The 60,948-nt window shown below is 43.7% G+C and overlaps 1 protein-coding gene across 1 annotated transcript; it reads right to left on the reverse strand.

Moving 5' to 3' along the window:
- Window positions 1-11,207: 11,207 nt before the first annotated feature.
- MTURN (maturin, neural progenitor differentiation regulator homolog) lies at window positions 11,208-43,270 on the reverse strand. The gene is made up of 3 exons (XM_063452285.1): window positions 42,693-43,270; window positions 21,209-21,331; window positions 11,208-15,095 (listed from the first exon to the last, which is right to left on the reverse strand). The coding sequence occupies exons 1-3, from the start codon at window positions 42,852-42,854 to the stop codon at window positions 14,985-14,987; spliced, it is 396 nt and encodes a 131-aa protein (XP_063308355.1). The 5' UTR covers window positions 42,855-43,270; the 3' UTR covers window positions 11,208-14,984.
- Between the last annotated feature and the right edge of the window lie 17,678 nt (window positions 43,271-60,948).

The raw sequence follows: 60,948 nt of genomic DNA on the forward strand, positions 1-60,948 counted from the left end.
CCTTCAGCAGCGAGCCTGCAAAATCAAGCTATGTGGGACTATGAAATACCTGTTAAAGGGATAGGCTGATGGCAGTGTATTTTAGTGCAGGAGGGGTATACTATTAACCCAGCTCCCCTTAGCTACCAATCTATGTTTTCTTTTGCTGAACCTGTTATGCCACCAGTGTTCCTCTCCTTAAGAATCAACTGCTTACTAGATGCAGCCTATTAATACATAATGTACCCGTGTTCCTTTTATTATCTGTGTATAACTCAGTTTGGCCAAGGGCAGAATAAGCTGATACTCTCCATGTCTATAGTTCTAAAGTTGGCAGCTATAGAGCCTTGTTTCACAGATTGTATTAGTCGATTTCACTACGCAAGGGCCTTAGCTTTAATATCTCTGACATCTCTAGTATGGGCCATACCGCACGAAATGCAACACTGAGCTGAGCCACTAGGAGGCTCCACTGTAATTAAACTAAACTAAACTCTGGCTCAACAGGTATCATGATTCACTTTTATTACTTTTAAGTTCTAGAGTTTTGATTAAAATTTGCTCGCTAAACTTGCTGTTCTAACCATCTTAAATAAGCCTGTGACCCTACGACCTTACAGTCACCAGCGGTAGCTCACACTTAGTTCAATGTTTAACACCCCGTTTCAATTTTGGCTTCCAGCTGAGTCTTCAACTGAGATGTATTACGTGTAACATGTCTGCTTGACTTAGAATCGGGACTACTTTAAATGTTTCTGCCTAGCATCTGACACAGCATATTACCTTACTGAGTAGAAAACAAAAGCGTTGTTTATATATGTTATGTTTATTTCAAACTCTCTAAGCGATGTACATCTTTACTGTCCATGTCGTTACTTAAAAATTGTGTGCAAGGGGGCGTGGCTTGGAAGCCGAAGAAGATGGCGGCGTAAACCCCGAGCTCCCAACGAGGCACCGCATATTTCCTCGCCTACAGCACCTTATTACCCCGAAAATGGGTAAATCTCACAGGGCATCTAGCACCCCCAAACCTGCTGACAATCCCAGAGGCTCCGCGCACACATCCATGCGGCAATTCCTGGTCCCCCCACCGGACTTAGACTCACAAGCCTCCACAGACTCCACGGCCTCAGAAGGCCTCCTCCGACAGGCGTCGCGTGCAGCCGACACCCAGCCGGAGACACTGACACCCGGCCCCGAGACAATGCAGCCGGAATGGCTTGCCATCCTGCACAACCTGCCCACCAAACAGGATTTAAAAACAGCCAATGACGAACTGCGGAACTCCATCACCGCGGAGCGCCAGGCCATGCGAGAAGAATGCAGCGGCCTCCGCCAGAGGGTGTCCCACCTCGAAGCGGAATGCGACCACATGGCGTCGGCGCAATCTGCCAACACAGACATCCTAAAAACCAGAACGCTCCAATTACAACAAATTGCAATCCACCTGGAAGACTTGGATAATCGGGGCAGAAGAAATAACATCAGGATCCGTGGGGTGCCGGAGGAACATGATGATACCACCCTGGCACTGCAAACTATCACAGGTATATTTAATACCCTCCTAGGCCGCCCCACAAAGCTTCCCATAGACATGGCCAGGGCCCACAGAGCTCTCAGACCACGGGGCCCAGCTGGGAGTACACCTAGAGACATTATCTGTTGCATAACCAATTTTCAACTAAAAGAAGACATCCTCCGAAAGGCACGGGAAGCTGGTAAGGTGCACGTGGAGGGGTCGGAGGTGCAACTATACCCAGACCTCTCGCCCGCCACGCTGGCATACAGACGGGCCTTACGCCCCTTCACCAGGCAGCTACAGGCAAACAAGATACGCTACCGCTGGCGTTTTCCGACCGGGCTTCAGGTCCACACACCTAGAGGCCCGCTAGACATCAGAGAGAGAGCAGATCTAGACGAGGTGGCAAGGGAACTCCAAATTGCACCGGCACAACTACAATGGCCGGATCCACTGGCACTATACTCGCTAACACGTGGACAGGAGAGCCAGGCCGAAGAGAGGCCCACACCGAGAAACACCCGCCAACGAGCGCTAGGCCCACGAGGCCAATAACCAGGAGGCACCAAGGCAAAGAACCCCTACCACCGCACACACACGGCACGAGACACTACAACAAGAGACATTACATCCCGAAACTACTGAAGAAGAAACCCAACTATTTTGCAAGAACTGAACCAGCTCCCGGAACCCGACCCAAAAAACAGCCAAGTTGTGGCACATACACTACCCGGACTTTAACCCGCACTTGCTCATTCAAGACGGACCCCACAAGCCAACCACCACGTTACCAACCCCGCTGGGATGGGGTGACCCACTGTGGACATAACACCAGAGGACTTTACCCCAACCCCGGTGGACACCTCTGCCCACCCAAGCCGAAGACCGACCAGAAATGTCCGGAGACACTGCTCCTTGACCAGATCACAGAACTGATCGCGCCATAGCGCAATAAACTGTCGTAGTCACTATCAAACGCAAGTACACAGCATTAACGGCTGCACTAATGTTTGGGAGGTTTGGAGGGATGACCGGGTTGGGATACTGGTTACATAAGGGCCACACTGGCTCACCTGAGCGAGGAACTGAGGGCAGTAGTGGGGTGACAGACCGACCCAGGCAACCGCACCCCCAACGGACCTGTGACGACCTACCCAGGAGCAGGCGGGGAGGCGAGGGCCCGGTTCGCTCGGAAACCCCACAGGGAACACACACACAGGACCGCACACCTACACTCTACTTATAATTGACCGCGACAAAGGGACAGAGGGAAACGTACAAACGGGCTGGGGAGACACACTAGGACTAACCACCCTCCCCCCACGCTGAAACGCCACTGACAAAACGGGAAGGGAAGATCAGACACGACAATAATATAACACGGTCACAGAACCGCTATCGGAAAGCGGAGCCCAACTCCTGACCACCGAACATGACACACACAGACAAAGGGAATACTGCCAATCTAGGATGTCGACTGGGGATAATAGGTTGTATTAAGCAAGTTGATAATTGTCAAATGTTGATAGAAATGTAATGTCATATGTTAAACTTGCCCGGCGGACACCCTAACACCATGTATGATGCACCTTAATAGAGGGCACTGATACCGCCTACTTGTCTCATCACTAGGGGACTACAAGTTAACCTTAGCAAATTGTTACCTGTTGGATGATTTTTGCTATGCAATGTTACATGAGTTAAATGTTCTAAATGTTACACAGATGCTCAGACGTCCTAGGCGAGGACGCACCGAACCCGACCTAACACCAGACCAAGCCTTGACGGGAAGACCCAGGGGACTGTCGTGACTGGACCACCCAGACCCGAAAGTAACGACAGGACAGGTAACCCAGGACTGACGACCTAGGGAAACCACGACCCGCTGAGAGACTTCAGCCTTCCTCCCACTACCCCAAGGGACTGGCGACGTGCCCAAGTAACCGAGACCCAGAGCCGGAGCCAGGCTCCCACCTCGGACCCACTTGGTCGCCCTTACCCTACCGCCACCGAGTGAAGTACCCCCTCTCCCCACTGACCCCACCTCCCCCCCCCCCCATCCCACGCACAGGTCAGACCGCGACAACTCGCAATCCACACAGACCAACCGGACCGACGACCCACGGACAGAAAAGCATGTCACTCACGCCAGCCGACCTCAAAATCCTATCCATAAATGTACGAGGGCTAAACAAGCCCGAAAAGAGATCGACAGCACTCAAAGAATTCCACGCCTCTAGGGCCTCCATAGTCTACATACAGGAAACACACTTTAGGGAAGGGATGAGACCTAAACTACATGATCACCGATACCCCATGGGCTATTTCAGTGACTATCACGGCGGCAAAACTAGGGGGGTAGCGATCCTACTCCACAAAGGGCTCCCCTTCCAGGAAAAGGAGGCTAAGACTGACCCGGAAGGAAGGTTCATCTTCCTGAAAGGCACGATAGCGGGACAAACCTACACTCTAGCTAACATCTACGCCCCGAATAGGAGACACCACCAGTTCCTGGCGAAGATTCTACGCACACTCACAAAATTTACCGAAGGCATATTGATCCTGGGGGGCGACTTCAACTTAGCACTAGACCCAAGATGGGACACATCATCGGGAACCTCGCACATCCCAACACAACAACTGACAGCACTAAAATCACAGCTCACCAAACACAAACTGGTAGACTGCTGGAGGGCCTACTATCCGGATGAGAGGGATTACACCTTCCACTCACACCCACACAACTCATACACTAGAATAGATTACTTTTTCATGCAGCAATACCACCTCCCACTCACCAAACACGCCGAAATAGGCACGGCGACATGGTCAGATCACGCCCCAGTAACACTCACGATAACTTCACCCTTGTTTAGACCCAAGGAAGCCAGGTGGCGCCTGAATGAACACCTCCTCACGGTCCCAGACATCAAGTCAGACATTGGGAAAGTTATGCGAGAATACTTCACCCTTAACGTACCATCCCAAACGACCCCCACGATCACCTGGGAAGCCCACAAAAGTGTAGTAAGGGGCCACTTCATTCAGAAAAGTGCCCAACTTAAAAAACAAAGAGGCCGCCATGACATCGTTACTAGCAGACATACACAAACTAGACACCTTAAATAAAAACAACCAAACGGACAAACAGCTAAGCGAACTACTCGCATTACGCAGGGAGCTATCCACAATACTACAAGCAAAGCACCATAGAGACGCGAGACGCCACAAAATGTTCTTCTCCCTACACGGTAATAAAAGCGGCAGACTTCTGCCCCGCATGCTGACAAAACGTAGACAATTGACCTACATAGACCGAATTAGAGATACCAATGACACGCTCCAACGCCACCCCTCAAAGATCCAAGAAGCGATAAGAGCTTACTATGCGAAGCTCTACACGCTCCCGAGACCACAGACACAACCAGCACACAAACGCCTCCTGGATACTATCAACGAATACCTAAACACACACACGCTACCCACACTAGATAAGACCACCGCGGACCACCTAGACGGCGAGATCACCCCAGAGGAATTGGCCATGGCAATCAAGCAGACAAAACCAGGTAGAAGCCCGGGCCCAGACGGCCTACCCTTATGCTACTACAAGACATTTGCAGAAATACTATACACCCCTCTCCTAGACACGTTTAATGCAATAAAAGAGGGACACCAGTTTACCAAGCAATCCCTAGAGGCACATATCACCATCATTCCCAAGGAAGGGAGAGACGGCGAACACTGCAGCAATTATCGACCTATCTCACTTATAAACAGCGATCTAAAATTACTGGCCAAAATACTGGCTAATAGACTACAAGCCCACATACCCACACTGGTACACCCGGACCAAGTGGGGTTTGTGGGGGGGAGAGAAGCCCGAGATAACACCATCCGCACCCTCGCCCTGATACACGCCCACAAACGGCGACCGGAGGGCCTTCTCCTGCTATCTACGGATGCGGAGAAGGCCTTCGACAGAGTAAACTGGACCTACCTCTTCCAGACCCTCACACGCACAGGACTAGGCCCGGGTATTATGGGGTGGATAAGAGCGCTGTACACACTACCGTCGGCCCGAGTAGTGGTCAATGGAGCGCTAACAGCACCATTTGACATACACAATGGCACCCGCCAGGGCTGCCCCCTATCGCCAATGCTCTTTGCCCTCGAACTCGAGCCGTTCTTGGTGGCCATCAGAAACAACCCAGACATCAGCGGAATATCCTTAGGAAAAACACACCACAAAATAGCTGCATATGCCGACGACCTACTATTCTATGTTACTAATCCCGAAATAACACTCCCTAACATTCTTAAGGCCTTCCAAGAATTTGGCAGAATCTCTAACCTAAAGATTAACTTTACAAAATCCTCCATACTAAACATTTCGGTACCCCTACAGAGGGAACAACCATTACGCCAACACTTTACACTACAATGGGCGAACCAAAAGATCAAATATTTGGGAATCTGGTTAACGCGAACTGGCGGGGACATGTACAGGGAAAACTTTGTCCCTATCCACGCTAAATTCCGTGAGGAGATGCGAGAATGGGCATACCCACACATCTCCTGGTTAGGGAGAATTCAGGTAGTCAAGATGAACTTCCTCCCCCGGCTACTATACTTATTTCAGACCATCCCCATGATAGTCCCACGCGCATTCTTCGCCTCACTGCGGACAGCCGTGGGTCAATATGTGTGGAATGGTAAAAGACCCAGACTAAAACATACACTTTTGACACAACCCAAGAATAAAGGGGGACTAGCCCTACCAGACTTCTTCCTTTACTATAAGGCATGCCATCTCCTACGGATCATTGAGTGGACTAAAACTGGGACACGTAAACTGTGGAAGCAGGTAGAGACACACATGATAGGGACTCCCGTCGCGGCCCTGCCGTGGCTACCCCCAAGACCACAGACGAAAGGGACGGAGGACCCCACATACACAAGAGCCACCCTTCAGGAATGGCATCGCGCCAAGGGTAGACACAGCCTGACGACATACCCATCACCCCTACTCCCACTGACACACAATCCAGCTTTCCCCCCAGGATCAGACCCGAAAGCATTCCGACCACTGATCCAGGACCCCACACCTAGACTCCGACATGTTTACTCGGCCAGGGGCCTCAGCTCACTTAATGAGCTGAGAGCGACCACGGAACACACACTCCTCATGCACCTGAAACACAGACAAATACAGAGCTATATAGCCACCCTCCCACAAGGGGAGATACTAACGCGCCCCCTCACAGCCTTCGAAGAAATCAGCCTGAACCCAGACCCAATAGCCCATGGGGTATCTGTCATCTACACTATGCTCCTGTCACAAACACCAGTGGCACAACCGAACTTCAAAGGGAAATGGGAACAAGCTCTAAACCGCACCTTTACTGACACAGAATGGGAAAAAATCTGCTATCTGACACACCACTGCTCCAACTACAGCAAAACGCAAGAGACGGCATATAAACTACTGACTAGATGGTACCGCACCCCAGCGACACTAAACGCTATAACACCAGACCAATCCCCACTATGTTGGAGATGTGGTAAGGCGAGGGGAACACTGCTACACATTTGGTGGGAGTGCGACAAAATAGCCCCGTTCTGGCAGGGCATTCACGCAATGACGAAACTATTTTCCGACGACCCCCCCCCCCCCATGGGCCCGGCTGAAATGCTACTACACCACACTAGAGTACCCCGATCCAAATACAAAAGTGCGATGACGATACGCATCCTCAACACAGCCAAAGCAATCATCCCACAATTCTGGAAAACACCAGTGACACCATCACTAGAGCTATGGTTCACACAAATGGAGGAACTGAGGTCCCAGGAAGACCTCTATCACTCAGCCAAAGACACACACCAATCATATCTCAACACCTGGACCCACTGGCTACTGCCGACAGCAACTCCGGACTTTAGAGACCGACTAAGATACTAAGGAAACACGGAAAGAGAGGAACAGACACCTACTGACGCCCTGACTGCAGACAGGCTATGGACGACCCGACGACTTTAACCCCCCCCTCCCCCCCCCCCCAAGCCCCCTGAAGGGACCACAACAAGAGAAACAAGGAAGTACCGTACGCAGAGGGCCAGCTAATGGACCACCCTAGGTCACCTACTGACATTGGTATCGCACTTACCGAAGCATAGGGCGTAATAGGGTCACAAATCAGTACACAGATAGAACTAGATACGCAGAAACCCTATTACAAGGGAGACAGGGTACCCAACTCAAGACTGCAAGGAAGTACCTGAACCACGACCCCCCCCCCCCCCCCCACTGTAACCGGACAAACGGACAAAGCATCAAATGGACCTGTGAATCCATTTCAAAGGGGGGCCTGCGAGCCCGCATATTGATTACCTATGTTACCGGTGACAACTCTATGACCGGCCGCCGCAAGGCACGGTACCTACTTGCTAATATGTTAAGCTTGAACTCGGAGACCTGCGAGTCCCACATTGTTACTTTTTATCATCGAAAAGCCAATTTTTGTTATTGAAATGACAATAAAAATATATTTACAAAAAAAAAAAAATTGTGTGCAAGATCTCATGTTTACCCCTATGTTCAAACTATGCCTAACGTGCTAGAGGACTGCCTTTGAGGTACCTCATAAGCAAATGTTATAACTATGCACACTTCAAAAATAAAGAATTTAAAAAAAATTAAAAAAAATAGTAATAGTTATATTATTACGTTTAAGTGTGGGTGGTGGTAAGGGGGTTTTGTCATTATTTCCGATCTAGTGCAGACAAATAGTGAACTTTAACCCTTTCACCACCACAACTACGTCACACACACACTTGAAGAAGGGTGCATTCGTGACACACCTCACCATTCTTCCCAGTTTGTGGCAGGCCTTGGCAGTCTCGTGGAACCAGAGGTTCTTCCTATGGCTGACGCCCTTATGGTAAGTTCACTTCCATCACATCTTTCTTCAATATCAATTGTGGGGGGCAAATGATGTAATTTTGCTAATGCCTGGCGCATGTTAACTTCAGACTCATGGGTTCTGCAAACTGTTCAGGGTTATTCTGCATGGACTGCATGGACTTTTTGATCAACCGATTATTACAACATGGTGCCGGTTGTGCACATGCGCACAAGGAAGAACGGCACATGAGAATGAGGCTTGGAACGCTATCAGTGCAGCCGGAGCAGCTCGACGCGGATAGGCGGAAGCCTTACCGGGTGATTTAAAACCACGCCAAAAGGAGGACGACGCTGCAGGGAGATCTTTGAAGCGATTACCCCTGAGGAAGCCCAATTGGTTACGGACGAAACGCGTAGGGTTGGACTATTGTAGTGAGGTTTTTATTCTGTTATTTTGTTTTTATTTTTGTAACAATAAATAGTTTTTACAACTTATAACAGTATCCCTCATATTTGGTGTCAACTGGAGGAGGATGGCTGTGGAAAACATTTGATGATATGCTTGTACATCACTACTGTTTTGTAAGTGCAATTTATTGTAGTGCAGGATATAAACATATATCATCTACACTTATTTTTGTTTTATTTCTCTCCTACATGTCCATGCTTCCATGCTGAGGATCTCAGATCATCTCCCTACTATCAATTTGCGTCTGTGAGTGCAACCTATTAATTGGTGTATTTATGTAGATTGGCTATCCTACTCTATGAGTTTTTATTTTTTCTTCTCTGTAGATTTTTTCCCTATTGTGAAGTATGGAATTTGCTCAAAATCATCTTGAAAGTTTTCTTTATTAATGCTAAAAACAATTTCCAATATAGAGCATTGTTGGGATATGAAATCCAATCCAAAAGTGTTCTTTCTTATTTTCCTATAAAAACAGTAACTAAAATAATAATAGAGTACTCTGCTTCTTCTTTATAATTTACAATTTATTCATTAGTATTCTTTATTTTGTTGAATCTTTTAATACACCTTTCCGACAGGGTTACTAGGAGCAGTTTAATTAAGGACAGTTGGAAAGTGCACTTTTTCCATGCTTCTCCTTAATACTGATTTAGAGTGCTGCAATTTTCTCCCTAGGCTGCTGATGACAGACACAGAGAAAGTGTGAAACTGAGCCCGGGTGGTAAGAAAAATGTCGTGCTTTTTAATCATTATTTTCTGACTGGGAATCGGCTTAATTGGCCAGTCCTGTTAGAAAGGAATTAACGCTGTTTAGTTAGTCTCCTAAAAGTAGGTTTTTGATTGCTTTTGGTCTTAAGTCTTAAGGTGACGCTGCTACCCATCCCTCCCAAAAAATAATTGAGAAATCTTTATGAAATACTCATTTTGACTGTTAGAATTTCACTGAAATTTCAACCCGATCAAGAGATATAAAGAGAAGAAGTATGGGCTTTGTCTCTGTAGATTTCATGCACCTGATTTTCAGACTGGTCGGAGCTACAGAGTCAATACCCACAGCCGTGACCAATCACGGCTGCAGGGAGTTGGTTCTTTCGATGGAGTAACCTGTGAAATCCTCCATAGATCTCAATGCTGTGTGGTTAGTGCCCGCTTAAAAGGAGCAGACAAAGGCGGCTCTTGTGAGGGACCAGTTCAGGTAAATAAATCTCACCTTTACCTGCCTGCCACCGGACCCCCAGCAGCGATGTCAGCAACGGAGGTCTTTGCGAATTTAGCAAAATCACCAGACGGTGACCATGCCGCTTTAAAGGGAGAGACTACCCTGGATGTTAAAAACGTTTGGGTTTGTAAATAAACATCCTGCAAAAGCAGGACAGTGGCCTTATCACAACCTGTTCAATAAATTATAAATAATATAAAATATATATTTTGTAATACAAACAATTATTTTAAATATATTAACAGAATGTATAAGAAATAAAAGGAGCTACCTATGAATCAGAATTTGTTGAGGTCCAGGTCTATAAGCGGACCTTCACATAGCAGTAAAGCATCTGAGCACGGATGTGATGGCTTATAAGAAGTGCATACTAAAAACGAGGCCGAAACATTTCTAAAAACCTATATAAACCTTTCAAAGGTAAAATATCACAACACTTGATACAAGAAGGCACTACATCTCGTTGTAGTGGTTATGATGCCCAGACTGCTCCGGCCTCCCTCTTGTAAGGACTAATTGTTTTGTTTTTTTGAACGGTTTGACTTATTACATGGGGTCCACTGGTCGTCGTTCCCTGCTTTCATTACTAATGCCACAGAGCCATACGTTGTTAGGCAGGAACTTAAGTTCGCTTTCCTGCAATGCAGGGCTTGGCTGAGAATGATCAGATTTGACTCCTTAGAATGGGGTGGGAGTAACTAAGCACTTATGACACAGTAACCACTATAGTGAGCTGTAGTGGTTATGGTGCTTAGATGTATTCCATTAATGATAGAAAGAGGCCGTGTTTAAACCAGTGACTGACATAAAGCCAAGATGGAGCAGTCAATTCCACAACAGTGGTTAAAACCGATGTCGATTTCAACATTTAAATTTTAATGTTCACACCTTACAAACACATTTGTTTAATTAAAAAGTTTAAGTAACCATAATGTTAAAAATCCTGGCAAGTGACATTTCCATTTTAAACCCTTTTAAGTATGCAAACTGTACACCCCAAAACCTAGTTTAAATATTATTGTGTGCATGATTAAAACATGTTACAGAACCAAGTAAATACCAGTAATAATAATAATTCATCAGAGATTGACCCTGAAACCAAAGAGCAGAAATGGACATGTTTAGATGATTTATTAACCAAGACCCCAATTCATGGATAGAAGTAAACATATTTTACATGCAATGCCACTACAAACCTCCGTCTACATGAGATACATACAGGGAGCAGAGAAAAGACATTTTGTCAAAGCATTTTTTTTTTTTTTTTTACATATAGCATGGTAACTTTTACACAAAAAAAAGGAAGCAACTTCAGAAATGAACTGTAATGATGATCTAAGTACAACAGGCTATCAAGTGTAAGATGACTGTGAACCTTTCATGTTTTGAGAGGCACCACGAACCTGGAAGTATTAAATGATCATGCACACACTGAATGTATATAGAATCAAAGCAAATTTTAAAAAATAAAGATCCATAAAAGCCTCTTTTTTCATTCTATCCGTTTTTTGCTTTTTTTTTAACACACAAAATAATGCTAATCCACTTCCAAATATTTTTCTTGAGAAAGTCTTTGCTACAGCAGTAGTTTGAGAAATCCTAAATCTGGCAGAGGCATCAGTCATGAGATTGTGAACATGAAAGATACGGATGGAAAAATCAGATGCCAGGATATTCCTTATGAATAGGCAAAATGCTCTGGCTATTGGTGTTATATTGCCCTGTTTGAAAACTATGGCTTCTTGAGTATAAGAGACTCACTAAACATATTTCAAGGATGCTAAGCACTAATCAGTGAAAGTCATATATGGAGATTAATGGACATATCTTCTGTAATATCTAACTTTCTTATATAACAGACATGCTCCGTAAAGAGCAAAATATCAACTTTCCTCTGTTTTTATTTTTTTAACTGGATATTAATGTACCTGCTCATCAAAAGCACAGGTGCTCTCTACATTGGAATATTAGTATTTAGTTCAGCGGTGCAACCAAAAGTATTTGATATTATGGACTGTATAATCTCATCTTCCGTACGGACTATACTACATTATTTCTTCGTGATTAAAATTCTGAAATTATCATTATCCTACATTAAAACACACAAGAGATTGCTTACTTTAAAGAGCTGCCTGATAAACACATCAACCCTATCAACCGCAAAAAACAACGTAGAAACGGCTGTGCATTTTGTTTTAGGTGACCGTCCTTTCCAATACGTTTAAATTGAGTTCCTTTAATTCATACACTGCAAAAACACAGTTGGTTTGCATGCACAGGTGTGAAAAAAACTCCAAATGATTTTCTTGTATATAGAGTTTGTTATGTGGTGCAGTAAAGCAACAGGAATAAGGGATGCATGCTTTATTAATATGTCAAACATGGACAATGCAACCACAATGTCCCAGTTGTGGAAAGTATTCTGATACAATACATAGTAGAATAATAATGTGATATCTCAGATTTTTTTTAATAAATAGGTAAAGGTACATTTTCCTGCTCTGTGTACTGAATTCCAGTTTACCTCAGACAGTGAACGTTGTGTAACCTAACAATGTCTGGCTTCTCACATTATTTGTTCTAGAGCATTGGGAGTTATTTGCAGAAAATAAGGGGCATAGTCAAACCTATAAATAATGACATTTTCAATAGTGTGACTATAAAATGGTCAGGGGTTCCTAAATATTTGATTACCATAACCTCTTAAGGACCATTTTCTTATCAATTGCAGTGTGGCACATATATATATTTCTAAATTGGTTACTTCAAGACCATATTATTCTGACCCAAGACCATTATTGATCCTTAATGGGTTAATGCAGAGCCAATATATTTCTGTAAGAGATCAGGATAACATACTTCATAATAAATTATAAAATATGTAATATTTGAAAGATCTGCTTTTAATAATTTTGCTTAAAGAAAAACTAAAAAAATTCTAATTTGAATTTCATTGCGTCCACCTTTTCAATATCACAAATGAAGTGGCAATTATTAGTTACTATAGCTCCATCTTGTTAAAGGGACCAAGGATACGGTTATAACCATTGTGTAAACCACTGTAAATTAGAAAAGGTCAAAATAAAAGTATGAAAAAAGAAACATTGATTGCAACTTTACAATTTAAGATGATTGGGAAAGGTAAAAAGAACAAAATGGAAGTGAGTCACACATAATATATTTTTACATCAGAGCCTACAAAAGTGTTGATTATAAACTTCTTTGCATTATGGACCAGCACAGGTTCCTAAATAAAATACCGCATCTTAAACAAATGGTGTTCCATTAGTGGAAAGATTCCTGAATATTCTCATCGATTGCAGCATTCTACTACAAATACATGATAAAGAGCTTCCAACCAGATAGGAACACAAAGAAAGGATTTGGTTTCAATACTGAAAATAGAAAGCAACAGCATGATGGAAAATATGATTTTAGAGTTAAGGAGTGCACTAATGGAGACCTACCATAATAAGGTGATCTTTTATCATTTCTTTGTGTAAGAATTAATTATTTGATTGGGCAAAGCTACTTTTTTACAATATTTTTCTCATTTTATTTTGGATGTAGAAATAGTAAATCTAATTAAAGAACCATTATGGAATGTTTAAACTTGATCTTATCAAGTATAACATTATGAATTAAAATAAAATAGCACACCCTTTCCTACCAAGTTGGTATCGGATGCTCCAAAAATTGGATAAGCTAACACACTAATCCCACATTTAGTCTTAAGCAAGTCTTTTTAAATGAACTACTAGTTTTGTAAAATTGCTAGTCCGTTATATACAGCGGACTCCAGAATTTCAGGATCAGTGATTATTTCATTTGCATCATGCACGGTTTAAATACAGTGACTACACACAGGCATTTTGTCCACTTTCCTGTATCATTCTAAAATGTAGGGATCCTCTGAAATAGCTTGGCTACCCAATTTTGGGTCCTGACTCAGTAGTTAAGCATCACTGTTCTAGAAGAAGGATGGTGGCAAGAGTATATGAGTTTACATTTTGCGTTATTGAAGACAATGCACTTATAAATTGTAGATTAATATTTATAAATATGGGGAACCGTGATTGTGTAGTACAAATGTTGTGTGTTTGGTCAGCCTGCTAAACTACAGATAATATTTAACTGTTTAGAACGGATTTAAATCAAATTATGTTCTGGGATATTTATATTTTTCTTTAACCATTTGTTACAAAGACAAAATTAACCAATAGAAGAGTACTTATCCACACAAAATCCCCACATCCTTTTTCATAGTAAATGCAGGAATAGATGTTGGAAACTCCTGCACATACTTGCACCTTACCCAGCATCCTCATGTGATCTGTCCCAGAATGCTTCATTTTGGGACAGACCAGAGCGGATGTAAGGAGAGGTGCATTCATGTATCTGTGGGAGTGCTGAAAAGAGATGTCTATTAAATAATTATCTAATAATTTTCCTTTAACTATGCGGTGTGGTGGAAGGAAAAAACACAATGATTTAGTTTCTAGTTAACATATACCGCTGTTCATGATCTGTATTCACTAGAGGAGTCCCTACATTTCTTTGATTTATCCTTCCTTTGTTTCATCCTAAATATTCAGGATGCTACATTCATTTTAGTGAGTGCTCCTCCAATTCTAACACCATTGTCTGCAACAAAGCTAAATTCTAGAATCAACAATAGTGAAAAGCAAGAGATTGCTCAAATAACCCCCTTCCGTTAACAGGCCTGTTGCTCAGTATTCTTTCCTTCTTTTTAAATATTTTACTAGAGCTCACGGTGGAGTATTTTCTGTGTTTGTTATATTTTTAGAATGCGTTTATTATTATTTTGGATTTGTTTGATGGTTTTTTCCCCACATCTGTAGGGAACATCCTTGTTTTCTTTTCTTTTTTTTTACTGCTGGCTAACACCCATCTGTTGGTGATCTGCTTCAGGCTCCTCCTCCTCCACATCTGCACTGTATTCTTCGAAAGTGTCATCATCCACATCTGGGAGCCCAAGCAGCTGTGTACAATAAAAAGGAGATGGTTAAAGGAATGTATGGAATGAGTTCTGAAAACCACTCATGTAGGTTTACTTTCCAAGTAAAATTTTTGATGAAGCAGAAAAGCAACTAATATTCAATTTATGTATTTTATAAAACATTTTATTGCCCCTGAAAACCAGTGTTTTACAGTAAAGACAATGCTTCTTGGAGCATCAAAATGCATAAGAGGCAGCAAGTAAAACCAGATATTAAGGACACTTTAAAGGAAAAGTCAAAGTTTCTGATTATTTCAAATATAGTCATTTCAGACTTGATTCAGTTCGGACTTGAGAAATATGGCCTCTTAAGTTATAAAGGTTTCAAAGTAGTATATTCGAACAAAAAATATGGTTTGATTATTTTCCATCTATCAATGGGGCTGTAAGAATCTGTGTGATTTACATAAAACACCATCATCTTTAATGCTTTAAAGGGACATTCTAAGCACCATCACAATTAAAGAGCTGTACTTGAGCTGTACGCTAGTTCTGGGTCAGGGAAATAAGATGTAAAACGTTGGGAGTTCTAGATCATCTTGTTAAGATTTTATAAGCCATTTCCTGATGTTTACAGAGAACTCGTGACTCAGGTACACATAAAATAGCCAGTTAATGTTCCTGAGGAGATGTAAAATATAGCATTGTGTGTTCAGAGGTCAATAGAGAAGAAAAATAAGGCATTGGGAAGTCAGAGATCAAAAAGAAAATGTGGGTTATATTGGCAAGTAAATGTTCTAGGCAGAAACGCTGCATCAGGCCATGCCAGGGAAAGGGAGAAAACTAGTTGGTTATACCCTTACTAGCAGGGTGCATGGTAACCGAAGATATTCATAATTATTGGATAGACCAGATTAATAAACAATAAGCTGGGAAGGACAAAAACCCTGTTTAAGGAACACTATAGGGTCAGGAACACAAACATGTATTCCTGACCCTATAGTGTTAAAACCACCATGTAGCTCCCCTGCTCCCTCCCCCCCACCTCCCTCCCCCCGTTTACTCCCCTAAATATAGTAAAATCTCACTTTTGTTCAAGTCTGCAGCAGCCTGCTTGGCTTACATAATCAGAAGTGATTCCCTGAGCCAATCACGATGCTTTCCCATAGAACTGGCTGAACCTGTCAAGGAGGCAGATCAGGGGCAGAGCTAGAACAAGGAAAACAGAGCCCTGGTCAATCAGCAGCTCATAATAGAGATGCATTGAATCAATGCATACCTATGAGGAAAGTTCAGTGTCTCCATGCAGAGGGTGGAGACCCTGAATGGCAGTGCTGCACTGTCCCAGGAAGCACCTCTAGTAGCCATATGAGGCGTGGCCAGTGGAGATATCCCTAGGCTGTGATTTAAACACTGCATTTTCTCTGAAAAGACAGTGTTTACTGCAAAAATCCTTAATGAAATGATTAGACTCACAAGAACAAATATGATAAGCTGTAGTTGTTCTGGTGACTATAGTGTCCCTATAAATAAAATAGATTAACTTATTTACGTCCCCTGTGCATCGTTTGCGCCAGACTGCCGCTTCTCCCCAGCTGAAATCATCATTATGGATGATCTAAGCCAATCCAATGCTTCACAACATGGAGGGGAGGGGGGTACCAGTTAGTAGATGCATGGCAATTGTTGTGCTGCACCAATCAGCATCTGGTAATAAAAATACATTGGAGTAATTGCATCTCAATAGGGAATGATCAACATCTTCATACAGTTAGTCCTGCAAAGATTAAACTCAATGTAACACAACAAGCCTACCCCCCAAGCTCCCAAAACCCACTCAGAGAAAAAGCATTAACTCGGAGAAATTAACGTTTACCTCTTGATCACTGTAATAAACAGTGATGAAGCAGATCAGACAGCAGTACTGATCAGTTTGCGTACCTACCGTGGTCATAGCTGCAACCGGGCCAGTCACTCCAGGGGGCCCGTCTGGCTGTCCTCCTGCGACTGAGGTGTCCGCCAGCAATGTGGTGCAGCCACTATATGTCTGCATGTGTATCTGTATGAGTGCCATTCAGTTTACCTGAATGTTTGTCATTAAAATGGGACACTATAGTCACAAGAACAACTACAGTATATTGTAAAATGGGACACTATAGTCACAAGAACAACTACAGTATAGTGTATTTGTCACTGACACACACTCACACCTTCAGGTTTTTTGCTGTAAACACGGTCTTTTCAGGGAAAATGCAGTGTTTACATTACAGCCTAGTGTCAACTCCACTGGCAACCCCTCAGTTGGCTGCTAAAGCTGCTTACTTGAGAAGTGCTGCAGAGTAAGCAGCACTGCCATTCAGTGTCTCCACCCTCTGCATGCAGACACTGAACTTTCCTCCTAGAGATTCATTGATTCAATTCATCTCTATGAGGAGATGCTGATTGGCCAGGGCTGTGTTTGACTTGTGCTGGCTCTGCCCTGAACATCCTCAGCCAATCCTATGGGGAAGCATTGGGATTGGCTCAGACCACCACTTCTGATTATGTCAGCACACAAGAGGCAGAGGCAGCAGCTTCAGACTTGAATACAAGTAAGATTTTATGGAGGCAAGGGAGGGTGGGGGAGGGGCTAGATGGTTTCCAGTCTGAGGTATAAATAAAAGCAGTTTACAAAATGTTAATGTAAAAAAAAAAAAATTACAAAAAAAATGATAAAGACTATAGTCCCCCCTCAAGAAAATGCTACTGATGTATTTGTTAAATATGTAGATATATATCTAATGCATTTATTGAAGGCACCGAGGAAGAATACACCTGTGGTGGAAAAAAATACTACATGACAAATTTTATTTTTATACATACCTAAAAAAATAATGACATTTTTTTTTTGGAGTGAGTCGTTGCAAATGGAGGCTTGCTAAACTACCCCAAATGAGACACTGAAAAAGGTTTAGCAAAAAGGGTTTTGTTCTAAAAAATGTTGGGCTTAACCGATGGGCAAGCTACAGAGGTTTCTCTGAGCTTTTGCCTGTTCTCAGAGTGCTTATATTCTTTGTTTTTGTTGCAATGCATTTACGTAGGCTCTCCCAAAATGTAAAGGTTAATACAGACGTGGACCTTGTGCTTACTGTGCCTACAGGGGTCTCAGCTACACGTCGCTGACTAGGCCCAAGAAGGTCGAATCGGTTATTTGGGTTTGCTATATCTCTTGTGCAGAGGGAACTTGACAGCATTTCTGATCTGGACTGGGCGTGATCAGTATGTATGATATGCAAATGAGAGAGGTTTTCTTTGTCATGGCACACGTGAGTAAAAACAGTAAATACCCGAGTGACAGCTAGGTTTCTCAGAGTTCTCATATTTGTTTTTGTTACAATCACCAATAAAATCCGTGGGACCAGCAGACATATTCCACTGGCGACTCCTTCCCTTTTACATGTTTTCACTACTTTTCTGATCATGGGTCGTGGGTCTAGCACAGCAATCTGTCAAAATTGCAAGCTTAATAATAACACTGCAGCCTGGTATACTATAATCCTCTGCCTTATGTTCCACTCTTCCCTCTTACATATAGTACACCACATACCTGGCACGCAGCCTCGCTTCCATTGAATCACTATAGGCACTAACACACTATTCATCAGTACATACAACATGCCATCTCATAGCACACTATGACATTCTAACTGTACTGGATAAACTGCGCTGAACTACCGGACACGTATTAAGCCTTACTATATTGTTTAATTTGTTGTGCCTAGCTCTCAGCATGTAGCGCTTCACTATGCCTACCACACGACAATCTAGCGTGAAGCACTGAGACTTTAGAGGGTTAACTCATCCATAAGCAATCGACTACTCTCTCAGGCTATCAGTGATTTGAATCTTATAAGCTTGTTTAACCCTTAACATGTTTTCTATTCTGACCATAAAAGAAAATGTGCAACGTTATTTAATGCCATATCAATGTTTATGTTTGTTTCTATATTTGCTTGCATCAGCTATTGTGGCAGTGCAAACAAGGTTGTTCACGCTATGCATAAATAAAATCAAGAATTGAAAAAAAAAAATTGCAAGCTTAATCATTTAAGTGGGCTTGTTCCTAATTTTGGCACTATAACTTCTCAAACATATGACAAATCCATGCATGTGTGGAATAGTGATATTCTTCAAATGTAGCGGAATACGATTTTTCTTTTCACTGCAGTAGCAACATCAGGTTTAACAATTCCACAGCAACAATGCAATGTGTGTGGGTGTGTGAAAAGGTAGCTACAAATTTCACTGGAGACTGCTGATAATGTCTGCATGGAAGTTAAATGCTTCCTTTTTTTGGCCCTTTTCCCTACTGCCATCACTAGTTATTGCTGGGGAAATGACAAGACTTGACTGCCTTTTGTCGAGCTTAGGGAATATACGGGAGAATATCTTTTGACTGTGTGAAATTTCAGTGAAATTCCAACACAATCAAAGTGAGCATTTCATAAAGATTTTATCTTTACGAAATCTTCTTATTGGATGGGTTGGGGGAGAGGGAGAGTTGACAGAGCCACTTTAAAAAAAAACGCAATATAAGGCAATGAATAAGGGAGTATGAAATTTCATTTCATATACAGTGGCAATTTCGGACCATGCCCTGGTCACTAACTCTTCAAACTCCTAACTTACAGTAGTACACTCCACAACATTTGAGATCCACATTTAAAGATTTCCTTCCTACTTAGTGAACAATCCCTCCTTCCCTCCTGGCGTTCCTCAACACAAAATGGCTTGTAGATGATTTTGCTGCTCTTAACCCCTTAAGGACCAAACTTCTGGAATAAAAGGGAATCATGACATGTCACACATGTCATGTGTCCTTAAGGGGTTAAAGCACCAGCTAAATGAGACCACCAAACTCAACATTTCTTTTGCTTGGGTGGGGGGTCCAGTAGACCTTTGGCTTGCATGGCCAATTCTAAAACTAGGTTTAAGCACATCTCCTCCCTTGTAACTCTATCTGGTGCCACAATAACATCCCATGCCGAAATCAACCAATTGTTTTATCACCATTTCAAATGCTTACCTCCATCTTCAATCCTATGTTTCCCAAACTTTACAAGATTTTACTGACATGGACTAGAATAATTCCCTTGATAAGCTTCTCCCCACCGCATCCAACACTATCTATATAACATCTACATTATACTCTAAGTTAAGATATACAGCTGACGAGAAAGGTTAAAACTGATAACTCCCTATGGCTTATCACTTTTCCAATACTTACAATAGATGACATTCTACCACAAAATGTTTTAAATGTCCAGCTGATACTGCAGACGTGTATCATTGCTTTTGGGGATGTCCTGATATTAAAAAAAATCTGGAAGGAGGTCCACCATTATTTGTTTACTAATTCCCCTCAACTCGGAATTCTTGATGTTAGGTGCTGTTCACAGCCACCACTATCCTACAAAAATAAATTTATCTCCCTCCTTACCACTCTTCTGGACCCTATTAGATCATTTATTCAGTATGGATTTGCCCCATTCTTTAAATAATAAAGAACTTACGGATCAACACTTTGTCCAAATTTGGAAGGATTATATAATGACATTGAATTCCTCTTTCCAATGAACAATACATACGTTAGTGCACAGCTTGGTGGGACACAGTTACCATTATATATGTAACAGACTACTTCACTATTCCCTGTATGTTTTGTATTAACACTCCTTCCTCTTCCAGGATTTATGGGAGTATAGAGACATGCAGCTATTATTCTGTTTAATGGTTAGTATAATATTTTTAAGAAGGGATTTCTACACTTCACTCCCTCTGGCAGTAGAGGAAGGATGATCTACCTATAGTTTCTACTCTACCATTATCCCGTTGCCGCACCATCTCCCCTCCCCTTATGTTTCCTAGCAGACATAGCAAAAAAATGCTGAATATCTCTGGCCCATAACACATTACAACACAAAACGTCCAGGACCTTATAGAAAGTAAATAAGTAGGCCAATTATTGTTATGATCTTTTCTAAATGTATTCTTGTGTTTTATATCTGATAAATTAGGAATAGAAAAGTGGGGATCCCCAAAAAACATTGTGAGAGAGAGAGAGAGAGAGAGAGAGAGAGAGAGAGACAGAGACAGAGACACACGCATACACTTACAGGCCTGAAAGACTTGAAGACTTTTTCCAGTATTTCATGAAGGGTCTTCTTCCCACACGAAGATATGTAGTCCTGGGCTAGCTGCAGGAAAGGTAAGCAGTCCTCACTTTCACTCCACACATGCTGTAAGTAAAGACAGCACAAAACATGTCAGGATAAGATGTACGCTTGTGTTTTGGTTTAGCTTTTCTATACTTCGACAGTGTGTAGGCGAAACTATAATGTGAGAAAATGACAGCTGTGATCTAACATCTCAAAGTGTCAATTCATAGTAATGGCTTCAGGAATCACACACTTCTTAGAGGTGTTTCAATAATGTGCCTCAAGCATAAGTATATTTTTAAATGGGACACTCCAGGCTGCAGCTGAGCCCAAATATTTTAATGCATTAGCTAGACAATGCCAGAGCCTGCTTTAAGTACCCCCATTGGACCATAGGGCTCTGTCACAAGTATAGTAATGGCCTGTTTCCACTATAATTGGTTTTTCCGTCAGTGTGGAACCCTCTAAGATTGAAGTGCCTGCTTTTCTGTGCTTGCTGCCCAGTACTTCCCCTGCCTTTTAACTAGGATGGGAACACATGTCACTAGCTCAATAACTGCTTGAAGTCCAGCACACAGGGATACCAGTGCCTTCAACCACCAGTCTTCCTGAATTTCACAAGTCTTATAACCGGGTGCTGAGCAGTCAGCTGTCAACATTCTGCTCAGCACCCAGAGAGGTCAACGTGGCTAGTGGTTTTACATTTACAGGCAGCTGCTGCCAAGAAATCAAGTCATACCCAGGCATATGCTGCCTGTTTAATGTGGAGAAAAAAAAAAGTAGGCTGTGCTATCAAGTGCACATCGCTCCCACTCAACTTTCACTAGGTCAGCAGACCTCTCCCCAACTCCCTTTTCACCATTAACAATCTAAGTTTGCATGTATGAGCACATTGCAGTGAGTGCAACACTATATCACTATTTCGATGAAATTGTTTTTGTGAATATCTATCAATGTATAGGTTTGGGTGTTGCTAGTTATGCATGTATGTATTTGTGTACATAAATGGTTAACGGAACACTATAGTCACCAAAACAACTTTAGCTTAATGAAGCAATTTTTGTGTATAGATCATGCCTCTCAAATCTCACTGCTTAATTCTCTGCCATTTAGAAGTTAAATCACTTGATTGTGTCCATCTAGCTCTAGATACACCTCCTTTGTCTGTGACTCACACAGACGCGTGAAAAAGAAAAATGGTTTCATTTTCCATCAGATGTTAACTTGTTTTAGAAATGTATTTCTCCTAAATTGAACTTTAATTACACACAGGAGGCTCTTGTAAGGCCTAACAAGCTATTAACAAAGCAGGAGATATATTCTAAATTTAAAAAACTGAACGGAAAAATAAACATTAGATCTGACTTTACAGGAAGTGTCTAGGACAGCTGTGTAAGTCACATGCAGGGAGGTGACTAGGGCTGCATAAACAAAATGATTAAACTCCTAAATGACAGAGAATTGAGCTGTGGGATTGCAGGAACATGATCTATACAAATTGTTTTGGTGACTATACGGTCCCTTTAAATATGTTTGTGCAAGACATGTGGATAGATGTGTGTCATTGAGCAAATATGTATTTGTGTATGAATACATATAAATGTGTGTGTTTAAGTTGCTAGTTATGGATGTGTTTTTGAGAATGTCTAATAAATGTGTGGAAGTGCCAACTCGTGTATTTGTGTGCATAGATAAACAGATTTATTCAAGTGCCACTGTGTGCACGTGGCTTCAGGTTTTGGTGGGTGGTCTGGGGATGGATCATTTGTTAGTGAACTCAGGCAACAAAATGTCTCCAGTCAGTACGGGATAATGTAATAAAAATATGCTAAAACCAATAAATGAAAAAAAATACTCTCCTGAAAATTTTGCTTCCTGCAGTAAAACTGACAAACCTGGAAGTAGCTTTAGCATTGTTTTTAGTGGAAGCTGTGTTTATCTAATACACCTCTGCCCAGCAGGGAGTTAAAGGATTCAGCACCAGTCCCATTCCAAGGATGAAACAGTTGCCTAAGCGGATATCATTTGACTGACAGCACCTTTCCATGTTGTAGCTGTATGGCCAATGTTGTCTTATGGCAAATTGTGAAGGAGTTTCAAATTAGGTAGTGATATGAATAGCATGCACTTGACTTGATACAGCATGTCATACAAGAACTTTGACTACCTGGGGGAAGCATCCCTGCGATCCATAACCTATGCAAACCCATAGGTTATTATGTTTTAGTATTCTTTTCCAAAACCAGCTATGCGTGATATAGGATTAGAGATCATAAACAAAATTAAAAAGACAGTGAACATGGTGGCGATCAGAATTCAAGTGCGGTTTACCAATTTGTTTTCTTGTTTTATGCGCTCATTTATTTTAATAATACATCGGGGCAAACTTATTTATATCTATAGGACTGTCATTACTTCTGCCTACATGTGCACGAAATACAAAGAATACCCCACTGTCGGCACATAATTATGGCTGGCTAATTACACTAGCCGTAGAATGACATTTGCTTTTTTTTTGATTATAGTCTTTATCTAGAATGTATTGTGAACAAAGATATTCATCTCTGCATCTGAACAGAAAAGCTTTTATTATAAGCCATAATAAAACAAAACGTGTAAGGCCAACGTTTTCAGGGAAAGAATCAGATCGGATACTGCAGCAACTTCTGTTTGTATCAGGCAACCACAACACACAGCTGCCAGTATGCAGGTTTTGTGTTTCCAGACAGATTCGCTGTGCCCAGTTAGATCAGAAATAGGTCATGCACAGAGCCTGACTAACACTCACTGACAATGAATGTTTCCAGAAATCACCACCACAATGGCAATGTTTACACATTCACAAAAAAGGCTGTTAGGTATATGACATTTGATTTTATATATTTGCCAACAAGTTGGTGATTTCAATGTACACGTAGACGATCAATTAAAATAGAATATGAGAAACAGATTTTTTTTAAAACAACAAATAACCACTCTCAGCAATAAGAAAGTGCCTGAAAATATTTCAGCCAATCTAGCACAAATTGTAATACTTTCCTCTTAAAAGCACTAAAAGTGGGGGGCGGAGCCTGACCGGGGAGCCGACTAGACGCAAAATCTGTGAGCTCCCGAGCCCGGTCCTGATTTAAAGCGGAAAACGGGGGGAAAATCCCAGACCCTGAACCCCAACTTACCTTACTCGACGACACCAAAGCTGGGGAGCAGAATGATATCCCACACACCCGGAAAGACCGCTGGATCGGTAGATCAGAGGCTTGGGGCCTACACGATGCAGTGCAGGGGAGAGGCGGCCGCTCTCCCAGCTCATCAAAGCGTGCGGCACCTGAAGTATCGGGCCTCCCCACCCCCCTCAGGACCGGTGGGGGTTAACCCGGTCCAATCACCCGCAACCTGTGAACCCACACAGCTTACTGGCGACCTGGAAACCCACTTGAACAGGCTGATGGCAAACTTTTGGGCAAAGGTGGAAGCTAGACACACAGCTACACAGCAGCAGCCGCGGACGGGCAAGAACACGCCAAGGTCCCAAGTAAGCAACAGCCGGAGGGGCACGAGGAAGCTCCCAGGCATAAACCCGACGGCACAACCCACGACCCGCCACAAGAGCCAACTCGGGGTGAGGGCCCCAAGGGGCAAAGCCCAGACGCATCCCCCACGCAAGCAGAGGCGGAGGCCTGCGCATGGCACGAGGCGACACACCACCACAGGCCTGGGTCCTACCTCAACAGGTATACCCGGCCTCTTCAATCCCCCGAGTTAAGCAAAGTCCTCGCATCCCACGGCACCCCAACAGCTTCAGGCTGCCAAGGTACAAACACGCCTCCAAGATGCAGCCCCAAATGAAACCCAAGGACATGGTCATGAGAGACACCCGGGACAGCCACCTAAAGTCACAGGCCCACAAACAAGCCTGGCGTCTCTCACCCTGCCACATTAAAGCAGACCCGAGCCTGTACACGACCACACAACACAGGCCCCTGGGGGCGGCAGGGATCGGCTGACAGGCCACAAGAGCACACACGAAGAACATTGAGCTGTATAGAGAGACAACAGACGGAGCCGAGCTAAAACAGCATAACTATTTCTATATTTTCCTGTTGATTTCTTTTAAACCTCAGTGGACTAGTCAGCATCCTATGATACTTGCCTGATATAGCATAAAGATGTGTTAGATACTGCAATAACTGCACTACCCTATAGCACCGTATGCTGCAACATGTATATGCATTAATGTCCTAGCAGCACACTATACAGTATGTAATGCCTGTGTCTATCGAACATGGTTGTATTTTAAAATTGTACACACGCCATATCAAGAACACAAACCACGTAACTACCCTAACTGCTAGACAAAACCAGCGGAAATGCATAGACGAGGGTGTATTGTGTGAAATGCATTTTTTGTTCACGTTTTGATTACTCTTTGTTACCTAGTTGATTTCTTTTGTTTCTCTGTTGGCACCATGTGATACTAGCCTATAACACACAGATATGGCAGCATCAGCTGTAACTACACTACCCTATAGCATCGTACTTTCAATCAGCATACTCACTTTCATACTACCTAGCCTATAGCTTTGGGATCTGGGGACACATGTTATTTTCAGGATGCATACCACTGTTTAGATAGACATATCAGCCTAGTATGCTTCACTATTGCTAACCCCCATGTCAAGACTGCAACCTCACCTAGCGGAAGATTATAGGGAACACTAGCATGATCACGAGGGCGGGGTGCAAAGTTGCTTAATATGAGGACACTTAATTTGCCCCTGACTACAACCTACTACTGATTATTGAGTATGTCCATAGCTCCCATTTAAGCCTTTCGCCCCAACATACACGGGCCACTGAGCCCCATTACTCCTCACTTACGCTTGTCGCTGAACTGATTGTATGTTCTGTCTGTTATAACAATATATCGTACCGGATGCTACCAAACCTATATCAGTCACGTTACTTAATTTCTTGTAACCACCACTCATGCCATTGTGACTCACATTTGTTAATCTGTTGACCTACTCAGCATTACTCTATGTTTAAAAAAAAAAAAGTGCTAATAACCTCAATGCTCCAACTGTTATGCTTGTTAATATGCTCGAGGAATGCTATTGGGGCACCACGAGCCTGTATGTTTTTATCACTCAAAGCACAATAAAAATAAAGAATTAAAAAAAAAAAAAAAAAAAAAAAAAGCACTAAAAGCAAATACAGTAAGTCTCCAAGTGCTTGCATTTACTTTAATGTGAGCACATGTGTGCCACTTCTCATGATAGCATTAGGAAATTTCTACATTTATATTGTTCATGAAGGCTGCTACAAATCTGAAAAACTGACATTAAAGGAACACTATAGGGCTGTAAAAACTGGTTTGGAATTGTCACAGTTAAATCTTCTTAATTACTTCTTGTCTTCAGTTGATTGATATATATATATATATACACGTCTTTTGTATATATAGTCCTGGGCCAAATGCTCGCCACAATAATATATGTCTATATTATTGAAAAGTAATAATATGCAATCTGACTTACGGTTTCTTCAGGTTTATTCTTAGTTACGGATACATAATAAAACAACAAATGATGTTACAGGATAATGGACATTCAACAGCAGATGGTAATTGCTGGACTTCTTTACACCCTTACATCTTTACATCGAGAGAGAACCAGAGAGAGCCAAGAGCGAAGAGAGCGAGACCTCGTGTCCCTCCGTTACTATATAGAAGTGCCCATACTGACGTCAGAGCATACTCTTGCCATATAAGGACAAGACCCCCAAATCCACATTCCAGAGCTCTCAGACAAAGAAAGCCTTGTGACTTATACCATCTGTTACTTTTGTCAATCCACACATCCATATATATATATATATATAATGAATAGAAACATAGAATATGCAATATTCTACAAGGGCAGTGATGGCAAACGGGTGGCACGCCGGGCCCTCTCTGTGGGCACGCGGCCATAGGTTCGCCAATAATGCAGAGTAGGAACCTGCCTGCCCGAAATGGCAGGCGCCTACTCTGCTTCCGTGTCGGGAGGCAGGGGGAGGGATCTGTGAAGCAACGAAGAAACGGAAACGGAAGAAGAGGTGAAGAAACGAAACGGATTTAAAATACTTTTTTTTTTCTTAAACACGTTTACCCCCAGCAGTACCCCTAGCCCCCCCCCCCCCCCCACACAGTACCCCTACCCCCCCAGCAGTACCCCTACCCCCCCCCCCCCCCACACACAGTACCCCTACCCCCCCACAGCATGGATGAGATCTGGAACCACCCATTTCATCAGGGGAGTGCAGTCCCTAAACTGCACAGCGCCTATACATAGAGTCATTAGAGACTGTTTGTAAGTACCCATTTGGGAATTTTATGTACTTATTCATATAACTTTAGACAATACTGCGCAATCGTTTGCCTATTTGTGTTTCTCCAGGACAAGATACTCGTCTGGAGTAGGGGTGGGTCGCCTATACAGACCCAGAGGCGATGTACACCAGAGCTGGGTCCACAGTGTGAGTGAGTGTGTATATATCTTAGAATTCCATATTATTTAACCCTGTACTATCTACACTATATTTGGTTGTTTCATAGATATTCACTAAATTGATGATAAAAGTGGGAACTTCCTCCTAACTAAACCAAAAGGTGATCATTTATTTATTATATAAGCACTGCATTCTTTTCTATTATCTGTAACCTTTTAGTAGTACTGTGCCAAAACAAGATCTTTAAGTCCCCTGGTGTGCCTGTCAATCTTTAAAGAATTGAGGTGGGTATGTTGCCATATTATGCTTGTTGCAGTTGCTTTATAACATTGTATTTGTGTAAATGTGGGCTGTTGTATTGTATATGTTCAGGAGTAGTTTGTAGTATACCTCTGAATGTGGGCTGTGTAGGAGGCTGTTTGTGGAATTATATGTCAGGATGATGTCACATTGTGTGTTTGGTGGTGGGTATATTTGTGGTATTGCATGTGAGAAGCTTCTTTTGTGGTTGTTTGAATCATTAGTGATGTTCTGCTTGGTGCGACTGTGTGCGTTTGTGCGTGGGCTGTTTGTATGAGGGGGAGGCTTCTTCTGCTGCTCTGTGTATATCTAGCAGTAAGTGGCTTTCCCTGGGGTTCAGTCGGAACCGGAATGGCAAGCTACAGGTTAAGGACAGGAGCTGCGATAGCGGCTGCGGCCTGCTCTACTACAGTAGAGTAGAGTAGGCTGTTCACAAGTGCTGCTGGAAGAAAGTTATCTGAAGGTTGTCCCTAACCAACTGCAATCATAGCCCGAGTTGCATTAGCAGATATCTGAAGTCCAACTGGGACTCCTGGTAGGCTAGAGCCTATTTGGCTCTGGCAGCCTTGAGTGCCATAGGTTCCTGACCTCTGTTCTATAGTACCTACCTTTTGTTTCTTTTTATTTTAGTTATTTCTTTTATTAGTCTTTTTTTATATTGGTGCAACCTGTTAATATGATTAGTTCACTTATATAAATAAGACAATAAGAATAGAAATGAAAAAAACCCCCAATATAACAATAGCATGAATAAACAAATAATATGAATAATGACACACATACACCCATCCCTATATTGCTCATGCTCCTTTCAAAATACTGTATCCTGCACATACCCCCAATATACCATACCGAGGGGGTGCACAACTTTTATAGACTAAAATATATAGAGACTAAATAGTAAAAATAATAATTGTAACTATGCCTCCCCCACCTCCTCCCTCTAGTCTCCTGGGGCATGTGGGGCAATTTGACAGCAGAGAAGAGTATGGGATAAAGAGGACAAGGGTTGATTGTCACGGACAGCAGTAAAAAGATGGCAGTGGATATGAAAAAGATCTGGTGGGGGAAGAAAAGATCACATATTGGGGTGCAAGAGGGATATTTAACGCATATGGGCTTACGGAGGACTAGGATAATCAGATAAATATACCATAATTGTCCCAATCCTGCATTGCTATTACAACTTTGTTATAGAACAGTAAAACTTTCAAAAACAGAAATGAAAAGAAAATGCAGAAAATGGTATAAGATGGAAAGAAGAAAAATATGTGCTTAAAACTTTTTTTTAGGATTCTAAAAAAAATTTAAAATCTGAAGAATAGAAAAATGCGGGGAACATACATACACATATATAGATATATATTTATTTTTCGAGGTTTACATATGCAATTGTCACAATGATCTGCATTAGCCTTTAGCATGGAATTCTGTTGCCCACAACCAGTCCCTCTAATGATGACTGCATCGAAAAATGACAAGCTGAACACACAAACAGCATGTGACACAGCTTTGGCCCAGACACAGAGCTGGAAGGTACCAACATTCTATTTAGAGAATACTTACTCTCATTGCAAATACTGAATACAACTGGCAACAATTACAGGGGTTTTAAAGCTTCTATAGAGAACAATGCTTTTATGGTGAATTATTATTTAATGGAGCATACATCTTGTGGTTGTTATGCTGCTAGACGGCTGTGGGCGCAGTCCCCCAGTTTTGTCAGCTGTTTTCGATTGGTTTGATACACCTACCTGGGCATATATATAATATGTACTTTTATATACACCTACATAAATAATTATTAAAAGTATATTTTAATATTAATCATATATAATATTAAAATATACTTTTAATAATTATTTATGTAGGTGTATATAAAAGTACTTAGATATAGAGATATAATATATTATTATAATAGATATATTATATATATATATAATCCAAGTTCCTTTATGTACTTATTTATTTATTTTTAAACGTTTTAACAACTTTTATTCACTGTGAAAACTTTTGTACAGGCAGGCCCCCCGCAGGAACCAGCTATTCCAGCCATGTGATCGCGAAAACCCTGCGATCAAATGGCACGTGAGGGCCGGATCGCGGCAGACCCCAGGATCGTGATTGTCAGCGGAGGAGATTGCTAGTGATCAGGTAAGTGGGGATTTACTATCGGACGTACAAGGTACGTCCGAGGTCGGGAAGGGGTTAAAGAGTTATTCTAAGAACCTTAATAACTTCAGTTATTTGAAGTGATCGTGGTGCCTGGAGTACATGTGTGCAGCGTTTCACTATGAGATGCTGCACATAAAGAGTTTAATCCCTTTGCTGCCGGAGGTGTTACTCTACCTCTGACATCATCATTAGCTAGTCTGGAACAACAGTTTGGCGCTAGCTGACGCTAGTTCTGTGCATACTGGAAGTCATTTGTCAGCACACACAAAATGATGGCTACAGGCATCCGATGGCAGCACAACCCTCCCCCCACCCCCTCGGGTTGTCCTTCCTTTAAACAGAAATAGTTACCAAGTCTACCAATTAGGATCAAGCAATTACTGTGTACTACCAATCATGAGAAAATAGGTTACTTATGAATATTTTTTGAAAACCAGTGTAAAGTGTTTTGCTTTCCTTAATGAACAGTGGGTTTAATTAATTTAAAATGTCTTATCTACTGCACTGTTCATTGCATACTAGTGCCTAGAGCAAGCTCCTGCGTGTGGTTAAGTTTTAGGTTGGGTGGGGTGTAGGGGGGGCAAGAGGGAGAGGGAGATTTCTAAAGTAAACACACAAAAAAAAAAAATTTAAAACTATGTGCTATAAAAATGAAACTTTTTTTTAATGGAGCAGTGAGTAAGTGTGGCTAGAACTGCATAAACAGAAACAATTGTGATTTAACTCCTAAATGTCAGATAATTGAGCAGTGAGACTGCAGGTACATGTTCTATACCAAGGGTAGGCAACCTTCAGGACTCCAGATGTTGTGGGCTTCATCCACCATAATGCTCTTACACCCATAATGTTGGCAAAGCAAACCCAAACACCTTGTAAGAAATTGATATACGAAACTGCAATATTGTCCCATGGAGGTTGCGCAACCCGGGAACGAAGGACTACACGTTCTTCTCAGCGGCACACTCCACGTATTCCCGTATCGACATGTTCCTGGTTAACCAGACAGGGATCCCGTGGATCCAGTCTGCACGAATTAACGTAATCACATGGTCCGACCATGCAGATATTGAACTGACACTGAGACTTCCAGGACCCAAACCTCCATGGAAATGGAGACTGAACAACACACTTATTAAAGATGCAGGGGTAGCAAAGCTTATTCAGGGAGAAATAACCAACTATTTTACTGACAACGACGACCCGGATATACCGCAGTCCACAATATGGGCCGCTCATAAGGCGGTACTTAGGGGCACCCTTATTAAAATCGCAACCCGCCGAAAAAAACCAAAAAGCCGAGACGCTCTTCGAGCTCCAAAAGGCGCGGAGGAGAGCCGAAGCTAGACATAAACAAAAACCCACGACACAAGGACTCCAAGACCTCAGACACAGAATAAGACCCATGGCAGTAGAGGACCTGGGGCGCGACCTAATCCGCAAAAAACGCCTCTACTACGAACGCTCCAATAAGATGGACACCCTATTAGCCAGGGCACTCAATCCCAAACCACAAATTCACAATATATCGGCGATCCGGAACAAACAGGGACAAATAACCCGAAACCCCATGGAGATCAACCAGATCTTCACGGAGTTCCTTGCACACATTTACAACCACTCCCCAGAGCTAGACGGCAACAACAGAGACTACACACAGGCAGTGGCAGCGTACGTAGCAAAAACAAATATGCCAATGCTGGGCCGGGAAGCCCTGCAATCCCTAGAAGCGCCTATTGGGGAGGAAGAGGTGGATAAGGCAATCACGTCACTGAAAGGGAACAAAGCCCCGGGCCCGGACGGCTTTGACGGCTCATATTATAAGATCTTTAGGGAACACCTGGTCCCGCGGTTAGTTAGGGTCTATGCTGAATGGATGGACGGCTGACACCCTGACCCAGATATGCTGACAGCGGACATCACACTTATACCCAAACCAGGCAGAGACCCGACAGAGGCTGCGAACTACAGGCCCATTTCCCTCATAAACTTTGATGTAAAAGTCTTTGCAAAGATTCTGGCGACACGGCTTAACCTCCTCCTGGGCACTTTGGTCCACCCGGACCAAGTAGGTTTTGTGCCTCAGCGTCAACTGTATGAAAACACCAGGACACTGATGCCTTCTCTGATCCTCTCTCTGGATGCGGAGAAGGCGTTCGACAAGGTCCAGTGGCGCTACCTCTTCTCACTGCTTGACCACCTATGCATGCCAGAGGCATTCGTCAATGGCGTACGGGCTCTATATAAAGGACCGAGGGCACAGACCTCCATACCGGGTACACACCCGACCCCTTTCACGCCAGCGAACGGCACCAGACAGGGGTGCCCCCTCTCCCCCCTACTCTTTGTCCTCTCGCTGGAGCCGCTCCTGCAGAGGATACGAGAGGATGGAGACATATCGGGGGTCCAGGCGGGAGGGGAAGACTATAGAATCTCCGCGTATGCAGATGACGTTATGGTAACGATTACTAATCCAAGGGCATCCCTACCCCGACTGGTGGCCCTCCTTGGGGAATACGGACAGGTCTCGGGCTACAAAATCAACTTAGATAAATCAGTAGCCATGCCTCTAAATATGGAAGAGGAAGAAATAGCCAACATTAAAACCACCCACTCCCTTAAAATCACGAGAACCGACGACAAATATCTAGGCATCAACCTCACTGCAGACCCGGGGAAAATGTATAGCGCCAATTACTCACCCGCTATTCAGGCAATCGGCCGTGACCTGGACAAATGGCATGAAAAGCCGATTTCATGGATTGGCAGACTGCACGCAGTCAAAATGACCCTGCTCCCACGCCTACTGTTTTTGTTCCAGGCCTTGCCGGTAAAAGTCACCATGCAAGACCTAGCGACACTTCAAAGCACATTGACAATTTCATATGGGCACAAAAGAGGCACAGGATAGCCAGATGGGCTAGGACTCCCAAACTTGTATCAATACTATTTAGCAGCTCAGTTAGCCCAAATAGTAGCTTGGCACACACAGGTGGGTAGATCTAGAAACAAAGCTAATGAGCACAGACATGCCCCAGTTCTGGATCTGGGTGCCTAAACAAGATAGACCGACCCTACGTACCACGTGTCCGGCGATCCTCAACTCTATACGGATATGGGACCTAACGGCCACCAAATACGCATTGAAACATACGCCATCACCACTGACTCCGTATCTGCGGAACAGAGCATTTGAGCCCGGGCTGAGCGCACAAGACTTTAGAGGGATAGAAACAACAGGGATGCAACGATATAGACACATGTATGACGGTGACACTTTCAAAACCTTTGACACCCTAAAAACAATGGCACCCCTAACCACTAAAGACGTATTCTGATATGTACAGTTACGTGACTTTGCCAAAAACCCTGAAATAAAGAAAGCAGCACAGACTAAGATGACGTTCTATAAATTGCTATGTAACGCGGAGACAATTCCGAAGGGCTTGATCACAGTCATATACGCGCAGCTCAGTGCCCCTGAAAAGGGTGCCGAAGAGCCAAGATACATACACCAATGGGAGACGGACTTGGGTGAAGCGCTTGAGGGAGAGGACTGGGTAGACATTTGGGAAGCGACAGCTACACCAGGAGCAATCATACAAAATCCTCCTGAGGTGGTACACCACACCGGCACAGCTGTATAAAATGGGGAAAACCACGACGGACACATGCTGGAGAGGATGCGGTGGCAAGGGCACCTTTATCCACATGTGGTGGGAATGTCCCGAAACCAGCAAATATTGGAAGCAGGTACAGTCCCTACTGACAGACGTACTAACACGACCAGTGGATTTAGATGCATGGGCGCTCCTACTGTCCCGAGGCCTCCCCAGGAGAGAGCAACAACTTCTAAACAAACTCACGCTGGCAGTTAGAAGGGCTTTAGTGCCGGCATGGCTGAAGCCCAACCTCCCCTCCGTCAATGACGTAATAGTAAAAATTAAAGATACGTATCTGATGGACAAATTTTACAGCACAAATCAGACACACGGAAAAAACATTCCAAAAAGTATGGCAACCGTGGGAGATTTTCGTGGACGAATGAGTTATTTGGCCACATTATAAGGACGGCCCAAGCAGGGACCCGGCCCGTCGGGCACCCCGCGGACAAGCAAAACCTCCCAGCCCCGACCCATCTCCTATAATACCACATATGCAGTATACAATAAAGAACGCTGACCAGGGCATCACGGACCTATACAGAACCCCAGACAAGCCGACATAGGCCAACTTGGTAGACGAAGGAAAAAGGGCTGACATCGTAAGGGAACCATGAAGTGGGCAACGCTCAGGCGCCGGGCGACCGCCGCTGATGGGTAGCCCTGCTTTAACCCCTGAGACAATACTCACAAAGGGCAGACGACCACACTGTTCAGGCCACCGAATTCCTTGGAGCAAGATACCAAATGGAGGGGGTAATAACAGACAAGGATAGCTGTCGATAACAGGGACAGACAGACACGACCCCCATGACAAACAAGACACCATCTCAGACGTATTAGCAGAGCTTTCACTCCCAGGTGGTCACGGCAACCTGCGCTGTCTTCGACACTGACCCGACAACCAAGTAAGCCAACGACATGTCGGACAGATTCTCAATCCAAAAGAAGGAAATTGCATTGTGTATATTGACGTTATGTCCAGTTTCAGTTAAAATCTGTAACCAGTTTACCCATGAGCATGAACTGCTATATAAAATTGAAAACGACACAGAGTGGAACAAAAGAACCACCTTACATTACGTGAAACTTGTTGTCTTCTGTAACATGAAATGTATAATATAACTGTCAATGGCCCCTGCGAGGACCACTGTACATTGCCAAATCACGCTCTGTGTCGAACCAAAATAAAGAAATGTAAAAAAAAAAAAAACTGCAATATTGTATATAACATTCTGTGTATGGGACTGGTTTCACAAGCTGAAGGTTGCCTATACCTGATCTATACACTAAAACAGCTATATTAAGTTTAAAGTTGTTTTGGTACATAGAGTATCCCTTTAAAAACAGAACCAAGTACCCTCAGAACCCACAAGGACTCAGCATGGGACAAATAAGCAAATACTGAAATTTGCCAAATACTCTGGAGGGGCTGCACAGTGAGGGAAAAAAGTATTTGATCCCCTGCTGATTTTGAACGTTTGCCCACTGACAAAGAAATGATCAGCCTATAATTTTAATGGTAGGTGTATTTTAACAGCGAGAGACAGAAAAAAAAAATTCCAGAAACATGCATGTCAAAAAAGTTTAAATTGTTTTGCATGTCAATGAGTGAAATAAGCATTTTACCCATTTGACTTAGTACTTGTTGGCAACCACAAAGTACAGACGTTTCTTGTAGTTGGCCACCAGGTTTGCACACATCTCAGTAGGGATTTTCTTCCACTCCTCTTTGCAGATCCTCTCCAAGTCATTAAGGTTTCGAGGCTGACGTATAGCAACTCGAACCTTCAGCTCCCTCCACAGATTTTCTATGGGATTAATGTCTGGAGACTGGCTAGGCCACTCCAGAACCCTAATGTGCTTCTTCTCGAGCCCCTCCTTTGTTGCCTTGGCTGTGTGTTTTGGGTCATTGTCATGCTGGAATACCCATCCACAAACCATTTTTAATAATGCCCTGGCTGAGGGAAGGAGGTTCTCACCTAAGATTTGACGGTACATGGCCCTGTCCATTGTCCCTTTGATGTGGTGCAGTTGTCCTGTCCCCTTAGCAGAAAAACACCCCCAAAGCATAATGTTTCCACCTCCATGTTTGATGGTGGGGATGGTGTTCTTGGGGGTCATAGGCAGCATAGGCAGTAGTTATGGGCTGATTCATTACCGTTCTTAGGATCAATGAAACTCCACGAGGTGAGATCTTGCATGGAGCACCAGACCGAGGGAGACTAACAGTTATTTTGTGTTTCTTCCATATTTTCTAATAATCGCATATAATGTTCTCACCAAGCTGCTTGGAAATGGTCTTGTAGCCCATTCCAGCCTTGTGTAGGTCTACAATCTTGTCCCTGACATCCTTGGACAGCTCTTTGGTCTTGGCCATGATGAAGAGTTTGGAATCTGATCGATTGCTTCTGTGGACAGGTGTCTTTTAAACAGGTAATGAGCGGAGATTAGGAGCACTCCCTTTAAGAGCTCGTTACATGTATAAAAAAAAAGAGACACCTGGGAGCCAGATACTTATTTCACTCATTGACATGCAAATCAAATTATAACTTTTTTGACATGCATTTTTCTGGATTTTTTTTTTGTTATTCTGTCTCTCACTGTTAAAATACACTTACCATTAAAATTATAGACGGATCATTTCTTTGTCAGTGGACAAGCGTTCGAAATCAGCAGGAGATCTAATTATTTTTTCTCTCACTGTAGGATATTCCTCAAGAGTATCAAAAGATGTCTTTCGAAGAAAAGAACACATGAACATGTGAATTACCTTGGAATAAATGCATTAATCTATCCAACTCATGTAAGACTTCCAAACTAAGGACTGGCATAAAAGGCAGCACACAGGAAACCCAGAGGAGGACTTTATCAAATTATACCAAAAGCAACCAGTAATAATAGCATGGTCATTACTGTTTTGTTAATGTTTAAAAGCAATAAAAACTTCCAAAGTCAATGAGCACTGATGGTGACACGGGTAGAGCAGGAATGTCACCAATCACTGGAGCAGATGGTGGGCTGTGGGGTACAAGTCTATTCAGCCACAGAGTTAGTGATGTGTGTATATTGATCATCACCATATGAAATGTAATTGAGTTCAATGTTAGAGAACATCAGGTGCTGGTACTAGGGATAAGTGGCTCTGAGTAGTAGTTAATGTCATCAAATGCTTGAGTGATCAGCAAATAACTGGCCTGCACTGCAGCATTCACAAACCATTAAATGGTTAAATGCTTACCACAAATTTGCCTTTTCCAGCTGCTTTACAAAAACTGGTTGCGCAGCCATTTTTAAAACGGCAAACATTAAGGAAGCAGAGTAACATTTGTGATGGGGAACAGTCCGTAGTAAGCATGAAGATTAGAAACCAAATTTACAGAATAACTATTTTTAGAGTAGGTCATTATTATACATCTCAGCAGTAAATTATTTGGGTGCTGTGCCAAACAGACAGTGTTTTTGTGCTCACAGTTTTTTCAGTAAGTGTGAAAGGGGCTTGTTTACATTCTTCCTCAGAATAAAATGTCAGAGTGCTAAATTCATGTACTTTCACTCAATGCTTAGGCTTTAGACTTTTTAGGATAAGTGACAGCCCATCACCGGATAAGCAGGTTCTGAACTTTCTAATAATTGCACATCAAGTCCTTTCAGTATGGCTTATGTTTACAGTTAGAACTAGTATGTGAATGCAGTGGCCGCAGTCAAAATGGTCAAGTTACAAGCCATCTACAGGTTTTACAGACTTTCAGGAAAGCAAGAGATCAGGTTGACATGTTCCATTGTTAAATGTGGCAGACATGCTTTTTAAGTGTCACATTCCCATACGGACATAAGACCCCTGGGTTAACAGTAAAGGTGCACTTAGTTAGCGCCCGCCCTATTAAGGGTTAGAGGGACACTATCGCCAGAACAATTACAGCTGCCTGCCATATATACGAGTGGGTACAGGGCTGAGAGCCGCACTCCCAGCATAGTCATATCCCAGGATTGGGGGAGCATAAGAGATTTTCTAAGTGTATCTGAGGAGTGCTTATAAAAAGATGTGATGAGCCTATGCCTGCATGCCAACAGAGACACCACTGCATGCCAGTTGTGGCCCAAGTGCCATAGGTTTGCCATCACTGCCCTATAGCATGAACAAAGTGAGTGTGTGTCTATTTGTGATTGTGTCTGTGTTCTCTCCAATCACATGGGAAAAGCATTTTTACTTACCTTTTTTTCCACGCCATGCTGGTGACGCCGCGGCTGGCCCTTACCTCCATGGCTGAGATCATCAATCTTGACAATCTCAGCCAATCCAATGAGTCCCCATAGGAAAGCATTGGGAGACTATTGCGCATGCACAGCAAAATGCCTCATAGAGATATAGTGAACATTAATGTAGGTTCTGCACATTGTGAAGCACTGACCCAGGAAGACCTATAGAAGCCAACTGAGTGACTGTCGCTAGAGGTGTCACCAGGCAGCAAAGTAAACACTGCCTTTTGTCTGAAAAGTCAGTGTTTACATTGAAAAGTGTTCAGGGACAGGATATAGACTTCAGAACAACTACATTAAGCTGTACTGGTTCTGGTGACTATAGTGTCCCTTTAAGAATTGTATTGTTGGCATTTATTTCTCTGGCTCCTAATTTTTCGAGCTGGCTCCTAGATTCCAAGCAAATTTGTCAAGCCCTGATTAACACATAGAAGACACTGGCATGCGCACACACACAGAGGACACACTCACTGACAGACACACACTCCCACTGATTTGACATACACATTCTATTATTTTGTTATTATTTTTATTTCAGTCCACCCAGTCCCGCTGCCTTTGAGAGAGCTGGAGTGGAGCCTTTCCCTGGTGTCCAGTTAGGATCTTTCTCCTGAGGTCCAGGGTGAGACTTGTGTACTCTTCTGCTTTTCCAGCACTGCTCACTTGCATGCTGTTTAGTGATGGCGGGTCCCAAATGACATCATAACCTGGCATCACCGCAGGGCACTCAAAGGAAAAGAACTGTAAGATTATGAAGATTAGAACTCCCTCCACCTCTATTCTCCACCCAGACACTGTATTTGGGCAGAGTAGGCACCTGTTGTTCGGGTAAGATTGATTGCAGTTATTGTCTCCCAATGCTGTGCAATGAAATATTGGGATAAAGGAACACAAACATGTATTCCTGACACTATAGCGTTAAAACCACCATCTAGCCGCCCTGCCCCCCGTAAATATAGTTAAATATAAATTTTGTTCCAGTCTGCTGCTGCTGGTTCTGCCCCTGATCTGCCTGCTTAGCTGCCATCATCAGAAGTGATCCTTTCAGCCAATCACAGTACTTTCACATAGGAAAGCATTGGATTGGCTGAGACTACCAAGGAGGCAGATCAGGGGCAGAGCCAGCAAAAGTAAAGCACAGCCGTGGCAAATCAGCAGCTCACCATAGAGCTGCAATGAATCAATGCATCTCTATGAGTAAAGTTCAGTGTCTCCATGCAGAGGGTGGAGACACTGAATTTTAGTCACACTGTGCAGTACTGCCACAGGAAGCACCTGTAGTAGCCATATGAGGAGTGACTAGTGGAGGTATAGATAGGCTGTAATCAGTGGTGTATTTTGTATCTGTGCTGCCCTAGGCATGATGGAACTCGGGCAACCCCAAATATAAATTTCCCCCACCCCTTCCTGTCAAGGCCACACCTCTTCCTGTTAGAAGTAACAGACACTTTGACTGACAGACACACTCTCAGATACACTCACACACACACACACTGACTTGACACAATCACTGAGACACCCACTCACTGACTGACAACCATCCACTGACAGACACAAACAATCACTCAGACACACAGGCTCCCACACACACACACACAGAGAAACATTCCTCGTGGCAAATACAGCACTGGCTGTAATTACTCAATTTTCTCTGAAAAAAAAAATAGTGTTTTACAGCAAAAAGCTTGAAGGGAATGATTATACTCACAAGGACAAATACTATAGTGTCCCTTTAAGAACACCAATATTTTTTTCGGTGCCATTTTCATTTGTTTTACTGTTTAAAGTAATATGTGAAGTCTTAAATTAAAAGGGAAGTTTCTGTTCTATTATATTTGAAATAAGGAAGGGTGGATAACAAATACATTTGTCAATGTTTGCTTAGTGCTAAGAAAATTGTATTTTTTTCATAAAAAGTAAAAGGGTGCCAATACTGTCGGCCACATCTCTATTGAGTGGATTGAGCACCTTGTGTCAAATGAATCATTGCAGCAAAGATTTGGTGAAAAATTTGTATATGCCATAAATTGGCCTTCCAGGGAAAAGGTCATTCATGACCTTGTAACACATGATTTTACCTTAGTCCTTCCAATCACCAGCTCTGTTACTCGAGGAAGTAAGGTCTGAGAGCATGACATGCTGCGCTTGCGCAGAACTTTTTAAATCCAAAACCGACCGCTGCAGCACGCCAACTTATATCTGGCTTAGAACCGGCAACAACTGCAAAATTTCAAATATCTCATTACTTCTCACTAGACATATAAATAACTGAATATAGCATGCCCAGGTCATGGAATGGAATAAAAATCCACACCTTCCCTGAGAAACTACCGAATATGTGGAACTTATGCATCCAGCCATGAAGACTAGCTCCATTAGTGACATTGACTAGAATGTATCAGGGAACTCCTGGCACTATAACCACTACAGAAGACTGTAGCAGTTATGGTGCTTGGAGTGTTCGTTTAAGACAATTTAAGTCCCCCTCCCCCACCCAAAAATTTTTATTCCAATTCACCTCTTAGCCTGTATTCTGAAAACCAGTTATCAACTCACCACTAGGTAGTAATACACGAGACCTGGCAACCAATGACGGCGTGCTAGATATTAGTGATTCTGAGCTTTCCTGTGGGTTACCATGGAAATATCTGACTCACTGACCATATAAACCTGCTGGAGGTGCAAGATCACAGACTTCTCCCACAAGACCAGCAGGTATCATAATGACTCCATTCTCCCACTCTGGTCAATAGTAAAACCTTTATTAATAACTTTTTTTTTATATTAAATATTTGTACGTATAAATGTACACACCATTGAAAACATCCAAACGAACATACAAAATACACAGGCTGTCCACAAATATACACAGCACCACAATACCGCAAACAGCATAGCACTAACGAAAAGTTGCTTACCTCTGCCGTAAAGATAAAGCTGTATCTGAATAAACCTGGTTGGGTCAGTACTACTGGCTAGCATGGCTATGGTTCTTTGTGATTTGTAATGTCCACATGCACACATAGTAGTTATGCGGTTTTGTAAAATAATGTACTTTAGCAAATTAATGTGTTGACTGAAATTACATTTTTACACTAGCCCTACACCCACATGTATACATACACTCTGCATGTAAGGTTAACATTCCATAATAGGATGCTAATAATGCATGAATAGCAATCCATAATGCAGGGCTGCACGTGATCATCTATAATCTACTATTCATAAATCTGATTATGCAACCAGGGATCTGTAGGTAACATTGGTGTCACTATTTTCAAACACAATCCACACTTCTACTGCTATTTTATGGTGTGTATTTAACACAAGCGCTAATCTAAACCTTTCTGTAAATAAAGGAAATATTGGTATAAATATTCTGTGTTATTCAGACTTCCTTTAGCGCACTGCTGATATGCATGTTGGCATGCAGGTGCTTCAATCTATTTGCAGGTCATGCTAACGATTATATATTAAACTGTGAAGGAAAATGTAAATTTTAGGCTATATATATATATATATATATATATATATATATATATATATATATATATATATATATATATATATATGTGTAGAAAAATATTCCTATTCTGTTATTTTTACATCTTTGCTATTTTGGCTTACAATTTGATTAATGCAGTACAGCTCACTCTCAGGATAAGTGGATAACCAGTTTTATGCTGACTTCTACTGATGCCTTGGGTACAAGTTAGCATTGTCACCCACTTTTAGGTTCATTGATAATTTAAAAAAACACCACCACCACCACCACCACTATTTTAGATGTAAAAGCAAAATATTAAAAATATATTTAAGTGATTTCAAATTGTGTATTAGTGCTTTTTAAGAATGGATCCTTTTGTTCTTTTTGCTCAGTTAGAATATATATATTTTAAAAAAATAATGTAAACACAGTAAAAATAAAAATCCACAAATATTTCACAGCTTGGTACCACTGGCAACTATAGGGCAGGGTGGAACCAAGACAGGGCCCCGTTTATCTGTAGTGCACATGAACACATGGGTATGACAGTGATGCCAGTACCAAGGCCTGTATTGCTTCCACCAGGGGTGAACAAAGAGTATGTGCTCTACTTTTGAAGAACTAAAACTCCCATAAGGCTCTGCAACACTGGCTGTCATAACATGCAGAGATTTGATGTTCTATAAGAGCTGGAGACCAGCCTTTGTGGCCATCCCTGCCACCAGCACGGAGAGGGCCATCTCTGGCACTCCACCAGGTGTGGACTACAGTTCCCACGAGGCTCTGCCAGGCTGCTGGGGGTACCAGAGGCCATCCCTCACTGGCACTGGGTATGAAGGTGGGTGACCATAATGGAGGCCGGTTTGCATGCTCTCAGGGCCCTATTAACCCTCTTGGCACCCAGGGGCCCCATCACCACACCCACCCAGCTCGTATTGGTACCATCACCACCTCACCCCACCAGGCTCCCAGGGGCCGCATCATCACCCCATCCGGCTCCCAGGGGCCCCATTATCCCCCTCCCGGCTCCCCATTATCCCCTTCCCGGCTCCCATCATCCCCCATCACTCACAAAGCTGTCCCCGCAGCCGTTGTCCGGACACAGCACGTAGAAGGACACCCCGGGGTCGGCGTAGAAATCCATCCTGCGCTCGGTCTCCTCGGTGGCGATCAGGTCGAAGGGGGTGTTGGAGCACCACTTGTCCGCCACGTCCGCCAGCTGCTGGAAATCCATGTCTGCGGGCGGCGGCGGCCCCCTGTGTCGGCGATCCCCCCCGGTCCCTGAGATGTGGGGCGGCTGGCTGGCTGCTCGGTGCCGGGCTAGGTGTGCATTGTTTACATGCTGCTCATGGAGGCTGTGACACAGGCAGGCAGACTGAGAGAGAGGGAGGGAGGAGAGGGAAGGAAGGCCACACAGGGTCTGCAGTGGATGCTCGGGGTTATTGTTCGCCTCACTCACTGGCCGCCCCGGGTTGGGCTGTTCCTGCTGCTGCTGCTGCTACTGCTGTGACGCAGACAATGCAGTTCGGTGACGTCACGGCAGGACCAGCCTCGCCAGCCAGCGAGTTGTCAGGTCCCGTGACGTCACAAAGGCGGTGCCCGACCCCAGCAGCACTCTTGGGTCTCCAGCCAGAATGGGGGATGGCGCCAGTGCTGGCTCACTGCAGTGTCTGCACCCTCCCCCCTCACTGGCTGTCACTGGCAGTGTGCACACAATGAAGCCAGGGTCTGACCTGCCATGATTTTATAGGGATGTATATCAGATGAGGATGGACATACTATCTATGACACTACAAGCCTTAGCAACTTATATATTGCAAAGACCCCTTAAAGGACCACTATAGGCACCCAGACCACTTCAGTTTAATGAGGTGGTCTGGGTGCCTGGTCCAGCTAGGATTAACCCTTTTTTTTTTTTATAAACAGTTTATATTTGGGGTAATCCAGCCTCTAGTCTCTGTCTCATTGACAGCCGCTAGAGGGCTTCTCACTGTGAAAATCATTGTGAATGCTTTCCTATGGACTGGCTGAATGCGCGTGTGGCTCATGCTGCGCATGCACATTCAGCCGAAGAGAAGGAGGAGAGCTCCCCGCCCGGCGCTGGAGAAAGAGGTAAGTTTAACCCCTTCCTCTCCCCAGAGCCCGGCGGGAGGGGGACCCTGAGGGTGGGGGCACCCTCAGGGCACTATAGTGCCAGGAAAACGAGTATGTGGTCCTTTAAGGTGATGTGAAGGCCAGGCCTGGGGTACAGCAGATATACAAATGTTAAAGAGACATCTAAATGAAGTTGTTATGGTGCCAATAGGCCCCTGGCGCACTCTTACCTGAACGGGATAAACCTTTCTCAAACGCTTGATCTGTTATTCAGCGGCGCCTCTGTCTGAGATTTAGAAACTGGGTGCCACCTGGGGGGGACCTACAGCTTGGCACTGGAGGCACACTTTGAGGTCAAGCCGCTCGAGAATAGTTTAACCCCTTAAGGTAAGAGTGTGCCCGTAGGCCTCCTGGCACCATAACAACTTTTCTTATATCTTTTGACTGAGTTCTAACACAGCAATTGTAGTTCATGGAGGACGCTATCTTTATGAAAAACAACACTTTATAGGATTACTCCCAGCCCGCTGTAGTGATTGTGGTGCCAGGAGTGCCCTGGCACCAGCCCAGGATAAGTGTTCAAACGACTTGGAAATTGTTTGACAAGTTACCTGGGGTCCACTGGGCACCAGTCGCCTTCTCCTGTGCCTCCATAAGCTCCTGCAGAGGCTGAGCTGTATTTAGAATTAGGGAGTTATGAGAAAGGAGTATAGCTAAGGGTGCAGTAATCTGCAAAACATTCATGAGATACCTACCATATGCATCTACTGAGCATATGGCAAAAACATTCCTTTTGCTTTCAGCTATTAGTTGTGAAAAATGGTGAAATGAAAATATGACAGCATATGTTGCTTGGGTTTTCACTCCTTTGACACATTTTGCCATAAATTGGCACGTACATGAGACAAAGCAGTTGCTACCTATTATGTATATTGTCTGCCTGTGTTGGAATTTCATTAAAAAAACCCTCGTAGCTCAATAAGCATTTTATAAAATGCCCAAATAGATTTAATCCTTAAAGTGCAGCTGTCATGATAAATATGACTCCTGGCGAACAGCAATTACATAAGTAACTACTTTCACGTATTGTCTAGCATAGTACTCAACACTTACTTACCTAAGCAAGCCTATTAATGTTTTGCCTATTCTCCCTGACCCACCCATGTAATATCTCTCTACCTTACGCTTAATAGATACTAATCTATCGTGAATGATCTTGACAAACCGCATACTAACTATAAAATTGTGCAATTACTAACATACCCTTACTGTTATAATTGTTTGGAAAAAGCATGTGGATTGCCGTCGGGGTACCCCATGCGCGTTGTTTTCTCAAATGCACTACAAAAATAAAGAATAAAAAAAAAAAATATGACTCCTGGGTTCAGTAAAAAGTAAATTGTCAGGAGCACAAAGTGAATTTCACATTTTACGCAAAACAGGTCAATTGAAATCATAGCCTCTGCATGCAGACACTGAACTTTCCTCATAGAGATTCATTGATTCAATTCATCTCTGAGGAGATGCTGATTGGCCAGGGCTGTATTTGAATCATGCTGGCTCTGCCCCTGATCTGCCTCCTTGTCAGTCTCAGCCAATCCTATGGGGAAGCATTGTGATTGGATCAGGTCATCACTTCTGATGATGTCAGCAGACAGCTTGTTTTTCTGAGGCAAACAGCATGCAGAGTTACAGCTTAAGGCTTGAACACCGTAAGATTTGGCTATATTTATGGAGGCATGAGGGGCTAGATGGTGGTTTTAACACTATAGGGTCAGGAATACATGTTTGTGTTCCTGACCCTATAGTGACCCTTTAAGCTGTTTTGGCCAAAAAGTTTAAATCACTTTGAATTCCCTAATATTCACACTAACACACCTTGATTTCATAAAGCTTATGAAATTGGGACCTCTGTTTGTGTCACATAAAGGATAACATTTTGTCTATATAAATACCATAGCCCAAGAATATACATTTTACCACATGACAGGAGGCTTCATGTTTTGCATAACTTTTTACTGAACTCCATCAGCACAGATCATAACAAGAACAATAAACCAGAAAAAAAGATAACATGCATATAAAACCCTGCCAGCCTAAGCACCTCCTCTTTCTTTGCTGCTCCTGCTGTGCACAGGTCAACTATTTTGTCTTTGTGACTTACTTTATTGATTGATTTGATTGTTTTCCTTCTATTTTATCTAGTCCTCCACCTGTCTTAACTTTTATCCCCCCTTTTTTTTTGCAGGTACTGTCCTTCCTTGATCTTACGAATACTGCGAGATTCATGGCGGCCATCATGGTCTGCATTTCAGAAAACAATCACGCAATCTGGAACTCCCCTACACTTTAGGACCTATTTCTATGCCTATCTGGACTACTTTTCAAGGTACCTTCATACAAGTATATGTTATCTATTCTGTTATACCAACATGTAAACTTACAGTACAAGGAATATAAGGATGGATGCCCTATCTATCTATCTATCTATCTATCTATCTATCTATCTATCTATCTATCTATCTATCTATCTATCTATCTATCTATCTATCTATCTATCTATCTATCTATCTATCTATCTATCTATCTATCTATCTATCTGAAATATTGTGTGTAAGGATTCATTGCTGCCATAAAGAAATATTGTGCCTTATCACTGTTATTGTAGGTGTCCCCTGTAGACACACCTCCTGGGGTGAGCCCTCAGTTACTCATATTGTATGTTCTGCTGATACAGACATTTCAGGGGTGAGCCCCTTTTCATAGTACCCTATCAGTCTGTTTCCAACTCCAATAGAATCATCTACAGACTATTTATTGCTGTCCACAGGGGTACAACTCTGAAACCCCCTTTTGTATTTTAGAGGGTGAGCACCTCTCACATTGGAACTTAGAAAGATAAACACACACAAGACACACACTATTGCCATTTCCGGTTGAGATCCAGTTGTACCAGGAGTCTGGCACCCTGTGTGCATTGGCATCTGTCCTTCTGCCACTGACGGTTTCTTCTTCCTATTTTTGTGGCGTGAGAGGCATGGTCAAAGAGGTGGACTTATGGTGCAGCATTCTGCAACACATTTTTTGAAATGCAAAAACGATAAAGATTTTTTTTTTATAACGTATTCTTTATTGTTTTCAAATAGTATAGGGATACAGAAAGGAAGCGGGGAGGGGGGTCAAAAGGGTTTGTTTGACATGACACAGTTAACTTCATTGCACTGCATAGTTTACATACGTAGGGTGTCGATCCAATACACATTATAACCTGTAGTGTGTTTTAACTGTTCGATTTGAACGAAGGTGTGTGTGGTAAGTTCCACTTAGGGGAATGATGTTGAACTAGTATTTGTTCCAGTATGTGTTAGTGTGTTGTATGTCCTTCGACTAGGTCCCGTTGATAGTGATATGTCAGAACCATGTATATGGTGTTCTCGCTTGGTTCTAGTTCAGTGGGAGACGTGATGTTCCATGTCTATATGAACTGGCTCTTGAAAGATACCTGTTTGAGGTGTCTCTCTCGTTTCACAAACGTATGTCGTTGTGCAAAGGTCTATGGGTCAGGTGCATGCTGTCACCTCCTATTCCAAGTTCGTAGCTGAGGGTTGGGAGGAGGGGGAAGGGGAAGGGAGAATAAGGGTAGAGAACCTGGTGAGGGTATTGGTCACGGTTCTGGTGTATACCGTCTTTGTCGGGGTCGTCTGAGGGTTGGGATTAGTCTAGGGTCATTGTAGTCGTGTGGTGTGATAGTGTAGCGTATTAGTGGAGAGCAGGCTCTCCTGCTCTTAGTGGTGGAGGTTGCGTGAGTCTTGACTTATGTTAGCCTCTTTTCGCATTAGGCTGAGTGGCTTGTGGAGTGGCTCCTGTTCGCTAAGTAGGTGCGCCACATCTCGGCAATGGTGGGGCTCAGTTTCCCAATTTTCAGTTGGTTCCACATGTGGAGTTCATAGTCCACTGTCGTTGACATCAAAGCCGTAATTTCCTGGATTGAGGGAAGAGTGGAGGTCTTCCAGTTTCTGGCTATAAGAGTAGAGACTGTACTCAATATGAGGTATATCATTTTTTTTGGTGGTTTGGGGATGGTATCAGGGAATGATCGTCAGAGGATTGTTTTCGGGTCGTGGGGCAGGGTACATTCTGTAGTTTCTTGTATCATGTTTTCCGTTGTTTTCCAAAGTTCGTTTACAGTGTTGCAGGTCCACCACATATGCAACATTGTGCCTCTATGCGAATTGCAACGCCAACAGACGTCTGTTGTTTCGGGGTACATGGTGCGTAAACGGGAGGGCACCAGGTACCACCTGTATAGTAGCTTGCGTGTCGTTTCGAGGTGGGTTGCACAGGAGGACAGACCCTCGTGTGCCGTGAAGATTCTCTTCCATTCTCGTGGGGAGATTATTTCTTGGAGGTCTTCCTGCCAGTCGTTCATGAATTTCCAAGTGTCTTCTGTTTTGGGGTTTGCTAGGCTGTCATAGCATATGGATAGCGCTTTTTTCGGGGGTGATGCTGACATGCATTGCATTTCGAACCTCGTCACTGTGGTTCGTAGCGTCTGTCTTCTGTCATAGACCAAGTTGTCTTGCAGCAGGGCTTTTAATTGTATGTAAGCAAATGTGTAGGTCAACGGGAGCATAAACTCAGATTGAAGGTCTGGGAAGTGTTTCAGGCCGTCTGACGTGTAGAGGTGGTATATATGTGTGATGCCCTTCTCTTCCCATTTTTGGTGCGGAAATGTGCCATTACAGTGATGTAGAGTTTGGATTGGGGCAGCTAGTGCCCATGGGTGAGCCGAGCATAACTTTCCCCTGCAGTTGTCCCATGTGGATAGTAAGAGTTTGGTGGGGGGCAACATATCCATGGCTCTCATTCTTGCATGTTTGGGAGTCCATAGGGTGGAGGATAGGTTTTTGTTGGTACAGAATTGGTTTTCTATTTCTACCCATTGTGGAGGTGGAATCGATGTATGTGCGGTGATGACATTCGTGAGTAGAGCTGCGGAGTAGTATAGTTTTAGGTTAGGAAATCCCATTCCACCTTGTTTTATGTGTCTGAAGAGCAGGGCTTTAGGAACCCTGGGGTGTTTTCCACCCCAACAGAAACGCAGGAGGATTGCTTGCAGACTCATCAAGTAGCTCTGCGGGATCTTGATTTGCAGGGACCGGAAAAGATACAGTATTTTGGGAAGTATTGTCATTTTGATGGCAGCAATCTTACCGATCCATGATAGGAATAGGTTTTTCCAACTACTTAGTTGCTTTTCAATTTCCTTTAATAGTTTTGTATAGTTCGCTGTGAAAAGGTCAATGGGTTTGTTGGTTATTCTGATGTCTAGGAATGTGAGATGATCAGCTCTCCAGTCATAATTGTGGGCCGCTTTCAGGCCGTTTTCAGTGACTTTGGGTACATTGATGCACATCGCTTGTGTCTTGGTGATGTTAAGTCTGTAGTAGGATTGTTGGCTGTATGTGTGTAATTCTTTGTGTAATGATGGGAGAGAAATGAGTGGTTGGGTGAGTGTGAGTAATATGTCGTCCGCAAATAGATTGAGTTTGTACTCCTTTTGACCAAGTGGTACCCCGTGTATGTTGTTATTGTTGCGGACGGCTATTGCTAGGAGTTCTAGAGCTAGGACATATAGGAGGGGAGACAGGGGGCATCCTTGGCGGGTGCCGTTGGTTATCGGGAAGGGTTGAGAGCATAACCCTGAAGTCAGAACTGTCGCTGTGGGGTTGCTGTATAGGGCATGAATGACAGCCAGAAAGGGTGGTGGAAAGCCATATTGGGTCAGGGCTTCGTGCAGGAAGTGCCAGTTTAGGCGATCAAACGCCTTTTCGGCGTCTAGCGAGAGCATAATGCTCTCTTGTTTGGTCCGTTTTAGGAGGTGGTGTATGTCAAGGACCTTTCTGGTGTTTTCTGGGCCCTGTCTGCCTGCCACAAAGCCCACCTGGTCTGTATGGATAAGGGAGGGTAGTATTGTTTTGAGACGGTCGGCATGGATTTTTGCATAAAGCTTAGCGTCTGCATTTAGCAGCGAGATTGGCCTGAAGTTTTGGCATATGGTTGGGGGTTTCCCTGGTTTGGGTATTGTGATTACATGAGCCGACAAGAATTCAGTGGGGAAAGAGCTCTGTTTAGTAGCTTCATTGAAAAATTGGGTGAGAGGAGGGGCTAGCACCTCTTTGAATGCTTTGTAATATGTGTTAGTGTACCCATCCGGGCCTGGTGCTTTACCTCTGGGCATTGCATCTATATGGCGAAGCACTTCCTCTGTGGTGATTGGGGCAGTGAGTTGTGTTGCCTGGTGTGTGTTAATAGTGGGAAGTGCGAGTTTATTGAGGTAATTCCTTATGGACGCCGGTGTGGGTCGGGGGGAGTTAGGGTCGTCTTTCAGGTTATAGAGAGAGCTGTAGTAGTGGGCAAACTCATTACATATCTGAGCGGGCTGCATCACTTTTAGTCCGGATTGTGTATTTAGGAATTGAGTTCTTGATTGTGCTTGTTTATCCCTTAGCCTTAGCGCTAGTAGCTTCGTAGCCTTATTGCCCATCGAGTAGGATGTGGCCTTAAGTTTCTTTAATGCTGTAGTTGCTTTGCGGAGATGTATGTCGTTAATTTCATTTTGCGTGTTTTGTATTTGCTGTTGGAGTGTCTTCGTGGGGTTTGCTTGATTTGTTCTATGTAGGTCTTGAACTCTTTTGAGGAGTGTGAGCAATGTGGTGTTGGTAGTTTTCTTAATATATGCTGCTCTGCTTATCAGGGTACCTCGGATGACTGCTTTGTGGGCTAGCCACAGAGTGGTGGGAGTCGGGCCAGAAAGGCTATTGGTTGTGAAGTATAGAGTCATTTCGGTCTTCATTTTTTCTAGGAAGGAGGGATCGTTAAGGAGGTGCTCGTTTAGTCTCCATGGGCTACGGTTTTTAAATGGATATGTATCTGCGAGTATTAATGATACTGGATTATGGTCCGATATCGTGGATGTTTCTATGTCACATGTCTTTATTTGCTGCAGGTGCACGTTGCGTAGGAGAAACCCGTCTATCCGGGAGTAGGTATTATGGACTTGGGAGTAATGGGTATATTCGTTCTCGTTAGGGTGTAGGGTTCTCCATACATCATAGAGACCGTGCGCTGACAGAAGCTTGTTTAGGGAATTGCAGTGTTTTTCTGCGTTTCGCTGAGTGTCGGGCTGTAGAATCCGCATTAGGGTCTAGGATGTGGTTAAAATCACCGCAGATGACCGTTGTGCCTGTTTGGAGCTTCTCTATCTTATCTAAGAGGAAGGCCAAATAGGCCTTCTGGTTGTCGTTTGGGGAGTAAGAGTTCACTATTGTATATGTGGCGTTGTTCAAAGTGCATATTAAAATGAGATATCTGCCCTTTGGGTCAGAGTCGATGGAGATTAGGTCAAAGTCTAGAGTGTGGCTCAGCAGAATCGTCACTCCTTTGCTTTTGTTCAGAGCAGTAGCGTGGTACTGGTGTGGGAAGTTTTTGAGACCTAGGATGGGTTTTGAGTCCTGTTTAAAGTGGGTCTCTTGCAAGCAGACAATGTCTGCGTGTGTGTTGTTGAGTTCTTTGAGGAGGGTATGTCGCTTGGTGGGCGAATTCAGACCCCTGACGTTGTGGGTAATTATCTTCATTTTTCGTGGGAGTTGTATGCTGTGTATGTGCCTACTATCAGTTGGTTGTATGTTGTGGATGTTTGTCGTAGTGGTAGGAGGGGAGGCGGTTCTGTCCTGTAGGGTCGGGGGGCCTATCGGTGTGTCTGGTGTGGGAGACTGTGTGGGTCAGTCAGAGGGTGTCCGTGGTGTAGCGGATGGTGTTTGCAACCAGGTGTACAATATAACATTCAAAATTAAAAATCAACTTAAGAAAATCAAACAAACAAGCAATGAACAAATAAAGTATCATACAATGGTGAATTTAGAGGTATGTGCCTTGACTATGGCACTTCCTAAGTGGGGGTGTTGTGATCGGTTCGGGGCAAGTAGAGGCCCAACATGCGGGCCCAACATGAGTCGGGTGCACCTCGCCCATGTATGTGGGTAACATGCTGCAGATGGAACGATCAGCTTCTTTATGGGCAGTATAGGGCCTGCTCAGTAGCGGCATGTGACCTTAGGGGTCGGTAGTCGGTGGGGAGTAGGGAAGAGTATTAGGTAAGGCCCTATAAGTTTCCGCACTTAATGCCACTCCCGTCTCCAGAGGGAGGTTCTCAGGGGCACATTATCAGGGTGTTAGTAAGCAATTATTAGTGCGTTCTTATCGTAATATAACCAAATATATAACAGGTAAGTAACATATTAAACATGTTTAGAACTTGCTGTATCACGCTGTACGTGCTCATTCGTCTCTCGGAGAAGTGCGTCTCGTCTTCTGAGGTCGCCATTCCTCGGGTAGAGGTTTTCCGGGGTTCTTGGGGTCCGGCTGCGTATTCCGGGTCATACCCCATTGTTGCAGGAGGTCCATACCTTCTGCTGGTGTGGTCGCCGAGATGAGTTTTCCCCCTTTCGATATGAGTAGTTTGGTTGGGTAACCCCAGCGGTAAGGTACATGATGGTGTCTCAGCGTGTCTGCTATGGTTTTAAAGGCCCGCCTGCGGCGTAGTGTCTCTGCCGATAAGTCCATGAACATGAGGATGTCTTTGAATTGAGTGGGTAAGTCACGTTTGGTACGGTGTGCCCGTAGTATTTGATCTTTTACGTGGTAGTAATGTAGTCTCATGAGGACATCTCTCGGAGTGGTAGGAGGCAGATGTTGTGGCTTGGGGAGTCTGTGAATGCGGTCCAGTAAGAACATGTCTGCGGGGATATCTGGAAGTAATGCTTGGAAGAACTCCACGGCGTATGCCGTTAAGTTTTGCGGTGCAACATCTTCAGGGACTCCCCTTAACCGTACATTGTTGCGTCGTGACCTGTCCTCTGCATCAGCTAGTTTGGTCTCTTGTCTATAGAGCTGTTCCTCAATTTTGCTAAGGCGTGTGTCAGTATTGTTTTGTGCTCCTGTGAGGTTTTCTACATTACTCTCTAGGTGGGAGGCTCGAGCTTCCAGATCTCTGAGGCCTTTCCTGATGTCATTTAGGGCTTCTGTAACAGTAGCTTGCATTTTGGTAACTGCTGCATCCAGCATGGATTGTAAGAGATTCTGGGTCAGAGGGCAGTCATCTTGTTTACTCACAGTATGGTCGCACACAGTATCGTGGTCCTGGTCGGCGCCATCTTGGGCCTGTGGATCGACGGCTTTATGCTGTGGCGTTCTGGCCGCAAAGAAGGCTGATTTTTCTTTTGCCTCCGTGTGTTTCTTCGTCCTGTGTTGGGACATCGTTCCAGCGTTTTGGGTCGGGTGATTCACCTGGAAAAACGTGTTTTAGACGCTTTTTGGAGCCCGTGGTAGCGGAGCTCACTTAATGTGCGTCCATCTCGCTCGATGTCCGGCCACGCCCCCCCAAAACGATAAAGATTTTAACTTGAAAAAAATACATATTATACAAATTTCAAATGCATTAAAGTTGTATTGATGCCTGGAGTATCCCTTTAAGCTATAGCGGCTATCTTACTTTCATATTTTACTTTCTAAATTTTTAGGCATTCTAATTTTATTCACTCTTACAATTAACTCGTGATTTTCAGGTAATTTTTCACTTATATTTTTCAAAAGTAATGAGCTACTATATCAACATGCAAGGGAGCTTTTGGTTAATATGTATTAATTTACCATCTTTATCTACTAACTATTATAGTTCTATATCTGTTAATTATTGGTTTATAATATTTTGATATATTGTGCCTTTGACAAATGGTGATATAGATGAATACAATGCATGGGACATGGCACATATCAATTTAAACAAACAAATAACTGATCATAGCTATGTTGCATGTAAGTAAGGCAGCCTGTGATTAAAGGAATAAGTATGTCTCATTATATGCTACTGGACTCAGACAAAATAGGTACTTGGGATGGTTTGTTACTGTCACACACTTGATTATTTCAAGCAAATTACCTAGTGGGAAAGACAAGTCAGATTAAATCATGGTTAGATACTCACAGTTCAAAATGCATTTGTTTTTGTTGGTTAATGGAAAGATCTGAACCTCCAGCTCACTGAAATGAAAAGTCTTTAACACTTTTCCTGAAAAATATCCTATATAGATCTTTTGTGGAATAAAAGAGGGTTCGACTGCCTAACTTTTTTTCCTGCTCAACCTCACTCACGTCAGCCATTAGGAAATCTCCCCCCACTGGAGTCCTCAAGGCTCAGTTCTTGTCTCTCTTTTAATCTCTATTTTTATCACATCTCTTTGGAACCTTATTGTCTGTATTGCCCCGCTATAGTCTGTAATGAATGCTGCCGCCAGTCTGATTTTCCTCTCTAGTCGGTCCTCTCACACCTCACCCCTTTGTCAGTTCTTACATTGGCTTCCTGTATCCTATAGGAGTCAATTCAAAGTACTAACCCATACATATAAAGCACTGACCAATTCTAGCCCCTCTTATCTCTTCACAGATCAATAGGTAAGTCCCTTCTCGTTCTCTCCACTCTGCCTGTGACCTTCTCCTGTCTGCTGCTCGAACCCGTACAGCCAACACATGCTTGCAGGACTTCTAGCGGGCAGCTCCCTTTCAACAGCCTGCCTACCGCCATCAGACTCTCCCCAAGTCTTTGTCAGGATCGGGACAGGGATCCAACACGCAGAGTACAAACAGTAGCCAGATACGTATACCGGACCTTAGAATGGCCGGACTAACGTAAGTAGTACAGTATAGAATGGTCAAAGACAAGCCGAGGTCGAGGGTAACAGAAGACAGGTAAGCGAGAGACAAGCCGAATCAAGGGTAACAGAGATAAGCAGAGTAAGGTAAACAAGCCGGGTCAAAACCAAAAGGGATAATAGAATACACAAGCACTGAGTGACTAGAACAAGCTAGAACCACGACAGGGCAATGAGCTAATGAAAGAAGCTCTGTTAAATACCCTGTTCAGAGCAGTAACCACGCCTCCAAGGCGTCCTGATTGGTCCTGCAGCAATTGACTGACAGGTTGTTCCGGGGGAGTGTCCTGATGACTACTTCCTGCCTAGATGCTGTAAAAGGCAGTCACTCCCTCGCGGCCGGCCTAGCATGACCGGATAGACCGCGGGGAAGGGAGCCATCAGACCGTCTGGATGGAGGAACAGCTAAGTCTCTACCTCTTTCGGAGGTAGAGACCACAGGTACCCTGACAGTACCCCCCCTCTCAGATACGCCCACCGGGCGGAATGAACCGGGACGAGATGGGAAGCATGAACATCCTCCTGAGGTACCCAACTCCTCTCCTCAGGACCATATCCCTTCCAATCAACCAGATATTGTACTCTCCCCCGGGAGATTCGAGAATCAATAATAGAGTTAACCTCATACTCCTCCTGACCCTCCACCTGAACGGAGCGAGGAGGGGCTATTGTGGAGGAAAATCTGTTACATATGAGTGGTTTCAGCAATGAAACGTGAAACGAGTTCGGGATGCGTAAGGTATTAGGAAGAGCTAAATGATACGCAACTGGATTGATACGGGTCAGCACCCTGTAGGGTCCAATATAACGAGGAGCGAACTTCATGGAGGGCACTTTTAAACGGATGTTCCTCGTGCTCAGCCATACCCTATCACCTGGAACAAAGACCGGAGCCGCCCTTCTACGTTTATCAGCGTGTTTCTTGACCAACATAGAGTTGTGCACAAGGATTTGTCGAGTTTGATCCCACAACTTCCTCAAATTGGCAACATGAACATCAACCGACGGCACCCCCTGGGAAGGGGAATCCGAAGGAAGAATAGACGGATGAAAACCATAATTCATGAAGAAGGGGCTTGAATGAGTAGAATCGCAAACGAGATTGTTGTGTGCAAACTCCGCCCAAGGAATCAAACCGACCCAATCATCCTGGTGTTCAGAAACAAAGCATCGTAAATATTGTTCAATTTTCTGGTTGGTACGTTCAGCAGCTCCGTTAGACTGAGGATGATAGGCAGAAGAAAAGTTTAATTTAATACCAAGTTGAGAGCCGAAGGACCTCCAAAAGCGGGAAACAAATTGGGAGCCTCTGTCCGATACAATTTGAGAGGGTATCCCATGTAGGCGAAAAATCTCCTTAGCGAATATCTCTGCCAATTCGGGAGAAGACGGGAGTTTAGGCAGGGGAATGAAGTGTGCCATCTTAGTAAACCTGTCAACCACGGTGAGGATAACAGTCTGTCTTTTAGAGATAGGTAGATCGACAATAAAGTCCATGGCCAAACAGGACCATGGTTTTTCTGGAACCTCCAAGGGGTGCAGGAATCCACATGGAAGCGTATGGGGTTGTTTGGTTTTAGTATAAACTTCACATGCAGCGATGAACTCCTCAATATCCCTCCGTAAAGCAGGCCACCAGAAGTCCTTAGAGATCAACGCGTAAGTTTTGCGAATACCAGGATGTCCCGCCATCTTGCTATTATGTAAACACTGTAAAAGTTCCAGTTGAAGATCAGGAGGAACGAAATGACGGCCCGCAGGAGTCTGTTTAGGTGCTAGATGTTGCAACTTAATGATCTCGGCCAGTAATGGAGAATGAATCCTGAGATTCGTATTAGCAATGATATTGCATCTCGGAACTATAGAAGAAAGAACTGGTTCAGGTACAGTAGAAGGTTCATATTGGCGAGATAATGCATCGGCTTTAGAGTTTTTAGAACCAGGTCTGTAAGTCAGTACATAATTGAAGTGAGTCAGGAATAAGGACCAACGAGCTTGTCTAGAGGATAAGCGCTTAGCCTCCCCAATATAGGACAAGTTTTTGTGGTCCGTCAAAATCGTAATAGGGTGTAGGGTCCCCTCCAACAAATGTCTCCACTCCTTTAAGGCTTTAATGACTGCTAACAGTTCCCTTTCCCCGATGTCATATCTGCTCTCAGGCCCAGAAAATTTCTTAGAGAAAAAACCACAAGGGTGTAACGGTTTATCCACCCCTAACCTTTGAGACAGAACAGCCCCAACTGCTGTCTCAGAGGCATCGACCTCGAGCAAGAAAGGCAGAGTCGTATCAGGATGGACTAGAATGGGAGCCGAGGCAAAAAGTTCCTTGAGAGTCTTGAAAGCACCAAGAGCTTCCTTAGACCAGAACTTAGTATCAGCCCCTTGTTTGGTCATATTGGTAATAGGCGCAATGATAGAGGAGTATCCTTTAATGAAGCGCCTATAGTAGTTGGAAAAAACAATAAACCTTTGGATAGCCTTGAGTCCTTTGGGCAAGGGCCAGTCTAAAATAGATTGGAGTTTTACAGGATCCATTTTAAAACCCTCCCCAGAAATCACGTATCCAAGAAAGTCTACCTGAGACTGATCAAAACTGCACTTTTCCAATTTGCAATATAGACCATGTTGCAGCAGCTTGTGTAATACCTTTCTGACCTGTCTATGGTGAGTCTCAATCTCCTTAGAGTGTATTAGTATGTCGTCCAGGTAAACAATAACACAATCATGCTGAAACTCCCTAAGTACCTCATTAATCAAATCTTGAAATACTGCAGGAGCATTGCATAGTCCAAATGGCATAACAGTGTATTCGTAATGGCCATACCGGGTATTGAATGCCGTCATCCACTCGTGACCTTGCTGGATTCTCACCAAATTGTAAGCCCCTCTGAGATCTAACTTGGTGAAGATTTTGGAGCCCTTAAGACGATCAAATAACTCGGTAATCAGTGGGATAGGATAGGCATTTCTGACAGTTATTTTATTCAAGCCTCGGTAATCGATACAAGGTCTCAGCGTGCCATCCTTCTTCTTAATGAAAAAGAACCCAGCCCCGGCCGGAGAAGAAGACCTCCTGATGAATCCCTTTTCTAAATTCTCCCGAATATACTCCTCTAGAACCGAGTTTTCCTGAACAGACAAAGGATATACATGGCCCCTCGGAGGCATAGTGCCGGGTAGAAGCTTAATCTTACAGTCAAATGACCTGTGTGGAGGCAAAGAATCGGCATTCTTCTTGTCAAACACTGCCCTTAAGTCTAGGTAAAGGTCTGGTATTTGTCTTTCTGTGGACTGAGTAGGATTCTCCGGTATGTTAATATTAGCTAATGGAGAAACCTTGCACAAACACCGATCCTGGCAGCCCTGGCCCCACGAGAGTATCTCTCCTAACTCCCAATCGATAATAGGGTTATGTTTTTTCAACCATGGGTACCCCAGAACTATGGGAACGGAAGGAGACGAAATGAGCAGAAGAGATAAATTCTCCACGTGTAGGATACCAACATTTAAATCAATGGGTATGGTCTCACGAAAGATAACAGGGTCTAGTAGTGGTCTACCATCTATGGCCTCAACGGCCAAAGGTGTCTCCCTTAGCTGGGATGGAAAATTGTTCTTACTAGCAAAGGCTTGGTCGATAAAATTCTCAGCAGCACCGGAATCTATCAATGCCATAGCCCTTACTACTTCCTTCCCCCAAGTTAAGGAAACTGGTAGCAGAAGCCTGTGATCTTTATAATTAGGAGTAGAGGACAAAATAGAAACACCCAAGGCCTGTCCTCTAGAGAGACTTAGGTGCGAGCGTTTCCCGGGCGGTTAGAACAGTTCGAGAGTAAATGACCCTTGGCTCCACAATACATACACAAACCCTCTCTTCTCCTGTGCTGTCTTTCCTCCTCAGAGAGGCGGGTATACCCTATCTGCATAGGTTCAGTAAGCAAAGATATCGTGGAGTCAGGACTTGGAAAAGCGGGAGCTAACCTAAAAGAAGGTCTCTGGTTCCTCTCTCAAGTGTTCTGTCTCTCTCTTAGACGTTCATCTATACGAGAGATGAACGAAATTAAATCCTCTAAATTCTCAGGGAGTTCTCTGGTAGCAACCTCATCAAGGATTACATCAGATAGGCCATTCAAAAATACATCCATATACGCCTGCTCATTCCACTTGATTTCTGCCGCCAGAGACCTGAACTCTAGTGCATAATCCACCAGTGTTCGGTTCTCCTGTCTCAGGCGCAACAGTAATCTGGCTGCATTAACCTTTCTACCTGGAGGGTCAAATGTTCTTCTAAAAGCAGCTACAAATGCGTTATAGTTATAAACTAATGGGTTATCGTTCTCCCATAGTGGGTTGGCCCATCTCAGAGCTTTCTCAATGAGTAGGGTGATAATAAATCCTACTTTTGCCCTATCTGTAGGATAAGAGCGAGGTTGCAATTCAAAGTGGATACTAATTTGGTTTAAAAAACCACGACACTTCTCAGGAGCCCCACCATAGCGTACTGGGGGGGTAATGCGAGAAGAAGCACCCACTGTGGCTACCTCTAGACCTGAACAGACAGGAGAAACAGGGGTATTACGTATCTCCTCTGGTGGGTTATTGGCACAAGCTAATAGAGCCTGTAGCGCAAGCGCCATCTGATCCATTCTGTGATCCATGGCTTCAAACCTAGGATCAGGAGCAGCCAGCTGACTGTTTGTACTTGCAGGATCCATTGGCCCTGTCGTAATGTCAGGATCGGGACAGGGATCCAACACGCAGAGTACAAACAGTAGCCAGATACGTATACCGGACCTTAGAATGGCCGGACTAACGTAAGTAGTACAGTATAGAATGGTCAAAGACAAGCCGAGGTCGAGGGTAACAGAAGACAGGTAAGCGAGAGACAAGCCGAATCAAGGGTAACAGAGATAAGCAGAGTAAGGTAAACAAGCCGGGTCAAAACCAAAAGGGATAATAGAATACACAAGCACTGAGTGACTAGAACAAGCTAGAACCACGACAGGGCAATGAGCTAATGAAAGAAGCTCTGTTAAATACCCTGTTCAGAGGAGTAACCACGCCTCCAAGGCGTCCTGATTGGTCCTGCAGCAATTGACTGACAGGTTGTTCCGGGGGAGTGTCCTGATGACTACTTCCTGCCTAGATGCTGTAAAAGGCAGTCACTCCCTCGCGGCCGGCCTAGCATGACCGGATAGACCGCGGGGAAGGGAGCCATCAGACCGTCTGGATGGAGGAACAGCTAAGTCTCTACCTCTTTCGGAGGTAGAGACCACAGGTACCCTGACAGTCTTCAATCGTTTATGAAGTGCCTTAAAACCCATCTTTTTAGGAAAGCTTATGGCCTCCCAGAGTAACCTCTATCTCCCATACCTGTCTCTTGCTCTCTCATAAAGGGCAGCACTCTACTCTCTCCTCCAGCTCTGCTTCACTCCCACCTATTTTGATTGCTATTCCCTGTCCTATTGTGTTTTACACCCCAGCTCCTAAAGACTGTAAGCTCGTTTGATCAGGGTCCTCTTCAACCTCTCGTTCCTGTAAGTTTCTTGTAATTGTCCTATTTATAGCTAAATCCCCTCTCTTATAATATTGTAAAGCGCTACGGAATCTGTTGGCGCTATATAAATGGCAATAATAATAATAATGACACACAACAAGACATATCAGCACATACTATTCAGAAATCACATCGTTGTGACATAGTATCGAGTTGTACATAGATTGCGATAAACTTACAATTACTTCGCTTGGAACCAGTTGCAATTATTCGTAAATAATAGTATAAAGAAGAAGAAGAGAGAACGAGGAAGAAAGAGAGAGCATAGATATGGTGTTGATAGAGTAGTGAAGAGATAGTTTAGCGTCATCCAGAGGACCCGAGTAAGAGATGGAGAGGGGGCAGGCTCTCGGGATGCATCCCGCCGATGGCAACTTAGCCCAAGTCCTCACATCCTGTGAGATGATCGTGCTGCAGATCTGTGGCTACTTCCAAGTAAAGTTTCCATTTCCAGGTGGAGTGTCAATTTCCAGGTGGAGTGTCAATTGGAGGGAATTTTACTTCAATGGAATTGATTACTTTTTTTTTCTCTTTCAATCGGTTATGTAACCTGTCCTCGGTGAAATGAGTCCACACCTCTTTTGCATCCGCTAAAGCCGGTTTGATTACAAATTGGTGTTGGTACATGGATTCGTAGGTCCAATTCGAAATGATGATAATATTGATAAAGTGGTTTAGTTTTGGCATTTTTTTGGATTTCCAGTGTTTTGCAATAAGTAGGTTAGCGGAAATAAGTGTGTGGTACATGAGTGTCAGATGTGCTCTGCGTAACCTCTTGGGCAATAAAAATAACAAACACGTCTCTGGAGATGTGGTGAATGGGATTGGCAGCAAATCTGATACAAGTTTTGCTACCTTGGTCCAAAACGGCCTGATGAGGTGACATGTCCACCATGCGTGGAACATTG

The sequence above is a fragment of the Pelobates fuscus genome, chromosome 4, assembly GCF_036172605.1.
Source record: "Pelobates fuscus isolate aPelFus1 chromosome 4, aPelFus1.pri, whole genome shotgun sequence".
Lineage (NCBI taxonomy): Eukaryota > Metazoa > Chordata > Amphibia > Anura > Pelobatidae > Pelobates > Pelobates fuscus.

Bases quoted from the DNA above. Each gene is read 5' to 3' on its own strand.
- MTURN (XM_063452285.1), bottom strand. From the start codon at position 42,854: ATGGATTTCCAGCAGCTGGCGGACGTGGCGGACAAGTGGTGCTCCAAC. The intron at 21,332-42,692 runs GTGAGTGATGGG...CTTTACTTACAG, and splicing joins ACGGCTGCGGGGACAGCTTT to CATGTGTGGAGTGAAAGTGA. The intron at 15,096-21,208 runs GTAAGTGTATGC...TATTGTACACAG, and splicing joins TCTTCAAGTCTTTCAGGCCT to CTGCTTGGGCTCCCAGATGT.